Raw genomic sequence first — 72,089 nt, forward strand, 5'->3', positions numbered from 1 at the left:
AAGTAATTGAAGTAAGAATACTCCACTCACTGGACCAGCTTTCAGGCCCTCATTATCACTTCTCTGATCTGTTGTAATAGTCTTCTAATTGCTCTGCCTGCTTTCTAGTCTCTAGGCTTTCCTCTATATAGCTGCCAAAATAATCTTTCAATAGCTCAGGTTTGACAATGACATTCTTCTGTTTAGAAAACTTACTCTGGCATTTAAGATCATTCTCATCATCATCTCTCTCTCTCTCTCTCTCTCTCTCTCTCTCTCTCTCTCTCTCTCTCTCTCTCTCTCTCTCGCCTTCCCTCCATCTCTCCCCCTCCCTCCCTGTCTCTCTCTCTCCCCCTCTTCTCTTCCCCTGCTCTCTACCTACCCCTCCTCATCCCTGTTCCTCTGCCTCCCCCCTCCTTCTCTCCCTCTCAGCTTAGAAACTTCAGCCTTTGCTCCATTTTCCCCACCTGACCTGGTTTGTCCCTCCCTTTGACAGTCTGCTAATCCTCTGCCTAGAAGCTCACCATATTATTCTGGACTTAAAAAAAAACTCAAGCAGTCCACCAGCCCCAGCCTCCCCAGGAGTCGGGACTACAGATGTGTGTGTTACCATGCCCACATCATAGTGTACTCCCTCATGAATTCTGTGTTCTAGCTAAACTTTTCTTTTAATTGTTCCCTGAACTTGCCACCCCTCCCCCACCTCTGTTCATTTTTATTGGCTGCCCCATATGCCTGAAATGTATTTCCTCTTTATCCTTGCTCCTTAGAATGACTGGTTTCGCTTCAAGGCCTAGTCAGGGGTCAGTTCCTTCTGAAAGTTTCTTTGATCCTGCACAGCCATAGTGCTTTCTTTCTCCTCTCAAATAGCCCTTTTTACTCACCTACATACATGTCACAGTCTTCAGTAGAATGTGTACTCTTTGGGCGGGACTGTTCCATTTATGCTTTTGTAGCCCCAGTGCCTAGCACATAGTGGGTACTTGATAACTGTTGACTCTAACATGTGAAGAACTTTGAACTCTTTACAAGAAAAGCATAGTGTAAGTTAAGGATATTTGTAGTGCTTCTTTCTCTAGTCTCTTAGATTTGGTCCTCTACATCCCCCTGTCCTGTATCAGCTCTCCCTTCTTAAGGGCGTAACTTAAGGCCATTATTTCTCAAATTCTTTGGTTTCATGATGCCTTAGACTCTTAAAAATTATTGAGAACCCCAAGTGCTGGTAAATGCTTAACAGTTGGCTCTCCTTCCAAAATGTATGCAGGACACACTTTTAAGTTTAATCTGCATTTACATTTTCTCCATCGCTTTCTGAAATCTAGACAATCCATAAAATAATAAATCATTTTCCAAAACAAAAAATAGAAAAGTAGGATTTTTTTGCATACTTTTGCAAGTCTCTTTATTAATGTCTGGCTTAAAAGAACACAGCTAGAGTCTCATATCTGCTTCCATTTTCAATATGTTGCTTTTTGTTGTTTTGATTGAAGTATGTTAAGAAAATCTGGTATCACTCGGATATGTATTTACAAAAGGGACATGTATTTTAATAGGCAAACAATACCTTAGCATTATTATGGAAATAATTTTGACCTTAAGGACTCCTCAAAAGGGTCTTGTAGACCCTAAGGGGTCCTAGGACCACAATATGAGAATGAGTTTAGTGTCTTAGGGTTGGCTAGACTGGCCTTAACTTAAGACATTTTTTCCATGACTCAGTCAGCCAGAATGTAGTGGTGTTGGTCCAACAAAGATACTTATTCACACATTTATGAAGGACAATTCCTCAATTCCAGAATGGGGCCTCTGATCCTTAACAACCCTTCTTCCTTAGAGGTGCACTCTGTCCAGATTTACCACCCAATCCCGATCTGGGTTATTGTTATCTACAGCAATCACAGATCATTCTCCCTCCTTTCTAAATGAGTTCTATTCCTCACCACCCTAACTCCTGCCCCTATCCCAGGGGACTTTGACATTCATGTTGACATTTCTCAAACACTCTTACAAGTCATAATCCAGATGAATGGCCTATTATTGTATAACTTATCCTCAAAAATGGAGATGTTACTTTACAATAAAACGAACTGTGTTCCCGCTTTTTACTGAATGTATTTTTCTTGAGATTCTTTGGAGGAACTCCTTGATGTCTGATAGATAATCCCTAGTTTCTCTGATACTGTTACATAGTCCCAGGGGCTGGCTCCTTCTCCAGCAGAAATAACAGCTGATATTAACTTCCAGAGGAACTGTCTGTGGGTGAAGAGCTATTTTGTCCATCTTGGCAGGAGACTGTGTACTGTTTAAATGCAGCTAACCCCTAACTTGGCACCAGTTTGCAAAGAGGCACATTTTTATTGATATTCCTTTGAAGATCTCTTCTTGTTCCTTTTTCTACCCTAAAAAAAGTATCAAACGCCAATTCTGATATATACCACTTGGAATGCCAACCTTTCGTAGAATACCTGTCTTTAGGGTTCTGTTAGTTCCTTATATTTCTCTACAGAGTAATGGCTCTTAACTTTTTTGTATTGTGGACCCCCTCTGGCAGTCTGGTGAAGCCTATGGATCTTTTCTCAGAATAATGTTTCTGAATGCATAAAGTAAAATGAAATACATCGGATTACAAAGGAAGCCAATTGTATTGAAATAAAGAGGTAATTTGTTTTCTTGCCCAAGTTTGTTAATGTCCTCAAATCAATCCAAGGGTCACTTGGGGATCTGTGGGCCACAGCTTAAGGACCTTTGTTTTAAGGTATTTCCTCCTTAAAGATCCCAAATTTTTTATGACCAACAAGTCACTAGGATTACTTTGTGCATCTCCGAAATGCTGCTTTATATAGGATATCCCAAAATTCTTGGTACAGTTTTAAGCATGGGTGGTGGTGGGGATGGTTTTTGTTTTTTGTTTGTTTTGTTTTTAAGGTTTTTTTGTGCAACCTGTAGAAGCCCTAGAAAGAGCATTGTAGTCATAATCCTGAAAGCTGCATTTTAGTTCTCCTGGCACAGTAGAAAGAGCATGAGCTTTTGGGGTGGGGGGAGGGACGTCAGAAATGGCTTGAGTTCAGATCCTTCTTCTTTCACTTGTTACCTGTGTTTGACCCTGGGCAAGTCACTTTATAGGCCAGACCAGACAGACAGCCTTTGAAGTTCTTCCAGCTGTAGATGTACTTATGATCTCAGGGGGGGCTTCAGTTTCCTCATCTATAAAATGAGGAGGGTTGCTGTAAAGTTCCATTTCCTCTCTAAATTTCTAATCCTATGAATTAGCTGGGTAACTTTGGACCAGTCACATGACATCTCAGGGCCTCAGTTTATTTATCTGTAAGATGAAGGAATAGTCTATCTTATAGGATCACACATTCAGAAGTGGAAAAGTCATTAGAGATCAGGAAACTGGAGTCCAGAGACATTATGAGAATTTGCCTAGTGTCATATAGGTAGTAAGCAGTAGAAGTGGAAATGGCATCCAGATCCTCTTGATTCCAAACCCAGCACCTATATGGCCACTAAGGTCCATTCCAACTCTTAATGGTCTATGACTCTAAGTTTCATTCTGTTCTAGCAAGACTTTATCACTTATCATTAGCCTGGCACATAGTAGGTGCTTGACAAATGTTTACTGAATTGAATGGAGAGGATTAAGAAATTAAAAAAGTAGAAAGAACTGATATTGTCTGAATACAGACTGAAGCATGCCATTTTTCCTTCCCTCCCTCCCTGCCTCCCTCCATTCCTTCCTTTCCTCCCTCCATTCCTTCTTTCCCTCCCTCCCTTCCTTCCTTCCTTCTTCTTTCTTTCTTTTTTCTTTTGTCTGAGTCTTCTTGTACAAAATGACTAATATGGAAATGTTTTACATGATAACCTATGTTGGACTGCTTACCATATCAGGGAAGGAGGAAGGGAAGGGAAGGAGAGATAGAATGTGGAACTCAAAGCTTAAAAAAGACCCCAAATGTTAAAAAATTGCTTTAACATGTAATTGGGGAAAAATAAAATATTACTTTTGAAAAAGAGATTAAAAAGTAGACTAAACTGATAAGTTGCTGAGGGGATGTTTATTGAATTTGTGGCCTGTTTGGAACCTTATGGAGAGGTGACTGGTGGGTGAAGGTATATGTAGAAAATAGGAGCTGAGGGTAAAAGAAAATTCCTTGTTGGATTTAGTTAGGAAGGAATCTTGACGATCATCTCATCCACCCGTCTCCTTTTGTAGAGTTAAAAACTGAGGCACAACAGAGTTAGGTTACTCATTGTCACACAAGGAGTAAAGTGCAGAGACAGAATTTAAACTCTGGTCTTTAGGTTTCATCCATGTGTCTCTTTTGTGTTTTTCTATACTCATCTCTTTTTATGTTTCTGACTACATTTCTCCTGTGGTTCCTGATGCTGGGCATCTGAATTTCTCTTTCTCCGACTAGTACTTATTCAAATTACTTACAGAATACTTATGTATTTATATTTGATATTGCTACAATGTTGCTTTAGGATGAGAGGGAAAAATTATTTATTAAACGTCTACTATATTCCAGGCACTGTCCTAAGTGCTTTATAAATATTATCTTATTTGATCCACTCAGCAGCTCTGGGAGATAGGTGCTATTATTATCCCCATTTTACAGACGAGGAAGCAGAGGTAAGCAGAGGTTAAGTGACTTGCCTAGGGTCATTCAGCTAGTAAGTGTCTGATGGGGGTAGGATTTGAATTTACGTGTTCCTGATCCCAGGCGTAGCACTATGTCCACGGTGACACCTAGCTTCCTCTATAGAAGCCTGGTATTATAGTGGAAAAAGTGGTGAATTCAAAGGTAGAAAGTTAAATCCCATTTCTGCCACTTATTGCGCATGTGGACCTCTTTGGACTTAGCCTCTTCCGACCTCGGTTTCCTCATCTGTAAAACGGGAGGGTTGGACTAGCAGACCCTCAATGTTCCTTTCATTTCCCAGTCTGTGATCCTGTGTGAACATAGTAACAGATTAAATACAAAATAATTGAATGTTACATTTGGGTTGATTATAACAGTAATGGACCTTAGAGCCAGTGACTGCTATAGAACAGAGATGTCAGACATGCAGCCCACAACACTCCTGAAGAATGTAGACTGAAAAAGATCAAAATGTAACTGGAAAACATTTAACAAAATAAATGAAAATACAATGAAACATTGATAATATTACATCTTAAAACTAAGTCAGTATGTGACTCATTGGGGTCCTTAAAGTATGGTTTAGTGGCCCCCTGTTTCTATTTGAATTTGGCATCACTGTTTTTTTTTTTATTTTAAACAAGAAGTTTATTTAAACAACAAGATGTTTGACTTGAAGGGAAAACTATCTAGGATCAATTTCTTTATAGTAATTTATCCCTACTGAGAGACAGCGATTGCCCTACATGTAACAGCTACGTACAAAAAAGTTATAAAATTGTCCTTGGTTTTACAATGATAGAAGGAAAACATTGAAATTATCCAATCAAACAAGGTATGCAAGGATTTTTTTGTGGGCTTTTTTTGTTGTTAAACAGTGGGAGCAAAATAACTTACTGGAATATAAAGATAAAAGTTGAATGAGCATGCCACTAATGGAGAAAAGGGATATTTTCACAGAATCAGTTTGTTTTTTCCCCTCCCCATCTCTATTTGATGTTGATTAAAACATACCATGGGCCATTTAGTTAAAAAAAATATGCATCATGCCTGTGCACGTACACCAGTTACTTTATGTACAATAAAGGAATGGGGGAAGGGAATCAAAGAAGAAAGAAAACTATACTGCAGTAGTCAGTATGTAGATGAACCAAATCTTAGTTTCTAATTGTGAATGTATTGTTTTCCTTGGGAACACAGTTCTGGAGAAGAATTGTGGATTTTTTTTAGTAAGCGCCTCCTGTCTGCTGCTGGAATATGTCAATTGCATCTTCATCCTCCATTTCCAACTGTGCAGGTGTGTCTGTTTCATTGATTGGTTGCCCATCAAATCGGAAACTGATCTGCCTCATTGACAAACCCTGTCATTCACAATAGGCTTTCATTAGTTTACTAAGTGGTGTGTGCCTCTTAATCTTAAATTGCACCACCAAACAGTCTTGCCCTGCCACCTTGAAATTAATGTAGTCGTTGTTTTCAGTCTTGACTCCTTTCTTCGGCTTTTCGTCGGCCGTGGTGAGTCCTGTGGTCTCCTCAGCCGCCGCTTCACAAAAGAGGTACCAGAATGGTCCGCTCCAAGGGAACGGGGGGGGGGGGGGAGAAGCAGCAGCTTCAGGAGCAGGAGGAGGAGGAAGATGATGGTGATGATGGTGAGGAAGAAGAGGAGAGGAAAAAGGAGGAGGAGAAAGAGAAGGAGGAGGAGGTGGCATCACTGTTATAGCAAAGCAGGGGAAAGAAGAGCTACATTTAAAACAGTCTTATATTTGTTTATTTTACTTAAAAAGCATCTTGTTTATTTTAGAAACTGATTTCTTGATTTATAAGTCTTTATTATGTCTTCCTCACAACTACCGCTGCATAAATAATTAATAAAGAAACCCATAAAAATATGTGTAATCCATCAAAACAAATTTCTATATTGGCCATGGTTAAAGATGTATGCCTCATTCTGCATATTAATTCCAGTGGCTCTCTGGCAGGACAAGAGTGACAAGTTTCATCACAGGTTTTTTGGAAATGTGATTGGTCATTGCGTAGATCAGAGTTCTTTCAAGGTTGTTTTTTTTTTTAAACTGTTGTCATTATTTAAATTATTCTCCTAATTCTTCTTTTTTCATTCTCCATCAGTTCATAGATGTTTTCCATGTTTCCTCTGAAACTGTCCATTTCATTATTTCTTTTGTTACAATAATATTCCATCTCATTCGTACACCACAATTTGTTTAACTAATCCCCAAGAGGAGGACAGCTCCTTTGTTTCCGGTTTTTCTCTGTAATAGTATATGCTATATAACTGTACATGTTTAATCTATTGAAATTGCTTGTGGGGGGTGGTGGGGAGAAGGGGAGAGAGAGAGAACTTGGAACTTAAAAATTTAAAAAACAAAGGTTAAAAAATTTTGTTTACACGTAATGGAGAAAAAAATAAAATAAAAAATTAAATGAAAAAAAGTTAAGCAGACTAATTTTATTTTGCATACTTAAGTCCTTTTGACACTAATGTGAAAATTTACATGAAGTATTATAATAGCTAATTTTTAATACTTTACAAATATTATCTCATTTTATCCTGACAATCCTGGGAGGTAGGTGCTATTAGTGTCCCCAATTTTCAGAAGAGGAAACTGAGGTAGACAGTGATTAAGTGATCCAGGATCACACAACTAGCTAGTGTCTGAAGTTAGATTTGAAATCTTGGCTACCTGGCTCAGGGTCTAGCTCTCTGTCCTCTTGTGTTTGGTTTTACTGCAAAAAAGTCTGGGAACATTATTGAATGTAATTCTTTTAAATTAATTATTTTGAAACATATAATGGAAATTATTGAAGCTCCTTATGCTGTAAAAGCTATCTAGTGTCTTTTTCAAAATCTTTTGCAAAATAACACACATTGTTACCTGATGCAAGGCACGGTTTTGTTTCCATCCTACCCAGTTGTACACTCAGAATTATTGTGGAGGTGGCAGAAAGTCATATTTTAGCTTGATATATAGAAAAAAATCAGAACAATTAAAGTGAATTCAATAGAGAAGTCTTTAAGGAGATTCTAGATGATCACTTGTTGGGGAGATCATAAGGAATTTCCTGGCAAGGGATGGCTTCAACTTGAAGACCTCTGGCCTCTGCGGCCTCTTATAACTTGAGATTCTAGGAGGAAGGTCTAAGTGGAGATCCTCATTAATTTTGAGATCACCACAACATGCCCTTTAAGTGAACTACTAACTGTCCTAATGATAATAAAGTTCTCAGGGGTTACATGTATCATCATGTAGGGATACAAACATTTTAAACCTTATGATTTCTTACTCATATTTACCTTTTTATGCTTCTTTTCAGTCTTGTGTTATATCAGATTTTCTATTCAGATTTAATTTTTTCATCAGGAATGCTTAAAAGTCCTCTATTTCATTGAATGTCCATTTTTTCCTCCTGTAGGATTATGCTCAGTTTTGCTGGGTAGGTTATTCTTGATTGTAATCCTAGCTCTTTTGCCTTCCAAAATATATTCCAAGGCCTCTGTTTCTTTATAGTGGCAGCTGCTGAATTTTGTGTAATCCTAACAGTGGCTCCATAGTATTTGAATTATTTCTTTCTGATTGGTTAAAATATTTTCTCTTTTACCTGAGAACTCTGGAAGTTGGCTATAGTATTCCTGGGAGTTTTCATGTTGGGATCTCTTTCAAGGGTGATTGGTAGATTCTTTCAATTTCTATTTAGCCCTCTGCTTCTGTGATATCTGGGCAGTTTTCCTTGATTATTTCTTGAAATACGATGTTTAGGATCTTTTTAAAATCATGGTTTTTCAGGTAGTCTAACAAATCTTAAATTTTCTCTTCTTGATCTATTTTCCAGGTCGTTTTTTTTCCTTGAGATATTTCACATTTTATTCTATTTTTTTAAGTCTTGATTTTCTTTCATTGTATTTTGATACCTCATAGAGTCATTAGCTTCTACTTGACCAATTCCTATTTTTAAGGAATTACTTTCTTCAGTGAGGTTTTGTGCCTTTTTGTTTAACCATTTGGCCAATTCTTAAATATTATAAGGAATTATTTTCTCCTATGTGACTAAAGATATTACTCTAATTACAGTACTGCTGCCTGGAGAATAAACCCTTTTTCCTTCCTTTAGCCCACCCCCATGATGCACATTTATCACCTACCCTCAACTCCCATAACTCTTCTCCTATTTCTACTTTTTTTGCCTCTCATTTTTACCCTTCTGTGCCTCTTTTACCAAGGTATTAATTGTCTTTTCATAATTTTCTTATGTTGCTTTAATTTCTTTTCCCATTTTCCCACTACTACTCTTATTTGATTTTTAAATTTTAATTTTTGCTCTTTTAAAAAATCTCTTTCTTTAGCACTTCTAGGAATTCTTATTGGCTTGCTTCTAATCTTCATTTTTCTTTGAGGCTTTGTAGATATTTTCAAGTTGTTGTATTCTTCTGAATTGTATCTAGAGCTTTCCTTTCACCATAATAACTTTTTATAATCAGTTTTTGTTATTGTTGTTGTTTGCTTATTTTTCCAGCCTTTTTTTCGACTTTTGACTTTATGTTAGAGTTGGGCTCTTCTCACCTGTGGGGGGTGGAGGAGCTATCTGTCCTGATTGTCTCATTTTAATGTTTTGCTGCTTTCACAGCTAGTTCTAGAGTTTGGTGTTTCCAAAGTGGTATGATCTGAGGAGAGTTCTGGTCACTGGCCTCAACTTTTTGTTGATTATCCCACTTAGCATTCAATTTGACATGCTCTTTTTAAGTTTGGAGGGGTGTGTTGGGAGAGCTCAACAAAAATGCCCACTTCACTCTGCCATCTTGGCTGTGCCCCCCAACTCTGATAATTTTGAATGAATGATCATCTGTTAAATGTTTTTTTTGTGTGTAGCAACACTGTCTTAGGTGCTAGAGATGTAAAGAAAAAAAATGAAGAGAATTCTCCCCTCTAGGAATTTATATTCTTTTAGAGATATACATAGAAATTGTCATTTCAGGAAGTTAAAAGCACCGATAACTGACAAGATCAGAGAAAGCTTCCAATAGGAGGGTACATCTGAGTATAGCCTTGAAGGGAACTAGAGATTCTTAAGAAGAACAGAGGTTAAAAGGGATTGCATCCCAGACATAGGAACCAACTTATTTATAGATGTACTGTAGGAGATATTGCTCCAGTCACAGTACTGTTGCCTTGAAAATAAATCCTTTTCTCTTCTCTCCACCTTTATCACATTCCCAACTAACACAAACCTCTCTAAACATTCTCTTCTTCTCCTATTTCTTCTTTTTTTTAGCCTTTCCTTCCTTTTACTTCTCTCTTAACTGACTACAATGTGGAACTGCCATATATTATTTCTTAGATAAAAGTACATTGAACATGATTTTTTATATTTTCGTTACTTAATTTAAAATGCAGGTGAATTCAATGAACTATCTTTATGTCTGTCCAAAAAAATAAAACACACAGGACTATTCCCATTCCACCCCCTCTCCACATCCCCAAACATAAAAAGCAAAGCACAAATGATTTTATATTTACTTTTCACTTAATTTTCCTTCTTCAGTCAAGATTCCTTTTAGGTAATCTCTTGGATAGAGTGATGAGTCTGCCAGATCTGAAAACAGAGACCAAATTTACCTAAATATACAGTTTAGATTACATTTGTTTTGCATCCATAGAAATTCAGAAAGCTAGACTCTTCCTTTGGAGAATCGCCCCCTTCTGTTACTTTAATCTCTTTGTCAAATTTTTACTAAAATTAAGTTATCTGTCTCTGGAACTCAGTGGAGGTGGAATTGGTCCAGGAGAATGTAATGATGGAGAGAGGGAGGTTGCTATCCTGCCTTGCTAAAGGTGGTTGTGGTGGCAGCCACAGTTGGAACCCCCTTACCTCATTAGAATGAGTGTTGGGAAACTCACATATGAGTGCTAGAGAGGGTGCAGAGTAGAGCCCTAGAATCATATGTTTAGACTCGGAAGGACCTCAGAGATCATCTAATCTAAAGAGTGCCAGTCTAGTCAGGAAGTCTCATTTATTTCCCTGAGTTTAAATCTGGCCTCAGATACGTGCTAGCTGTGTGACCCTGGGCAAGTCTTTTAACCCTGTTTGCTTCAGTTCCTCATCTGTAAAATGAGCTGGAGAAGGACATGGATAACCACTCTATTTTCTCTGCAAGGAAAGCCCTGAATAGGATCACAGAGAGTTGGACATGACTGACAAACGACTTACTGTTAACATGTGCCAGGTCTGGTGCTAAGTGCTGGGGATAAAAAGACAGGCAAAATCAGTACGTACCTTACTTCAAAAAACTCACATTCTCATGGGGGAGACAACAGGCAAACGATTGTGTATATAACAAGAAATATACAGGAGGAAATCAGAGGCAATCTGAGAGGGAATGTATGAGTAATAGGGGGAGGGGAGAATAGGGAAAGCTTCTTGGGGAACATGGGATTTTAATGTGAGTTTGAAAGAAGACAGGGAAGCCAGGAGGCAGAGATGAGAAGAGAGAGAAAGAGAGAATATTTTGGGCTTGGAGGACAACAGTAAAAAAGGCAAAGAGTTAAGAAATGGAGTGTCCTATTTGAGAAAAAGTAAGAAGACTGGTGTGGCTGGATGATAGAGTAGGTAAAAGAGAGTAAATTGTAAGAAAACTGGAAAGACAAGAAGCAGCCAGATTGTGAAGAGTTTTAAAAGCCAAACAAGATTTTAATATTTGATGCTGGAGGTAATAGAGAGCCAGTGGAGTTATTTAATAGGGGTAGGAGTCTGTGTATGACATAGCTTCAGATTGCTTTGGAAGCTGAGTGTAGGATGGACTAGAATGGGGAAATCCAGGACATTTCAAAAGTCTGAGCATGACACTATGAGAGCCTGCACCAGGGTGGTGTCATTGTCAGAGAGGAGAAGTGAGTGTATGTGAGAAATGTTGTGAAGGTAGAAATAATAGGACTTGGCAATTGGATCTGTGAGGTTAGTACACTTAAGCATGACACCCAGCTTGCAAGCCTGGGTGACTGGGAGGATGGTGGTACCCTGGAAAGTAATAGCAAGTCCAAAAGAGTGGAGTGTTTTGAGTATGGGGAGGAGAGAAGATTTGTTTTGGACATGGTAAGTTTAAGAAGTGTACTCAAAATCCAGTTTGGAATATGTAATAGGAAGTTTATGATTTGATACCATAGATGACAGGAGAGAGAGGTTAGGGCTAGAAAAATAGGTCTTAAGGGGGTGGAGCCAAGATGAGGCCTGGAAAGCAGGGACTTGCCTAGGACTCTCCTCCAGGACCCACCAAACACCTATAAAAATGACTCTGAACAAATTCTAGAACTGCAGAACCCATGGAATAGCAGAGGGAAGCAGGGCTCCAGCCCAGGACAGCCTGGATGGTTGCTGGGTAGGGTCTATCGTACGGAGCTGGGAGTGGAATGGAGCAGAGCCCAGCATGGGCTGTGCCTGGACCAACCAGACCAGGAGACGGGCGGAACAGGACCTAGTGCCCTGAATCAGTGAGCTGTGGCAGTTACCAGACTTCTCAACCCACAAACACCAAAGACAACAGAGAAGGTTAGTGGGAAAACTGCAGGGGACAGAGTGAAAGGAGTTTGAGGTCTGGCCACCGCCCCGGGGTCAGCAGAGGAGGTGCAGCTACAGAACTACAGCTGTAGTTGCTTCTGGCCTCAGGCCCACCTGGTGGGAGGAATTAAGTGGCAGATCAGAGGAGGAGTGCAGAGCCTGCTTAGATCTGAGCCCAGTCCAGGTTGGCGGTTCTTGGGGGAGGAGGAGTGCTGGTGTGGCAGAGCTTGCTGTGCAGAAATAGCTCTGAAAACAACAGCGCAGCCCTTCAAGCTTGTGACAAAGTACTCCCTACTCTACAAAACTCAAGGGTCAAGTAGTTGGCTGGGAACATGGTCAGGCAACGAAAACGGACTCAGATTCAGTCTCAGACTTTGGAATCTTTCTTTGGTGACAAAGAAGGCCAAAACATACAGCCAGAAGAAGTCAACAAAGTCAAAGAGCCTACATCAAAAGCCTCCAAGAAAAACATGAACTGGTCTCAGGCCATGGAAGACCTCAAAAAGGATTTGGAAAAGCAAGTAAGAGAAGTAGAGGAAAAATTGGGAACAGAAATGAGAGTGATGTGGAAAAACCATGAAAAACAAGTCAACAACTTGCTAAAGGAGACCTAAAAAAAACCTGAAGAAAATAACACCTTAAAAAATAGACTAACTCAAATGGCCAAACAGCTCCAAAAAGCCAATGAGGAGAAGAATGCCTTGAAAGGCAGAATTAGCCAAATGGAAAAGGAGGTCCAAAAGACCACTGAAGAAATTAGATTGGAGCAAGTGGAAGCTAGTGACTTTATGAGAAATCAGGATATTATAAAACAGAACCAAAGGAATGAAAAAATGGAAGACAATGTAAAATATCTCTTTGGAAAAACCATTGACCTGGAAAATAGATCCAGGAGAGATAATTTAAAAATTACTGGACTACCTGAAAGCCATGATCAAAAAAGAGCCCAGATATCATCTTTCAAGAAATTATCAAGGAGAACTGCCTTGATATTCTAGAGCTGTAGGATAAAATAGAAATTGAAAAAATCCACTGATCGCCCCCAGACAAAGATCCCAAAAAGAAAACTCCTAGGAATATTGTTGCTAAATTCCAGAGCTCCCAGATCAAGGAGAAAATACTGCAAGCATCCAGAAAGAAACAATTTGAGTATTGTGGAAACATAGTTAGGATAATACAAGATCTAGCAGCTTCTACATTAAGGGATCGAAGGGCTTAGAATGTGATATTCCGGAGGTCAATGGAGCTAGGATTAAAACCAAGAATCACTTACCCAGCAAAACTGAGTATCATGCTCCAAGGCAAAATATAGATTTTCAACAAAATAGAGGACTTTCAAGCTTTCTCAGTGAAAAGACCAGAGCTGAATAGAAAATTTGACTTTCAAACACAAGAATCAAGAGAAGCATGAAAAGGTAAACAAGAAAGAGAAATCATAAGGGACTTACTAAAGTTGAACCGTTTTGTTTACATTCCTACATGGAAAGATGATGTGTATGATTCATGAGACCTCAGTATTAGGGTAGCTGAAGGTAATATACATATAGATACACACACACACACACACACACACACACACACACACACACACACACAGAGGGCCCAGGGTGAGTTGAATATGAAGGGATGATATCTAAAAAAATAAAATCAAATTAAGGGATGAGAGAGGAATATATTGAGGAGGGAGAAAGTGAGAGATAGAATGGGGTAAATTATCTCACATAAAAGTGGAAAGAAAAAGCAGTTCTGTAGAAAGGGAAGAGGGGGCAGGTGAGGGGGAATGAGTGAATCTTGCTGTCATTGGATTTGACCTGAGGAGAAAATAGCTACACACTCAATTGGGTATCTTATCCCACAGGAAAGAAGGAGGAAGGAGATAAAAAGGGGGGATGATAGAAGGGAGGGGAGATAGGGAGAGGAGGTAATCAAAAACAAATACTTTCAAAAAGCAACAGGGTCAAGGGAGAAAACTGAATAAAGGGGGATAGGATAGGAAGGAGCAAAATATAGTTAGTCTTTCACAACGTGAGTATTGTGGAAGTGTTGCGTAATGATACACATGTGGCCTATGTTGAATTGCTTGCCTTCTTAGGTCGGGTGGGTGGGGAGGGAAGAGGGGAGAGAATTTGGAACTCAAAGTTTTAAAAGTAGATGTTCAAAAAAAAAGTTTTTGCATGCAACTAGGAAATAAGATATACTGGCAATGGGGCATAGAAATCTATCTTGCCTTACAAGAAAGGAAGGGAAAAGGGGATGAGGGGGAGTGGGGTGACAGAAGGGAGAGCTGACTGGGGAATGGGGCAATCAGAATATATGTCATCTTGGAATGGGGGAGGGTAGAAATGGGGAGAAAATTTGTAATTCAGACTCTTGTGAAAATCAGTGCTGAAAACTAAAAATATTAAATAAATAATAATAAAAAAAAAGAAAAATAGATCTTAGAGTCATTTGTATAGAGTCAATCAAATCCATGGGAACATTTCTACCTGGCTGCACTCCTTGGACCTCTCTATCATACTATCTCTTCTCTCTGTCCCACCCCTTCCTTTTCTGTTTCCTCTTGTGAGTTATCTTCCCCTGTTAGAATGTAAGCTTCTTGAGGGCAAAGATTGTCTTTTTTTTTCATGTTTGTATCTCCAACACTTAGAACAATTCCTGACCTATGGTAGGTGCGTAATGAATGTTCATTGACTTAACTGATTGATGACATAGTATATGTAGAGGGAGAAAAGAAGAGGGTCATTTGGATATGCTGTGACTTCATGGTCTTAGATATTTCAGCATTTTGTTTTGTTTTAGTCTTGCACTTAGTGTTATCCTTTTCTTTCTCCCCAGTTTGACTGTGCATAAAAATGCTTAATTAATGTTTTACTTGATGAAGCAATAAGGCAACTTGTCCTAAGTTCTGAAATAGAAGATTTTATGTTAAGGCCAAATTTAGTCCTTAGAGACAGATTGAGATGGCTTTTTTTCCTATAGACTTAATAACCTTTCAAAGTTTTCATTATTGTTTTGTGTTTTGAATCTGCAGTGGCTTAGTAGGACTGTCATTCAGACTATTCATATTTTTTATTTTTTAATGTCTTTAGTTTTCACATTGCCTATATTTCTCCCTGTATTCTATACCCCTGCCCCCATGCATGTTATAGCTACACCCATGGATCCCACCTCTGCAAAAGGGCAGTGTCTTCTCATATCTTCTTTTGGGGGGCCAACCTTCTACTTTATATAATTTTACATCACTTAGTTTTACTTATTTTGTGGTCACTGTAGTTGTTTTGTATGTGTTATTTTCCTGGATTTGCTTACTTCACAGTTCATATAAGACTTTTTCCATGCTTCTCTGAATTCATCATGTTTGTTATTTCTTCCAGCACATCTACACACCGCAATATGTTTACCTGTTCCCTAATCAATGGGCATCCCTTTTGTTTTCAGATTTTTCTACCATGAAAAGCATTGCTATAAATATTTTTGTGTGTATGGAGGCTCTCTTTTTGTCAGAAACCTCCTTGGAGTATGTGCTTAACAGTGAGATCTCTGGGTCAAAGGGTGTGGACATTTTAATTACTTTATTTGTATAATTCCAAATTGCTTTCCAGAATGGTTATACCAATCTCGAGTTCCACCATTGCAATGTATTAGTGTGTCTGTCTTCCCACAACCTTTCCAACAGTGACCATTCTTGTCTTTTGTTATCTTTGTCAGTTACTTGAGAGTAGGAGGCAAAATCTGAGAGTACTTTTGACTGGCATGTCTCTTATTTTAGTGATTTGGAGCGTATGGCCATTAATAGCTTGTGATACTTCTTTTGAGAATTGCTTGTTCATTTCCTTTGACCACTAATCTTTTGGGGAATAGCATTTAGTCTTATAGCTTTCTGTTAGTTGTCTCTCTATCTTGGATATCAAACTGTTATTTTGTGTAACAAATGTAACCCAAAAACTTTCCCCCCTCTGTTGATCACTTCCCTTTAGGTATGTTAATTTTATTTGTATAGAAGTCTTTTCAGTTTCATGTAATTAAAATTATCTCCTTTTTCTTTTGTTGTTGTCTCCATTGCATTGCTAACGAAATTCTTTTTGAAGTTGGCAGAAGTGAGGCAAGCGCCTGACTCTCCTGTTTCTTGTTTTCTAGGGATAGCATCATCTCTAGATGTTTCAGAGAGCCCAGGAAGCATACAAGTAGCTCGGGGCCAGACAGCAGTGCTGCCTTGTACATTCACCACTAGTGCTGCCCTAATTAACCTTAATGTCATTTGGATGGTCATCCCACTCTCCAATGCCAACCAGCCTGAACAGGTACTGTTGTTCAGTGTAATAATATATTTGTATTTGATCTGGATCACCTCTTGTCTGTTAGACATTTATCATTGCAGGGTGTGTGTGTGTGTGTGTGTGTGTGTGTGTGTGTGTACCAGAGGAATAGACCCATTCTCCTGGATATCAACGTTGAAATTACCCAAGGGTGAAAGGGTCCTTTCTGCAGCTTTTATTGCTTATATCCCATGTGAGTTGGTAACAACCGTGAGCGCTGAGGAAAAAATAAAATATTTAGTAAAGATGGGTCCAGTAAGCACTGGTGAATAAGGGACCTTTGTATTTTAACACAAGCATGCTCTAAATAATGTAGTCCCCAACTAATGTCCTTCCTCAATAACGTTGTTAATACATTATAATCAAATTTCACTTAACATTATGGCAACATCATTGTAGTGTTATTTGACTGGTTGTCTATTTGTAACATATATAACATTGCAGCTTTGGAGCTAATTGCCTCCCTCCATGAACTGCAGCTCCGCCCCCCCCCCCCCACCTGCCCCACTCCCTCAACCTATGTTATGTTATTTTAACATTTTGTTTTTAAGCAGTAGGTTAATGAAGCTAGACAGGTTCTGAGTGTGATACATAAGGAACTATGATTTTATTGCTGTGTGTCCTACCTTCCACTGATGTGGATTGAAATCTTGTCATGTTATTTGTGAGTTACTGTGGCTGAAAAAGTTTTGTTTTCCAGCCCTCTGGTGATAAGCCATTCTGTCCTTGGCTACATTGGTTTTTGGGCAACAGACCTATAGTCATTTGCCAGCCTTGTACCCAAAGCTTGTCCAGCTTTGTGGGATCTTACCAGAGCTTGTTCTCCACCAGCATAGACCTTTAAGAAAACAGCATCATTCCCACCAGAACGTGGTGTCAGAGTCAGACTGTAGTCAAAGATTGCTAGTCATATCAGTAGTAATAAAGAAATGATGTAATAATAATACCGTTTGAATTTACTTCAGAGATTTCTTCAAAGTTCTCAAAAGTACATTTAGAGCACTCAGGAAAATCAGCTAGAATTATGGTCTGAAAGAAATGACAGGGTCTTTAAAAAAAGGTGTATGCAAGTAAAAATTAAAACTATGACTCACTAAATTAATATTTTACTTGCTCAGGTTACTAATGCTCATTACTGCTGGATGTATCTATTTTTAGCTAAAGATCCACACTGGTTAATGTTCATTGCAGTGAAAAAAAGTATCAAATTAATGAATTGTGCTTTTGTATACAATTCTGCACTTACAGATAATTATTGCTTTTAATAAGATCTTTTACCACACTCAGATATGTTAGTACATGAAAGTATTTGATGAACCTGTCTTTGTGCTATGAAATTCAGACATGCTTATGAAGTATAAACGATTGTCATTTGGTAAAGACCTTACTGGAAGTTATTTTTGGTAATAAAATTAGAACTAGACAGAAGTCATAAATTTATTCATTGTTCTTCCTTGCTGTGGATATTAGTCTGCATTCAGTCTCTTAACTATAGTCATGATTCCATGATACAGTAATCATGGGAAGGGTAGTCTTTCTGAGCTATTAAAAACATTTTAGAAGGTAAACATATGGATATTATCTCTCTTCTTGTGGAGATGGCAGAAGAAAGTCATCATCTCCATTTGACAGATGAGCGTTTAGGGCCTAGAGCAGTGATCCTCATAAGTGTGTTTCTAAGGACTTGGGGAATCCCCAAAACCCTTTCAGGTGTTCCTGAGGTCAAAACCATTCTCATAACAATCTAAGATACTGTTTATTAAAATGCTCTTCCCTTTACCAACTGTATATCTGCTTGAGGCAAGATTTTCTTTATATACTTCAAACAATAAAAACAGTCAAAACAAGATTGAATGCAGAAGCAGATATGAGACTCCAGCTGTCCTCTATTAAGTTAGACAAAAAAAAGGGTTTTGTAAAACTATGTAAAACAGGGCCACTTTTCGTTTTTTTTTTTTTGTTTTAGAAAATGAAGTTATTTTTGTAAAAGTAGGTGATTTATGTTAACATGTAATGGGTTCACTATCTTATTCTTAAATGAATTAATAAATACTTTTTAAAATTTAGTTTTCACTTTTTAGTACAGTAAAGATTGATATACATATATTCCACATAAAAGCCTTTTGGATTCCTCAGTATTTTTTTTAAAGATTTAATTCTCTTTTTGTCAATTAGTAAATATCTTTTTTCCTTCCTTCCCGCTCTATTCTCCTCCTAATTGAGAAAGAAAGAATAACAAAACCCTTGTTATAAATATGGATAGTTAAGCAAAACAAATTTCCACATTGGACATGTCCAAACTCAATAATTTTTAAGAGTGTAAAGGAGTCCTGAGTCCAAAAAGTTTATGAGAACCACTGGCCTAAAGGAACCAAATAGCAGAATTTGTGATCATTGCTTTGTTATCTGACTCTAAGGGGTTAAGTCTCTAATATGTACTAATACCTCCAGTCACTCAAGCAGCTTCTGTCATAGTCCAGGAGAAGGTTCAGTTGCAAATTTAATTTTTCTCTGTCTTTTTTTTTTATTTCAGGTCATTCTGTATCAGGGTGGACAGATGTTTGATGGTGCCCCACGGTTCCATGGTAGGGTAGGATTTACAGGCACTATGCCAGCCACTAATGTTTCAATCTTCATCAATAACACCCAGCTGATGGACACAGGCACATACCAATGCTTAGTCAATAACCTCCCAGACAGGGGTGGCAGGAACATTGGGGTCACTGGGCTTACTGTTTTAGGTGGGTTTTAAAAAGACAGCAAGTTTTTTTTTGGTCTTTATATCTAAGTCTGATTATTGTTCCTGTCTGTTGGTTCCTTTGGTTACCCCGTTAGATGGTTTTTATCTCCGCTTGTAAGCATCTCTAAGGCATTTTCCCCATGTGTTTCCATACACCTGTATTCCCTGCCATGTTGTTTCCCAAGTGCCTCTCTGAAACTTATCTCTTAGTTGTGTTCTTCCTAGATCAAAGTTGACTTTTCTTATAAGGAAAGTAAGTCCTTTGTTGAGGGAATAAGGAGAAGGATAGGGAAGGACCTTTGATTAAATATCACCACCGAAGGAGAAGTCCCTTGCTGGGATTGTAGCTCTCATTTGTCACTGGCCAGAGCAGGTTTTAGTCACAAGTAGAGAGCAGCTTTCTGACTATCATCACTAGGGTAATTCCCCTGAAATTGTACTTTAATCTTTTGGTTTCCCTTCAATATGAATAAGCAATAAATAAACATAAGACATTGCCCCATGTTGATTATTATTGAAGAGGTAGCTATCTGGCAGGCTGACTCAAGGTGGTAGTGGGGATGAGGAGGGAGAGCCACCTGGGCCTTGGTGAGATTGGGGAGATTCCTGCAGGATATTCTCTAATTGTAGGAACTGAAGGTGGTGATACCTGTCACCTGTGTACTTTTACGGGGTGGTTGTGAGAATCAAATGAGGCTGATTAAAATAATATAGGTGAAAGTGCTCAATAAACTCCCAAACCCTCCTAAATGAGGATGTCAATACTAAAGTAGAGCGCTGTTAGTAAATGTCATGCTCTCTTAACTTGATTAAGCTGGATATTTGCTGACTGTTCACATCCTGCTCCCTCTAATCTACACTCCTCCCAACTCTCCTTTCTCTTCTACTCATGAGTGACTTCACTAAACTGGAATCTGGATACTTATTGTTTCTTTGAGTAAGTAAGTACTATTCCATTGCTGTGCCCTTTCCCTCATACTCAGCCCATGTCCTGTCTTCCCTCTTTGGAGAGGAAATATAGTGTAGGATCGGAGGATTTTGAGTTGGAAGGTGTCTGAGAGACCATCTGGTTCAATCCCATCCCTCATTTTACAAATGAGGAAGTTAGAGTTTTAGGAGATTAAGTGACTTTCCCCAAACCATACAGAGAGTAAGCACCCAAGCTCAGGATTCAAACCCAGGTTCTCTGACTCTAAAATCCAGTGTTCCTTCCTCTGCCCTATGTTGCTTCCCCCTCAATCCTCAAGTAGAATTATGAAGGTTCCCCCCCCCCCAAATTAACCAAATACTTACAAAATTGAAAATTATGCACATTTAAAAAAAAAACTTTTCACCGTGCTTTAATGTCATGTCACTGACTCCATCTCTCAAGCAGAAGTTATCTACCCCTCTCTCTCCTCAGCCCAACCTCCCATTGTCCTCTCTTCCCTTACCTTTAAGAAATGTGGAAATAAATAAGGTGAGGTAAACTCGTAGATGTGGCAGCTCTCCTGTGAGCTATTATTGTTACATGCCATCTTCCATCTATTAAGGTGACGTAGGCAGTACATTTCTGCTTGGACTTGTTTTTCCATTGGTGGTGTTGAGTTGTATCTGGTTGTCTACAAACTTGGGAGGTGAAGAATAGGGGAACACTTGGTGTTTGAAAGGAGAGGCAACAAGAGTTGTTGAAGAGCCAGTCAAGTTGTGTGATCATTAATTGGACCTGGAACGGTGTTGCCCTGCTCCCTCTGACTTGGGAAATAAATCTAATAACCCTTTCCGTAGTTGTGATTCTTTACCTCTCTCTCCGAATGTTCTCTTTTGTTTTTCTTTGGGTCACCTGTACTTTGTTAATTAATTTAGATTGAAAACTTTTAACTTAAAATTTTTATCTTGATGTTCATAAAATACCTAGCATGTTGTTGGTAGCAAATAAATACACTTGGTTCTGATTATAGTCCTGTCAACAAGTGTGAGAAGAATTAATTATAAGGCAAATCCACCTTATAGCCCCATGCAGGAGGGTTTAATTTTGAAAGTACCACAGGGAGGCATTTTAGCACTTTGGAAAGAGCACTAATTAATTCTGAAGTCAGAGGAACTAGATTCATAAACCACCTCTAATGCTTACTACTTATGTGACCTTGACCAAGTCTGATGATGATGATGATAGCTAACATTTCCATAGCAAAATTATATGCCAGACACTGTGTTAGGTACTTTATAAATATTATCTCATTTGATCCTCACAACAACCCCGAGATGTAGATTATCTTTGTTTTACAGATGGAGAAACTGAGGCAAACAGCAGTTTTTTTTTTTTTGACTTGTCCACTAGTAAATGTCTGAGGCTGGATTTGAACTCAGGTCTTTCTGACTCTAGGTCCAGTGCTCTATCTACTGTGCTGCCTAGCTGCCTACTTTAACTTCCTTGGACCTTAGTTACAAATGCTGATCTGTAAGATGAGGGGTGGGACTGCATGGTGTCTGAGATTTCTTCCTGCTCTACCTCCGTGGTCTTGCAACCTTGTTGTAAGGCAGTCTTACCTGGAAGGTAACCATTTACATAGTATGGGCGCCAGGAAATGTTAGCATGAAGTTCCAGTGCACATGCTTAACCAGGAGATACTTCACAGGCTATCACTTCGCTGTGAATTGGAGGATACTTAATATAATATTTTTTTCCTTTTGCAGTTCCCCCTTCTGTCCCACTCTGTCGCATTCAAGGATCCCAGGACATAGGTAGTGATGTCATACTGATCTGTAGTTCAGAAGAAGGCATTCCCCGGCCAACCTATCTCTGGGAAAAGCTGGATAATATCCCCAGGCTACCTCCGTCCGCTACACAAGGTATTTGTAGACACAGTCTGTGTTGTTGCTATAAGCACAAATGTTACCAAGTTTATCATAATAATGTTCAGTTGTCACTGGTTTTGTCATGTAGTTTTTGAAAAATAATATTGTGTTGAGTTCACAGAGATGCTGCCTTTATTATTGTTCTGTATATGCTTAACCTTTTGTATTAACAGAACTGCATTCTTTACATCTCTACATATGCCTTATTTATGAAATTACCATCTGTATTCATTGGTGTCTGCAGTGTCTTAAGACCCACAATTACAATGAAGATTTGCCCATAGATTTGCTTTCTAGGGGCATGGGGATGACAACTATAATACCATCCAATTTTCTCCTTTCATGGAAGTGAAATTTAAAGTTAAACTTTATTTTGTTATTTGAGGAGCATGGCAAGGGGTTGAACCTCTCTTAGCACAAATTTTTATTAGACAAAGGAGAAGTATGTGAAATTCAGAAGACAAATATCAGACACTTGCGTTGCTCTGGGCTCTGGGGGTGATACAACATTTAGATGAGACACAGATTCCTGACCTCATAAGGCTTATAGTCCAGTAAGAGAATATTTCAGATAAGAAAGAGTCTGGCAAAGAAGTGTTGAAGGGGGAGGCTCAGGTATTTACTGAAACTGAAATGAAAATGGGTTCTTTTGCTAAACCTAGAAACTTTAATTTGATATTTTAGAAAAAATTTTCTTTTCATTAATGGAAATAAATGAGAATTTACCAGAATTATGTTTGGAATCTGCCACTTTGGGAAGACATGATTTAGCAGTCCTGATTGTTGCATCTTCCCCAGTACATAGAATGTTTAGTGTACAAAACTCAGGTCAAACTGATACAGCATAAAAGGAAGTGGTTCACCTAGGGAAGGTGAGTTGGTGAGTTAGCCATTTCCAGTAATTTAGAGTACTTGAGGATTAGTTTTAGGTCAGAGTCTGCCAGTTAGCCAGATTTGCTTTCCATATAGCCAAGACTCATTGTAATGTTTAAATTTAAACAAATATTAAATGCCTACCATGTGAAAGATGAGTCTAATCCAAGGAAGAGTTATAAAGATGAAATTAAAACAGTATTTATACTCAAGGAGTGTAGAGTCTAATGGGAGAACTAAGATGTGGGCACAAATAATGAAAAAAATAATTTGTAATATGCTGAAGTGAAAATAAGTATAAATATATGCTATGAGAGATTTGAGGGAGGAGTAAATTACTTTTAATTGGGAGTGGGTGAGCTGGGTCATAGATAAGGTAGCACCTGAGCCAAGCCTTGAAGGATGGGAAACATTTCAGCAGATGGAGATGGACAAATGGAAGAGATGGAAGGGAGTTCTCTTTAATTTAGTCAAGTCAGAGAGATAGGTGAAGACAAAATGAAATTTAAGAATGATGATTAAGTTTGTTTTAGCTAGAATATGTCTAAGACACTTACAGTGAAATAAGACCAAAATGTCTGGTAGGAGCCTGTCTTCCATTTAATTTTGTGTGATGTTGCATTGTTATAATTATGTGCTTCATAAAATATTTTCAGGCAATCTCTGAATTAAGGATACTTAACCTGCTTTTCACACAGAGTCCAACCACCTTCAAAGCTGCTTCATGTAGCAAACAAGTTGTCCTGGGTCAATGGTGCCACCTGGTGGCTTGAGAAAACTTTCCCAATTTCTCTTCCCCCACCACTCCTTTCTTGCTCTCCAAGGAAATCTTGTCCATTGTACTCCTCTTTCATTGCTCATAGCTTAGAAAATTGTACCCTGGGCAGTCTTTCTTCTGAGAACATTAGCTCATCCTTTTAAATCTCCTTTATCCTTCCCCCATTTTCAGACTTTTGCTATATTACCTTGGGAAGCTCTCTTCATTCATTCATTCGTGAGTCAGAAAGAAAAACTTAATTGTAGCCAGTAAGTATAAAAGCAGTGCTAGAGATGTGCCTGCTTCAAAGAAAAGAGAAGCCCTAAGTTTTAGTATGAAATTAGACGTATAGATTCAGTAAGGCAGTGTCTAAACCCTAAAAGGTACTCAGAAGTTTCCTTCAGAATATATTTAGTCTATTATGTTTATCTCTTTTTTCTCCTCTAAATTTGCTTTCTTTAAGCCTCAACATTAAAAAAAATCTTGTTTGGAGTAATTATTCTATTTCTTAGATGGATTGCATTAAAATGGTATTGTTTCCTGCTTTTTTAATTGTGCATTTTCAGTATTTTCAATGGAATTACATATTCACTAAAGCTTGAAGGTAATCCTAGAGATAGCCACAACTGATACTATTTTTCTTTCCAAAAATTTTTTAATTTTGATTTCATTTTTATTTTCTAATACTTTTCTGTCTCTCAGCCATCCAGAGATCAGTCCTTTGTTAAAAAAATCAAAAAGAACTAGAAAAGAAAAAGTAGTTCAGTAAAACCAATCACCTGAGTCTAACAGTGCATTCAGTGTTTCAAACCCAGAGTCTCCCACCTCTGCAGAGAAGTAAGAGAGGTGTATTTTCTCATTTCTTCTTCTTCAGAGTCCTTATAATTACACAGCATTCAGTTTCGTGGGTTTTTGTTGGTGTTGCACTTCTAATTTACATTATTATAATCACCATTTTTATTGTTTTCTTGGTTCTGCTAGTTGCACTTTTTAAATGCTAATTGCATTAGTTTATATGTCTTCTCATGCCTCACTGTAGTCTTCACATTCACCATTCCTTAAAACTCAATAGTACTAAAATTACATTCAAGTACCACAATCTGTTCAGCCTCTCCCTAATTGGTAGACATTTGTTATATCACTCTTTCTCATTGAAAATGCATTCCAACTTGTACACAACTGTTTTAGAAAGAACCCTTTAGAACACTACTTATTTGTGAGCTGAGATGCCAACATAAGGATGGCAAAACTCTTAACTATCCCCAATCCCTACCCATTCTGGTAGGAATCATGGAGACCTGAGTTATGTGGGTTACAGCATGCCACAGTGGAAGGAGCATTGACTGCGGAGTCAGAGGGCCCGGCTTTATATTATGACTCTGATGTGTCATACTTCTGTGGCTTTGGGTAAGGCCTTCCTTTCCTCATCTGTAAAATGATGGGGTTGGACATGATGGCCTCCGAGGACTCTTCATCTCTAGATCTGTGGTCTGTCTTCCTGTTGTATGATTGGCTGTCCCTTCAACTTCTCTTTACCAGATTACTGCCCATTCTCTATTTCCCCTGGACCTGAAGGGCCTCATTATATAGTAGAGAAAATAATGCACTCAGGGCTGCTGAATCCTAAAATGATATATTTTCTCTATAATTCTGGAAACATAATTAATTTTCATTCCATGATTCTAAATTTGTTTTTATTTGATAAGCAGGAGACTTCTCAAGGTCTTTCAAAAAGGGAGTGACGTAATAAGATCTATTTATTACCTGAAGGATTAGAATCAGAGATTATTTAGGAGTCTATTACAATAATAGGGGCATGTTGAAATAAGGACCAGAGTGGCAGTCATAGGAGTAGTAAAGGAAGGGAGAGAGTGGAGGTAGTCAACAAGCATCAACAAGCATTTATTAAGGGCTAACCATGTATCAAACATTGCACTAACCACTGGGAATACAAATATAGGCAAAAAACCCCAAAACAAAACAAAATAGTGTCTCCTGTCAAGAAGATTACATTCCAGTTGGGAAGACAATGCATAAAAGAGAGCTGGAAAGTCTGGGGGTAGTGTGTCAGTCACCAGTTCAACCAGTTCTTCAAAGTTGCTCAGTCAGCTACACAGATGTCTGATAAATATGTTTGCTTCCCAACAGGTCATGAGGTTTAACCATGGGTGGTCCTTGCTTTCGAGTCCTAGATCATGGAGCCTTCCTTGTACACCAGGATATTGGGGTGTCTACTGACTGGTTTCAGACTAGGTATCAGACAAGGTATCTCTCCTGGGTTGAAGGGAGAAATACAAGAAGACGAAGAAAAAGAGAGAAAGCTCTGCTGAAGGACTGGCCGCATTTTTAACCAATCGTAGCACTGCTCACCAAGCCCTTGAGTGATCCATCCAAGGGGAGTACTAAGTTGTGGATCAGGGCACCTTGGCTACTTCAAATATGCGTCAGTCCCTGGGCCAAGCCTAAACACAGCCCCTTAGCTTTATTTGACTGTGTTTTGACCTGAACTTCAAGGTACAGAGAACTATTAATTTGAGGATAAAAGCAGTCAGTCTATTTTTCAAACCACCCAGGTACCAGTCTGGGTATCCACCAGGTTCTTCCTGTTCCCAATTTGATTCCATATTGCTTATTCTACCCTTACTTGATTCAGAGGTGATGGAGACTTAATGTGCTACCATGGTCTCAGAGAATCTTTGTGTTTACTCAGGTAGCCCATCAGGAATTCCACTTCTGACACTAAATTGTTGGTTGAGAGCAAACCCCAAATCCTGTTTTGGAAAGTTTTAGAAATAATTTTATTAAGTTGGTTCAGCAGAGGAGAGCCAGAAAAAAGGTGTGACTCCTCTTGAGTTTCTATGAGGTTTGCATAGTATAGAGTTCAAACAAGGGTGTAAGGACAAGCAGCTAGGTGGCCAGCATATAGAAAAGATTGCTTGAGCTGTTTGTCATTGGATGAATATAAACATTCAGTAAAATTTTGGGCCAAGCCAAAAACTGTTGGGCAGACCTAAAACACAAGCATCTTAGTTGGACCCAAGATAAGACCTGGGTAGGATCTAAGTATTTCTTGCAGCAGTCTTCATCTTCCCTGGAGGGTCTCTGAGGCCAGTGTGACTTCTGGGTTTAAAAAATATCTTGCCACTTAAGGTAAGTTCAAACAATATTAATAAATTACAATAAAGTATTTTTCCCACAAGGGGAAGCTACCCTTGTGTGGAGACTTGGAGGAGAAGCTTGGCACATAGTAGGCACTTAATAAGTGTTGCTTGATTGAGAGGAGTCAAGGAGTGAATATGATGCTGGCCTGGGAACTTCCCCAAGATGTTCAAGGAAGAACTCATGAGAGGATAAAGCTACAGGAGTAAAATGATCTTCCAGTTCAGGAAGACCATAGAGGCAATTTGTTGGGTGAGAAGGCTGCTGGGAAATTGGAGGAGAAGCCCAGAGAGTCAAGAAATACTTGGCAGTTTATTTTAAATGGGTGGTAGGGGAGAGAGAATATTAGAAAATGTTGTAGAAATCTTCTCAAGTGAGGTAAGGGATAGTAATGTTATCAGTACAAATGGGGAAGCAAGAGAAGCAAGCTGTCTGGGGAAACGTGACGAGTTCAGTTTGGATAGATACGGTTTGAAGTGCTAGTGGGAAGTCCAGGAATAGATATCCCACAAACTATTGGAAATGTGGGGAATGTAGTTCATTCCTACTCTGAGATCACTGTCAGAGTCCTGTAGCCTCTGACATAGATACACCCAAGAGAGTACGGAAGGGCTCAGAATGCTCGAGGAGGCATTTGTCACTGAGCTTGTAGCAGAGTCAGCATTGCCTGACATTTCAGTGTTCTCTACAAATACAACTTTAGGCAACTTGTAGCACATTTTGACATACAAAATTTCCTCGGAGATATCTGGAGCACAGACCCAGACATAGGGAAAACCATCCAGGAAATCCAGATGTTTGCTGCTTTGGAAGAAATTGGTCTTATCTTGCTTCTTTTCTTCTCCCTCCTTTTTGTAACAGCCTTTACAGTTAGTGTCCCAGACTGGACAACAAAACACTAACTTAGAGCTCTGTCCCTCTCCCTGATGGCTAAAGGAAGCTTTTAGAGGAGAAGGCCAGTGAACACCACTGGCAGCAACTGCTGCTTCCTGTCTCCAAAGATCAAATTCCGTCTCCATGATTGTACTAACAGTTGCGGCTGGATATTCCCATTTGGGAATCATCTGCATAGTAGTAGTAATTCAAGATGTGGGAGGTGATCAGATCTCCAAGGGAGAGAATGTATAAAGAGAAGATAAGGCCTGTAGAGAGATCTAAGATGAGAGAAAGATTATGGGTGATCTGTGGTCCAGGATGGAGAAGGGAAGGGTTAGGATCACTGGATCACTGGTAGGGTTCAACTTGTCAAGGAGAAGGGTCAGAGAGATGGCCTCATTCTTCTTAGTGAAGGAGAAGTAAAGATGTCATTTGCAGAGAGAAGGAGTTGGGGGTGGCTTGAGACAGGAGAAAGTTTGGAACAGCTCCAGTGGGGAGGAAGCATGTTGTAATGGAATTAGAATGCCTGGATTTGTGCCTCCACTCTCACCAACCAGCCACATGACCTAGGACAAGTCACCTGACTTCTCTGGGCCTCAGTTTCTGTACCTGTAACTTGAGCATGTTGGACTAGACCAGAGGTTTTTACCCTTTTTTTCTCCCTTTGGCAGCCTGGTGAAACTTGCAGAGTACTCAGAATAATGTTTTTATTTTATTTCACTCTTTTTATTTAAATGTATTTAATATTTTAGTTTTCAACATTGATTTCCACAAGATTTTGAGTTACAAATTTTGTCCCCATTTCTACCCTCCCCCCATTCCAAGATGACATATATTCTGACTGCCTCGTTTCCCAGTCAGCCCTGCCTCTTTCACCCCACTCCCTCCCCCATCCCCTTTCCCCTTACTTTCTTGAAGGGTAGGATAGATTTCTATGCCCCGTTCCCTATATATCTTGTTTCCCAGCTGCATGCAAAAAATAACTTTTTAAAAAAAAAATTTTTAAGCATCTGCTTTTAAAACTTTGAGTTCCAAATTCTCTCTCCTCTTCCCTTCCCACCCACCCTCCCTGAGAAGGCAAGCAATTCAACATAGGCCACATATGTATCATTGTGTAAAACACTTACACAATGCTCATGTTGTAAAAGGCTAACTATTTCCTTCCATCCTTTCCTGTCCCCCTTTATTCAGTTTTCTCCCTTGACCCTGTCCCTTTTCAAAGGTGTTTGCTTTTGATTACCTCCTCGCCCTGTCTGCCCTCCCTTCTATCATACCCCCTTTTTTATCCCCTTCCCCTTACTTTCCTGTGGATTAAGATACCCAATTGAGTGTGTATGTTATTCCCTCCTCAATTTGGGTCTGATGAGAGTATGATTCACTCATTCCCCCTCACATGCCCTGTCTTCCCTTCCCACAGAACTGCTTTTTCTTGCCACTTTTATGCGAGATAATTTGCCCCCTTCTATCTCTCCCTTTCTCCCTCTCTCAATATATTCTTCTCTCACCCCTTAAATTTATTTCAGTTTTTTAGATATCATCCCTTCATATTCAGCTCATGCTGTGCCCTCTGATTATATTCCCTTCAACTCCCCTAATACTGAGAAAGGTTTCATGAATTACACACATCATCTTTCCATGTAGGAATGTAAACAAAACAGTTCAACTTTAGTAAGTCCCTTATGATTTCTCTTTCTTGTTTACCTTTTCATGCTTCTCTTGATTCTTGTATTTGAAAGTCAGATTTTCTATTCAGCTCTGGTCTTTTCATTGAGAAATCTTGAAAGTCCTCTATTTTATTGAAAGTTCATATTTTGCCTTGGAGAATTATAATCAGTTTTTCTGGGTAGGTAATTCTTGGTATTAATCCTAGCTCCTTTGACTTTCGGAATATTGTATTCCAAGCCCTTTGATCCTTTAATGTAGAAGCTGCTAGATCTTGTGTTATCCTGATTGTGTTTCCACAGTATTCAAATTGTTTCTTTCTGGCTGCTTGCAGTATTTTCTTCTTGACCTGGAAACTCTGGAATTTGGTGACAATATTCCTAGGAGTTTTCTTTTTGGGATCTTTTTCAAGAGGAGATTGGTGGATTCTTTCAATTTCTATTTCACCCTCTGGTTCTAGAGTCTCAGGGCAGTTTTTCTTGATAATTTCTTGAAAGATGATGTCTAGGCTCTTTTTTTGATCATGGCTTTCAGGTGGTCCAATAATTTTAAAATTATCTCTCCTGGATCTATTCTCCAGGTCAGTGGTTTTTCCAATGAGATATTTGACATTGTCTTCCATTTTTTCATTCCTTTGATTCTGTTTTATAATATCTTGGTTTCTCATCAAGTCACTAGCTTTCACTTGCTCCAATCTAATTTTTAAGGTGGTATTTTCTTCAGTGATCTTTTGGACTTCCTTTTCCACTTGGCTAATTGTGTCTTTTGAGGCATTCTTCTCCTCATTTGCTTTTTGGAGCTCTTTTGCCATTTGGGCTAGTCTATTCTTTAAGGTGTTATTTTCTTCAGTATTTTTTTGGGTCTCCTTTAGCAAGTTGTTGACTTGTTTTTCATGGTTTTCTTGCATCACTCTCATTTCTCTTCCCAGTTTTTCTTCTACTCCTCTTACTTGCTTTTCCAAATCCTTTTTGAGCTCTTCCATGGCCTGAGCGGGCTTTTGATGTAGGCTCTTTGACTTTGTTGACTTCTTCTGGCTGTATGTTTTGGTCTTCTTTGTCACCAAAAAAGGAATCTAGAGTTTGAGTCTGAATCTGCGTCCATTTTTGATGCCTGTTCATGTTCCCAGCCAACTACTTGACCCTTGAGCTTTTTGTCAGGATATGACTGCTTGTAGAGTAAAGAGTACTGTGTCCCAAGCTTTAGGGTCCAAGCACTGCTGTTTTCACAGCTACTTCTACTCCACCGTCACCCCAGGCTCTGTCCCAGCAGTGTTCTTGCTCCCCCAAGAACTTCCAACCAGGGCTGCAATACAGATCCACACAGGGCATGGCAAGAGAATCTGCCTTTGTGCCCACAAAGTGCTCCTTGCACTCCTGCTCTGATCCACTGCTAGATTCCTCCCACCGTGTGAGCCAGGGATTTGGGAAGCGGCTGATGCTGGAATTCTGGAAGCAGCCTCAGGAGCTTCCTGCTGCTGCAACTGCCAGGGCTGTACCACTTCCTCCACCCCCAGAGCTGGCAGCCTAACTGCTCTGAACTTGATCCCGCAGTTTCCCCCTACCCTGCTCTTTGGCGTTTGTGGGTTGAGAAGTCTGGTAACTGCCACAGCTCACTGTTTCATGGCCCCAAGGCCTGTTCTGGCTGACTGATTCCAGGTCTGGTCTGGTCTGTCCTGGTGCAGCCCACTCTGGGCTGTCCTCTGCTCTCAGCATCGTGCAATAGACCTCTTACCGGCAACCATCCAGGCCCTCCTGGGCTGGAGACCTGTTTCCCTCTGCTATTTTGTGGGTTCTGCAGCTCTAGAATTTGTTCAGAGCCATTTTTATAGGTGTTTGGAGTAGAAGTAGCTGTGAAGTAAATTCATGGGGGCAGCTAGGTGGCACCATGAGTAGAGCTCTGGCCCTGGAGTTCAGATACTTGACACACTTACTAGCTGTGTGACCTTGGGCAAGTCACTTAACCCTGATTTCCCTGCCTTCCCCCTCAAAAAAAAAAAAGTAAATTCGTAGCAACTGGGTTAGGACACCTTGGTCTAGACAGTCTCTAAGGTTCATTCTGGCCCAAACATTTTATAGTTCTGTGAGTCCATTGGAAATGAACAGAGGGATTGTTAAGCAGCAGTAAGGGCCAAATCGAAGTTAAATAACATAAATTCATAGTAGCATGGTAGCATGACTTTGTTTTGCAGTGATCAGGACTAAGAATTGAGAAGGTGGATGGCATGGAGCTACACTGTTTTACATGGTTGGTGATAATATTAAAAACAATTATAATAATGACTAATATTTCCATAAACTTTGAAGTTTTACTTATAGTTTGTGGAATTAAAAGTTATCCCAAGAGTTTAAGTTAGGCATGGGAAATTAGGTTTGGAAGCACACAGGCTTAAAGCAGGCTATCCTCATCTCCCTTCCACAAGAACCTTAGACCCTGTCCCTTGAATGCTGGGCTTTTATAGGTAGTGCTTTTGCCTCATCATGCCTGGTACCAGGTCTCCATAATCACTTCCTGGCCACTCCCACATCATTCCCACCCCACTCCTTCTAACTTAGGGGGTTTATTCTCCCATCAGGATATAAGCTCCTCAAGGGCAGGGGTGTATTGCTTGCTAATAACCATAAGCATCACTGGTTCTTATTGCAATTCCTGGTATCTAGTAAGTACTTAATAAATGATTTTTAATTTGTTCATTCATAATGTGACTGACTCTAACAATCTAACAAAGATGTTGAGGGAAGAATAACCTTATCCACTTGGTGATCTCATCAAATTCCAGTTCAGTAAATTCAGTAAACATTGATTAGATGTCTGCTATGTGCCGGGCACTGTGCTAAGCCCTGGGGATGTAAACAAGAATATAAAGACAGTCCCTGCCCCCAAGGAGCTTATAATCTAATGGGGGAACATAACACCCAAAAGGAAGTTGGAAAGCCCCAGGCAGTGGGGTGGAGGAGGGAGAGTCACCTGTGGGGGAGATCAAGTGAGGGAGATCTCATGCTTCATGAAGTCCAGACCAAGCATAGCCTCTGATAGAAAGTAGACAGCTGAAAAGTTCAGCACCCAGCCTGCTCTAAAGGAAAGCTTTGGGAGGAGTTTAGTGCTCTATCCTCTGGCCCTCTAATCAGGGGAGAAGAAGCTGAGGGAGTTGAGAAGGTGCTGATCAGATCCCATGCATTCAGTGATCATCTCTATGCATATGATTCTCAGATCTTTTTTTTTCCAGCCCTAACCTCTCTCTTGCCCTCTAGTTTTGAATCACAGACTCTTAGACACCTTAAACTGGGTGTTCCATAGACATCTCAGACTCAAGATGTCCAAAACTGAACTTAGTCATCATCTTACCTCCCAAACCCTCCTCTCTTCTGAGCTTTGCTGACCCTGTTAAGAATGCCACCATCCTTGATGCCAGAGGAGCCACAATCTAACAGTCATCCCAGACTCGATCACAATCACCTGATATATCCATCCTGTAGCTGTCTTGTCTCTACCTTGACAACATCCCTCAAATACATCCTCTTCTTGCTACTCAACAGATGCTACCCTGGTACAAGGCTCCTGTCACTTCATACCTGGGCTATTGCAGTAGTCTCCTGATGGGTCTCTCTGCTTCTTGTCTCTCCCCACTGTTCTGTCCTCTACTTCCTAAACCATAGGTCTGACCATGTCACACAGATCTCCTTCCCTGCCCCACTTAGTAAACTCTGTTGGGTCCCTCTTATTTCCAGGATTAAATCTAAAATCTAGCTTTTAAAGCACTCCATAGCCCAGCCCTATCCTACCCATCTAGTCTTCTTACACATTCTGCATATTCTTATAATCCGGCAACACTTGGTCTTCTTGCTGCTCCTCAAACCTGACACTCCATTTCCTGACTCTGCAGTTTCACTGACTGTACCCCATGTCTGGAATGCTCTTTCTCCTTGCTTCCACCCCTGCCTTCCCTGACTCTCTTCAAGACTCAGATTAAATTCCACTTTCTCCAAGAGAAATGCTAATGCCTTCTATCTGACATTCCCTCTCATTTATATACTGTGTATATCTTGTATGTATATAGTTGCTTGCATGGTGTCTCTTTTATGGGAATGCAAACTCCCTGACAGTGGGTGCTGTTTTTGTCTTTCTTTTTATCCCAAGCCTGATGCTTACTAAGTGCTTAATGAATTCATGCTGATAATGAGGAGGAGGAGGAGGAGGAGGAGGAGGAGGAGGAGGAGGAAGATGAGGCAGTGGGTTGATGACAGCTGTGTTACCAAGTCTCCTAGTAGTGCCTTGTTGTCAGCTGAAGCTTTTTGAAGGGTTGTTAGGGCTGGCTCTGCTAGACTGGCCTTAAAAGATCTCTTCTGGTTTGGGAGGCAATGGCATGTCATCTGGTGGAGATTCCCCAGGTCTGCCACCTTTCCATGAGATGCTTAATTGTGGGAAATGGAATTGAGAAGGCTACCTTAGGCTCCAGAGAAGTTCCTATTCAGTTGATCAATAAACATTTGTTTCTGTGCCAGGTACTGTGGAGCTAGGTGCTGAGAGGGGTAAGGGGAAAGGAGGAGGGGGAAGAGAGAGTGAGAGAGGTCTGATCATATCAGAGTGAGAATTAGAGAGAACAAGAGGTACATGCCAGGCACCATGCTAAGCACTGGGAGTACAAATGTCCCCAAGCAAGACAGCCCCTACACTAAAGGAGCTGACATTCTCATGAGAGAAAACAACAAATAAAGTGAAGGGAGGGAGAGAGAAGGGTACTTACTGCAGTGCAGTAGGTATGGAGGAAGAGGAAGATTCTGTACAGACTTCACACATGGGATACAAAGACAAAAGAAATAATTACTGAGGTACTACATCATACCTATTAGATTGGCTAACATGACAAAACAGGAAAATGATAAATGGAGATGTGGGAAAATTGGAACACTAATGCATTGTTAGTGGAGTTGTGAACTGATCCAGCCATTCTGGAGAACAATTTGGAACTATGCCCAAAGGGCTATAAAACTGCATATCATTTGACCCAGCAATACCGCTTCTAGGTCTGTATCCCAAAGAGATCATAAAAATGAGAAAAGGACCCACATGTACAAAAATCGTTATAGCAGCTTTTTCTGTGGTAGCAAAGAATTGGAAATTGAGGAATGGCTGAACAAGTTGTGGTATATGAATGTAATGGAATGCTGTTGTTCCATAAGAAAAGATGATAGGCTGACTCAAAAAAACCTGGAAAGACTTACATAAACTGATGCTGAGTGAAGTGAGCAGAACCAAGAGAACATTGTACATAGTAACAGCAACATTGTGTGATGACCAGCTTTGTTAGACTTAGCTCTTCTCAGCAATGCAAAGATCTAAGACAATTCCAAAAGATTTATTATGGGAAATGCTATCAACTCCCAGAGAAAGAGCTATGGAGTCTCAATGCAGATTGAAGCAGACTATTTGCTCTTTGTTTTGTTTCTTCTTTCTTGAGGTTCTTCCCATTGGTTCTAATTCTTTTTTACAACTTGACTAATGTGAAAATATGATTGATATGAATGTGTATGTAGAGCCTATATCAGATTGCATGCCATCTTGGGGTGGGGGGAGGGAAGGGAAGGGGAGAAAATTTGGAACTCAAAATCTTGTGGAAGTGAATGTTGAAAACTAAAAATAAATTAATATTTTAAAAATAATTACAGCTGCTGAGGAGCTCACGATCTGGGGACACAATATATACTTTTCATATATAGGTATATACAAAATAGATATAAGGTAATGGGATGGGATGGGGAATAGGCACAGTGGTTGGGAGAATCAGAAAAGGCTTCAAGTAGAAGTTGCATTTGAACTAAGCCTTAGAGAAAACTAGCTGGCTGTGGAGGAAGGTGTGAAGTCTAGGCTTGAAGAGGTGGGGTGGGGGTAGGGTTAGGGCTGGATAGTCTGTACATAGATGTGGAGATGGGAGATTGAGTGTTCTGTATCAGGAGTAGAAAATAGGCCAGTTTGATTGGATTGTAATGTAGGTGAAGGAGGAAAAATGTGATGTCTGGTAGAGTAGGTTACTGCTTGGCTGTGAAAGAATGAATTCAAGGAAATCACCGGAATTTACTGAGTAAGGGAGTAAGGTGGTCAGATCTATACGTTAGGAAGATGACTTTGGCATGTTTGTGGAGGATAGATTAGAGGTGGGGAGGGACTTCCGACAGGGAGACCAATCAGGAGGCCATTGTGATAGTCCAGAAAAGATACCCATTGCTCCAGTTCCCTCTCGGGTGAGGGAAGGTCCTCAGCCTTAGGAAGAGGATATCACACTTGGACCCTACCACTACAGCCTAGAAAAGGCTGTTAAAAAAAAGCAGAAACATTGTCCAAGCAAGAAGAGGGAAACCCACAAAAAATGCGTCATCCAGCCGATGATTCCAATGTACAGCAAGGCCGTATTTGTCAGGCATTCTTGGAGAATGGGGTATTCTGGGTAAATGGATTTGTAATCCAGTCAAAGCCTAACCTTTTAGGTGTCCAAACTTTACTTTAGCTTTTCCCTTGCTTTAGTAAATAAAGTGTATTTGGCCCAATTTAACCTTTTCTTGATGATTCTGGGTCATCATTATAGATATCCTCAAGGGTCTTTGGAGATGTTTAGTACTTAGTTTGCCCTTTCCTTGAATTCCCTCACTGCTGTACTATCCAACTTGGTGTTTATTTAGTTTCTTCCCCCATGTCTACCTCTGTTTATTAGATTCAATAATCTGTTTTTCACTGACCCCTTCCCTTCCAGTCTGCTATCTATAGCCTCTGCTTTTTGTCTCCCACTTCCCATTTATAGCTTAGGACAGAACTGAAGGTTGAAGACATGAAAAAAATGCTCTGAATCATTGTGATTAGGGAAATGCAAATTAAAACAGCATTGAGATAATGATTTTACACCTATCAGATTGGCTAAAATGATTGAAGGGAAAAGCGACAAATGTTGGAGGGGATGTGGAAAATTGGGACACTAACTCATTGTTGACGGAGTTGTGAAGTGATCGAGTCATTTTGGGGAGCAATCTGGAGTTGTGCCCAAAGAGTGATATTAAGCTGTGTATACCCTTTGACCCAGCAATACCACTACCAGGTCCATTTCCAAAGATAATTAGGGAAAAGGAAAAGAACCTATATGTTCTAAAATATTTATAGCAACTCTCTTTGTGGTGGCAAGGAACTGGAAATTGTGAGGATGCCTGTCAATTGGGGAATGGCTAGACAAGTTGTGGCATATGATCATGATGGAACACTACTGTGCTATAAGAAACGATGAACCTGATGATCTTAGAGAAACGTGGATAGACTTGCATGAAATAATGGAGAGTAAAAAGAGCAGAAGGAAGAGAATGTGTACAGTAACAGCTACATTGTCTTAAGAACAACTTTGAGAGAATAAGCATTTTGACTACTCTAAATACCCATCTATGTTATCTGCATCCAGAGAAAGAAATGATGAATAGAAGTATGTGTAGAATGATTTTATATGTATATATACCTGTTTGTATCTGAAGGTAGTCATCTCTAGGGTGGGAGGGGAAGGAAAAAAAAGAAATTTACATGGTAATTTTATTATGTATTTAAAAGGAATAACAAGTTGTACATAATAGATTTGCAGTTTCATGTGCAATCATCTTTTTTTTATTATACTATGTAATGGCAATACTTGCTTTATTTCATAAATTAAAAATAAATAAATAAACATTTACAAAAGATTAAAAGAACTGAAGGTTGCCAGGTGAAGCCTGATAATGAAGTCTTAGTTTTGTATGTAAAATTACTTTGACTAGGAGAGAAGGTTGTTTCATGAATCATGAATATGTATTTTTTTAATAGAAACTGAATGACCAGTGAACTCTATCAGAACCTTCTCCTGCTGATGCTGTATAGTTTCAGATCATTGAACACCATGGTCTCCAAAGGATTAATGTTGTGGGTCACTCAGAGAGCTGCAGAGAGGGACATGAATTGGCTGTAAGACATTGCCAGCCACAAATTGTATTAAGAGAAGAAATATAAGGCATGTTATCAAGAAGCTTTATGACCAAAAAAGGAGATGGGCTGGTTATGTGACAAAAATGAGGGAAAACTGATCAATGTCCTTTGCTTCTATCTACTGATATCCACAAGATGGTAAGGTACCTAAAGGAAGGCCCCTGCCACAGTGCGTGGGCCCCTTGTGGAAGATCATTGGCCAGTTGTCCTTCATTCCTTTCCAGGCCTTACTTCTGACTCTTTGGACTTTGACACATTGCATGTACTTTTCAGCTCTTTTATATATTGTCTTTCCCCATTAGAATGTAAACTCTTGGAGGGCATAAACTGTCTTTTTGTTTGTATTTATATTTCTAGGGATTAGACATTTAGTAAATGCTTATTGATCACTTGACTTAACTAGATGTAGAATAGCAACATGGATAAAATTTCAGATCCATTGAAATAAAAGAACATCACCATACTTAGGAATAAAATGCTTGGGCTTTGTGTTTTCTGTTTTCATGCTTATTCTTGAGTTTTTTTATTAACTTCCAGGTTTGAGGTGACTTCAGACAATTGAATTAGCTGAAGTTCTGACTTGTGGATAAGTGACTGTTACTATGAAGAAATTATTTTCATTACAGTCACTGGGGAGACTTAATAACTATGCAAATAGTAATGATTTGCAGAAATGTTACATTATTGAAGCATTGGTATTATAATAGTGGTATTGGGGTACAGAGTAACATTCTGAATTCTGGAACACCAATTTGCACAATGATGTCTCAGGTGAAAATTGTTAGAATTAATTCTACTTACTCTCTACTTAACTTAGCTATTAATGGAAATTTGCTATTACTGTATTATTTTTCTTAGAGACTGGCAGCGTCTTATTCATGAAATGCCAATTTTTTCCATTATATATGTTAATTTTGGATTTAACCTCTTCTTCCCTTCCTCCCCTTTTCTAGTTTTGTGATACTGATTAATTATGTACATATTATGGGCTTTAGCAGGTCATAGGACCATAGATAAAGACCTGGAAGGGACCTCAGAAGCCATGTAGTACAGTTCCATCTTTTTATTTGTTTTAACAGATGAGGAAACTGAGGTCATTTAGCTTAAGTGACTTAATCAAGTCAGAAGTAGGCTTTGAACCCATCCCTCTGACTCCATGCTGCTTTTCTGGGAGACTTTTCAGGGAGACACTAGCAAGTGGGGAGAACTGAGAAACATTTGATACAGAAAGAGAATTTCACAATATCCCTATAGACAAAGTAGAAAGATATGGGCCAGATTAGAGTATGTATCGGTGGATTTAGATATAGTTGAATGACTAGACCCAGAGACATTTTGGAGAGAGGGGTCTAATGGAAGGTCCCAGGGTGCTGTCCTTGGTTCTGTCCAGTTCAGCATTTTTTATCTATGGATGAAGGCGGAGGTGGTCTGCTTACCAAATTTGTGAATGACATGAAGCTGGGAGGGATGTCTAATATTCTAGATCACAGAATAGGGACCACAAAAGATTTAAATTGACTGTAATGATGGCTCAAATCTAATGATATGAGATATGATAAGAATAAATGTAAAGCTCTATATTATAGCTTAAGAAAATCACAGAAGTATCTATATTAACTTTGTAAAAATTGGGGAAGGGGGGTAGGATGAAAATGAAGAGGAAAGTACCAAGTTGATATACATAATGGTGGGTTGAGACATGGCAAAGCTTTTTGGGGAACAGAGGTTCACTTACTTTGCTTGCACTTGGAGGGCAAAACTAGGAGCAGTGAGTGGAAATTTTAGGCAAACTTTGGCTTGATGTAAGGGGAAAATTCCCAACAATTTAAGCAGTTAAAGTGTGGCATAAGCTTCCTTAAAAAAGGTAGCAAGGAGGTCTGAAAGTTCTCAGGCAGAGGCTGGCTGTTTTAGAGGGGATTCCTTGTTCGGTACAGATCTTAAGATTATCTATTCATTTGTTTGTGCCATAGTTCTTTTCAGAACTTCAGTATGGGTATTTACTGATGATATTTGTATTAGTCTTTGGCTTTAATTTTCCAAAAATTCAGCTGAAAAAGAAGGAAAGTGTAACTCATACTCTCCTTTAAAACATTATCTCAACCTGGCATTTAAAGCCCTTCACAAGCTGTTGTCTGCCTACCTTTCCAGTCTTATTTCATATTACTTCTCATATAATTAACATTTCAGTCAAATCTATCAAGAATAATCTATTAAGAACCTGCGATGTGCCAGGTACTGTGCTAGGCACATGAAGACAAAAATGAAGCAGATCTTGTTCTTAAGGAACTTTAATTCAGTTAGGAGAGACAGCATGAACTTATATAAGTAAATATGAAATAAGTAGCAGTTGAAGGATTACAAAAGATGGTATGCAGAAGGTGATGTTTGAGCTGAGTCTTGAAGAAGTAAGGGTTTCTGGGAGGGAGAGGGAAAGAGGGAGTACATCCCAGCTAGTGCACAGGTGTGGAAATAAGGGGTGGAGTTCTGTGGGTCAGGAACAGAAAGGACAATTTGGCATGAGTGTAGATTGCAAGGAGAGTAATATGTAATCAGGTAGAAAGATAGGTTGGAATCAAGTTGTTGTAGGCTTTAAAAGCCAAACAGAGGAGAGTTTACAATTTTTCTTAAAGCAGATTGAGCTAATCTTGGACAGGGAGACACTAGCAAGTGGGGAGAACTGAGAAACATTTGATACAGAAAGTGGTACTTCAGGTGAATCTTAAAGGAAACCAAGGATTCCTAGGGATGGCAGTGGGGAGGGAGAACATTCTAGAGGCTGAAGGGACAACCACTACAAAGGCAAAAGAGACAGACAGGGAGGTTGGATGCCATGAGGAACAGCAAGGAGGGCAGTATGGCTAGATAATGGAGTGTGCATAAGGAGGCTGGGAAAGTTGGCTGGGGTCAGATTTGAAGAGCTTAAAATGCCAAACCCAGGAGTTTATAATTAAGTCATAAAGGTGATCAGAAGCTACCAGAATTTATTAATTGGGGGAATGACATAGTCAGACCTACATTTTAGGAATATTACTTTAGATTTGCAGGAGGTGTATGAGGGGGGGATAGGCTTGAGGCAGAGAAGCCAGTTAAGAGGCTGTTGGGCAATTGCGATAGTCCAGGGGAGAAGTGATGAGGATCTCAACTAGGGTAGAAGCCATATATGTGGATCGAAGGGATGGGTGTGAAAGATGATGTGGAAGTATATGGCATGCCACAGTTAGTTTCTTGTGTCCAAATTCTACTCCATTTTCACATAGTAGAATCCTTCAGAGTTAGGGTGCTGCCTATTACATGAAACCTTTCTTGATATGAAATTTTGAAATAACTTTGTATCAGCTCTGTATGTACATTACCATTTACTAATCTGTGTACATGTTGCATCTCTCCAGTAGAATGTAAACTCCTTGAGGGGAGAGCCTGTTTCATTTTTTATCTTTGTATCCCTAGCTTTTACCATAGTGCCTTTGCACACAGTAGATACTTAAAAATGTTTGCCATATTCAGCTAGATTTCTTTTGACTAGAAATTCTCATCAAAGATGCTTTAAAAAATCCTTCTTTAGTTTTCCACCTCTAAATACTCTTTTTATCACTGTCTATACAGACCAAATCCAGGGAACAGTTACCCTCCGTAATATCAGCTCTGTCTCTTCTGGCTTATACCAGTGTGTGGCTTCTAACGCCATCGGGACCAGCACTTGTCTCTTGGATCTTCAGGTCATTTCACGTGAGTTTCTCCAAGGCCAATGTTAGTGTTTACTGGTTCTAGAACAAGAAAGCATGGATTCATCCAGGTATCTTGAGGAATAGGTTATTTCTATTAGTCAGTCAGTAAACATTTATTAATTACCTACTATGTACTAGGCAGTATGCTAAGCTCTGGGGAATACAAAAAGAGACAAGAGAGTCCCTGCCCTCAAGGAACTCATAATCTAATGGAATTAATTAATGATTACTTAACAATTAGAGAGAAAACCCTTTTCACTGTTAAGATACTTTCTGCTAATTGTGCTTGAAAATTTATCTGATATGTGAATTCATTATGCAGCTAGGTGACTCAGTGGATAGAGCACTGGGTTTGGAGTTAGGAACACCTGAATTCATATCTGGCCTCAGACAAATACTAACCGTGTGACCCTGGGCAAGTCACTTAACCTCTGTTTGCTTTAATCTACTAGAGAAGGAAATGGCAAACTATTCTAGTATCTTTGCCAAAAAAAAACCCCAGCCCCATAGACAGTGTGGTCCATGGGTCATGAAGAGTCAGTCTGCATGGTGCAATGGATAGAGAGCCAGGCCTGTAGTTAGGGAAACTCATCTTCAGGAATATTGATGAGATAGGAGTTGTCAGTTCAGTTCTTTCCTGAGTTCAAATCTTACCTTAGAACCCTCAAAAAAGCAATTTCTAGAATTCATCATGTGAGCAGCTAGGTGGTACAGTGCTGAGCCCAGAGTCAGGAATACTTATCTTCTTGAGTTCAGATCTAGCCTCAGACACATACACTAGCTGTGTGAAGCTGAGCAAGTCACTTAACCCTGTTTGCCTCAGTTTCCTCATCTGTAAAATGAGCTGGAGAGGGAAATGGCAAACCGTTCCAGTATCTTTGCCAAGAAAACCCCAAATGGGGTCAAGAAGAGATGGACGTGACTGAAAATGCCTGAACAGCATCAGATGATTTCATTGGTTATGGATATAGCATTGTAGACTCATAGATTTAGAATTGTGAACGACCTTAGAGGTTGTTTTAGTTTAATTCCCTCATTTTACAGATGAGGAAACTGAAGGCTCATAGATTTTTGAGCTAGAAGGGACCTCAGAGATTATCTAGTCCAGAACTCCCCCTCTTTATAGATTGGGAAACTGAGGCCACATTTGATCTCAGGAAGATGAGTTTTCCTTCTTGACTCCAGGCCTAGCACTCTGTGCACTATGGCGCCATCTGGCTGCTTACATAATGAATCCTAGAAATTGCCTTTTTTGAGGGGTAAACTGTGATATAACCTATCTTATCATTTGTGTCTTTTATGAAGGTGGAATGAAAATCTTAGACAGTTTGTTAGTGGAGATTCCAGTCAATTGAAGTTTTACTGTTTATGAATGAAACAGACTGGACAATTGTACACGCTGAGCATTACGTGCGTCCTTGGTAGCGTCTCTTGTGTTTATGCAATGTTGAGCCAATGCTGCTGTTCTTTCTTTTTCAATGCATGTCGCAGCCCAGCCCAGGAGTGTTGGTGTTATTGCAGGAGTTGTGAGCAGTGCCGCGGTTGTTGTCATCCTATGTCTTATCTTGATGCTTGTGGCGTTCTTTTACTGGAGAAACAGAAATAAAGAGGAAGAGGAGGAAGAGATCCCGAATGAGATAAGGTTTGTCTAAGTTTGGGATTTGGTCACATAGCTACAGGTTGACTGTCTCTGTTTATATTTCTGTTCACCTTAGTAATGAAAATGTCCTCACTGGTTTTTCAACCGTGATTTTTAAGATTACAACAGTGACTGATACCCATATACCACTTCTCAGGTCCTAGTACAGATTTTGAGGCCACTGTCAGTATCCTAAAGATCATTTCTTTAGGACAAACTTGCAACGTGCTCATGAACACGTCGTCCCATTCCACCTACATAATCTCATGACGTGATGAAAAAAATGCCATTTTAATTCTGACCCTGCATTCTATGTTGCTGACTGTTTTATGGCTTTGGGGTTGGATTTTCAAATGATAGTATCATCATCAAATTGACATTTTTTCTTAATTGTCCAACATAGCTGCAAATCCTGCCTTAGTGAATTTTTCTGGTGTCCTTTCTCTTTTTAAATCAGAATATCAGAAGGGACAATTTTGGATGCGTAGAATCTATTGCTGATGTGGGATGCAAGGCTGGTGAAAGCATGAATCAAATAGTATAATATTAGAACTACTCTTTTCCTCTGTTTTAAAAAAACTTTTTTAATTGATAGGGATAAGGACCAGACTTGTGATAACTAACTCCCAGTGGAGAAAATTCCCTTTGTGCAAGTGCAGGCTGGCACTTAATTTTGCAACTTGGAGTCTTGGAGAATTGCCTAGAGCACTGACAAGTGAAGTGATTTGTCCCAAGGCACAGCCAATCTGTATTCAAAGCAATACTTGAAACTATGTCTTCCTAGATCTGAGGCCAGTGCACTATTCACCATGCTACATTATCTCATTTTACCTTTTGTTCTTATGTCAAATTCCTTTATAAATACATGCTTCTCCACGGGTCTCCGAAGGGAGTACTCCCTTTTCCTAGAGATAGTTTTTTTCTTTAATTTAACAAAACCAAAACTCCCAACTTTGTCTAATGGCATATGTAACATCCCATTCCCATGATCCCCTGCTTCTTCAGTGAAAAGAGGGAGGTGTATCTTCTCATCTCTTCATTTTGTCAACCACCAGGCCTAATTCTTTATATACTTTAGGATATAAAAATCCCTCAGCAAAAGCAACGCTATGGCTTCTGTTTGTCTTGCTGTCCATATCCCTGATTACTTGGAGCTTTGTCTTCTTGATCTCAAGGAACTGACGATGGAAAGAGTATGTCATATAAGATATCCTGCCATCTCTTTCAAATTACAAATTCCATATTTTGTTCCTCAGCCCAACAAAAAGCATAGTCAGTCCTACAGAAAGCAAGCAACCTAGAATTTCATTTTATTTAGTTTCTTTTGCAGCATGCGTATATCCAAATGAGGGTACCCTTTCCCCACCTTGTGCTTGGGCCCTGTCAATGATCACTCCACCCTTTGCCCTTATTATTAGAATACAACCCCCCAAGAGTAAGAATTGCTTCATTCTTTGTGTTTGCATCCCCAGTGCTTGGCACATAGTAGGCACGTAAGTACTTTTTGATTGATTGATCATGACTTTTGGTTCTTCCCTGTTCTCTCTCTGCCCTATTAGGGTCATACTTTCCTCCTTGATATAAAGTTGGATATGAGAAGTAAAGGAGAGGTAATAGTAAAAAATGCTGCAAGGTTTAAACATGGAAGCAGAAAGAGTCAAATAAAAGTGGATTGTAGGGGAAGAATAACAAGCCCAGTTTTGAATATATCGTGTTTCAGGCTCTAGTAGGACATACAAGTGGAGACACTTTGCTGGCCATTGGACACACAGGCTCATGAAAGAAATGGGGGCTGGAAGATAGAGACTGAGGAGTTGTCTCTGTTGAGATAATACTTAGAACTAGGCCAATTCTGAGGTGAATGAGATTACCAGAGGAACAGATAGAAGAGAATGAAGCCAAAAATAAGTCTTCAAGGATCACTCACCTTAAGGGTTCAGGAAGGAGAGGGTATGCTAGGCAAAGTAGATAAAGGGGGCTGTGCGCTAGGTGGAAAACCAGAAGAGAATGCTGTCCCTAAAGCCAGGGGATGGAAAGTGTTCAGGAAAAGGATGTGGCTATTAGTGAGAAATACTAAAGAGAAGTCTGGGAAGAGGAGGCCTAAGGAGTGAGAGAGAATAAAAAACAAAACAAAGCAAAGAATTGGTTTGATGAATAGGTAGTCTCCCTTAGAGAATGTTTTCAACACATGATGGAAGTGGGGGAGAAGGAGGATCCAGGTTGTTAAAGGATTGTATGTATCAAGAAAGTATGTGTTGAGAAATTGGATGTTTATATCATATGTACACAACATTAAAAATTGGTATTTAAAGAGAAGGAGAGATACAGGACTATGTCTAGGTTGAGTAGAAGAGTCAAGGGAGGGCTTTTTTAAGGATTAGGGAGAGATGGGAAGGAACCAATGGAGAGAGAGAAATTGAAGGTAAGTGGGAGAAAAATTGCTGGAGTGAGCTTCGGAAGGAGATAGAAGGGAAGAGGTCATGCATATGGGTGGAGCACAGGCTCTTAACCTAGGGTTCTTAAACCTGTAATTTATTTTTTTTAACATTTCAGTAACTGTATTTTAGCATAATTGATTTTCTCTGTAATCCTGTGTATTTTAGTTTATACAGTTAAGAATATTATTCTAAGAAGGGACCCATAGACTTCATCAGCCAAAGGGGTCTGTGACATAAAAAAGACAGAGATCTCCTGAGATCAAGAAATTATTAGCCTTAGGAGTATGTCTGTGTCCAGAGGGAAGGAGTAGAGACTTGGTACTGATACTGAGACTTTTGGAGGAGGGGAATTGGAGTGTCTTTTTGAATGGCCTCAGGCTTCTCAGTGAAATAGAAGGCTAAATTATTTGCTATAGTCGGTAAGGAAAAGTGGGATTCTTTCTCCCAACTGGAAAGTTGGGGGCTTGAGAAAACAGAAAAGGTTTAGAAGAGCTGCTGTGGAGAATGAACCAGGGAGCCAGTGGAAGTAACTAGGAAGAGTTAAGCAGCAGGAAGGGCCCAGAAGATGTTATGCACCATCACTTTGTAAGGAACTTTGTAGACCTTAAAATGCCAAATATAATTATGAGTTGTTATGATTATTATTGTGTCAGTAGCTTCAGAGATGCTTGTGTAGGAAGAAAAAGAATTTATACATGGTAGCTCTTGGCCAGTCTCTTAGTCATAATGATATTAAGGGCATTGTGGTATGGCCTGCCATGGAGTATGGTACATTTCACAGGTGAGACACTAGAGAGAACAGTAATCACTATTCAGAGAAAGTTTCATATGTGATGAAATAAATTTATGTATGAGATGAAGAATAACATCTAGACCTTTCATGTGATGGTCTTCCCAGGTGGGAATATATTAATATTCATTTTCCCCATCAGGTAGTTTAGATTGAAAACATAATTGGGCTCAGGGAAGATCTGTACAGATTTGTGGATAGTAGAGTCATAAGTTAAGGGAAACAAGATATGATTTGGGGATATACTCTTCAATTTTCGAGGTTTATTATCATCTGTCCAACAAATTATTCCTCGATGCTACAGTTGGAGACAGAATACTGGGCTCTACAGATTTTAAGTCAGACATAGTATGGTGAAAAAAGAAAAATGTCATATTATTATCCTTGAGAACTCGCAGGGAAATGGAAATTAAGCAAATGGCATATTTTAAACCTTGTGTGTTTAATGAATGTGTTGAGGTCAAATGGATTAATTGTCCATTTGAATAAAATTTCTTACTGGGGTTGTGTGGAACAATTAAATGCAATATAGACTATAACTCAGTAATGACAGTATCTTCCTCAGAGTGAATGTTAGGTTTCTCAAGTGTGATTCTTATTATACTCTGGAGTCATTCCTCTCCCTCCCCCATTCCCCCTATCCTTTGGAAACTCATTATGTTGAAAGTTAATGGGGAAAATCTTATTTTATAATAAAGATCTTCACTTGCAGACAATTTTCCAGAAACATTTATTTTACAGGTAAATTGAAGTCAAGCTATAGTTAACAAATCTTGACAGTGTAGGCCACATATTTTTTTTTCTTCAGTAATAGTGTTTTGAATATTTGAGTTACTGGGATAATGCAAATTTAACTATGCAGTTCACTTTGCCTGTGAAGATGTTAAAGCTGAAGGCCATCAGTGATCATCCATTTAGCAAGTGGGGCCTACGTTGACCTCTCTCTTTTCAGTTTTGCATTTAACTGATGATTGTTCCTCTGATTTAGCCCCTTCAAAGATGGAGCCTGGCAAAGCCTGGCAAAAGGTGAAATTCTGTTTGTGTTTACTCTTTTGTTGCTAAGACTAGTTATTTTTGTACCCTTTTGATATAATGAGGGGCTTTAATGAGGACAGCAATCATTTGTTAAATGACTGTACCATTATTTTGAGAACAAAAGTATCAACAAAGGTTTCAGTTTACTAATTTATTGATGGATTTCACTGTAACACATGCACAAATTTATTTCAATTTAATTTTATTAACTTTTGTCACATTTTAAGTTCCAAACCATTTCTCTCCCTCCCTCCCCACCCCACACTAGAGAAGTTTGCCATCTGATACAGATTTATAAATATATGTAAGCCATACTCTGCATACTTCTATTTATCAGTTTTTTCTCTGGAGGTGGACAGCATCCTCCTTCATAGGTCCTTTGTGGTTATTCTGAGGATTTGTAATTTGTTCACAGTTGTTTCTTCCAGACAGTAGTGCTGTTACTGTTATACAACGTTCTCTTGGCCCTGCTCATTTCACTTTTCATTATTTCATTCAAGTCTTTCCATGATTTTCTAAAATTACCCAGCTTTTCATTTCTTGCAGCACACATGCATAGCTTTAAAGACTTAGTGCCCCAAACTTAGCTGATTCACCATGCTAAATTATTCCAGTTTTAATCAAAAGAAGTCTATGGACTTAGAATCCTAGAATTGGAAAAGAGTGAAATAGGCTGGCCCAGTAAATGATGGTTTTTCCATCGCAAGAGGTCTTAAATCAGAGACCGGATGACTATTTGTCATATTGTTCAAGGGAAAGAGCTCTAGATTAGACGTCACTGGACTTGGGCATTAATTTTGATCATTCTTCTTACTACTTGTGTGACCTTGGGCAACTTATTAACATCTCTGGGCCTGAGTAAAGATTGTTATCTTATTTGATCCACACCACAGCCTTGTGAGGTGTGTGCTGTCACTATCTCCATTTTACAAATGAGGAAACTGAGGCTGAGAGAGGTAGAATGACTTGACTAGGGTCCCACAATTAAACGTCTGAGACAGGATTTGAACCAGGTCTTCCTGACGCCAAGGTCCAGTTCTCTATCTATTGTGCCACCTACCTGCCAGGAAGACCCAAGTGTGAATCCTGCCACAAACACTTGCCACTTGTATAATCCTAAGCAAGTTACTCTCTCTCATCTTGTTTCCTTATCTTTAAAGTGGGGATAATAATAGTTCCTCCCCCACAGGATTGTTGTGAGTACCAAATGAGATAATACAGAGGCAGGTACCATGCTTTGCAAACCTTTAAGCTCTATTATATAAATCTTTGCTGTGTTCTAATGGCAATAAAGTGGTCTCTTCCCAACATCGGAGCTCCACTCAGGCTATAGTGATTATAGGAGCCAGAAGAGATCTAAACAGACTACTCAAGGACTCTCTTGGATCCTGCAGAGCTGTGCCAAAGCCACCGTCCTGTTAGGAATGGTAGACAGGACAAGGATGTGAGCACACTGAGGAAAGTATATAAAGTTTTTAATGAATCAGAACAGAAAGCATGAAGGACTTTGAACTGCTAAACCTGGGTTAAGACCTGGCTCTACTACTTATTAGCCATGTAGCTTAGGATCAGTGACTTTGTAGTTTAAAACCCCACTTTCCCCATTTGTAAATGCTCTGAATACTCCACAGGTTGTTGTCGTTCTGGGAAATGAGTTATTATTAGTATTTTTACTGTTACTATAATTATCATCATTATCATCATAACAACTACCTTTTAAAAGGACTTTTTACTTTCAAAAGTGTCTTCGTATTCATTATCTCACAGAACCTCCCTGGCTGGTAATGCTCTTTCCTGCCTCAAATTATTTTGAATATGTTTATATTTTGACACATTTTATGTCCCAGCTGAATGCATGCTCCTTGAGAGCAGGGTCTGTTGTTCATTTTTATCTCTGTATCCCCAGCACCTTGACATGGCACATTGCACCGAGTGACCACTTAATGAATGTTTTTTAAATTTAGCTGAATAATAAGTAGCAAATTAGAGTATGGGTGTGGAAGTAATTTGCATCTGTAAAGTGCTGTACAGATGGAAGGTATTATAATAATTATCATTATTAGCAAATTGAAATGATTTGATGACTTCTTCAGTGCTCCTGGCATGGATCCTACACTTAGGTCATTGTTCCGGGAGAGCCGTGGTCTTACTTAGTTGGCAAGATGGTCTACAATGAAGAATAAGAATCGGTTAATGAGACCAGTTAGATTCTTGATCAAATGAGATGACGCACGTAAAATGCTTTGCCAACCTTAATGTCCTGTATAGCTACTAGCTGTTCTTATTGTTGTCAGTTCTGGTTACTTCTTTGTATGTCACAGAGGATCATAGATTTAAATGTGGAACGGATCGTAGATGTTATCTAGGACAACCCCTTCTTTTTAATTTTTCATTCGCAACACTCAGTTCCACAAGTTTTTGAGTTCCAAATTTTCTCTCCTTCCTTCTCCTCCCCCTCCCAAGATGGCATGCAATTTGATATAGGTTCTACATATGCCTTCACATTAAATTTATTTTCACAGTAGTCAAGTTGTAAAGAAGAATTGTAACCAATGGAGTGAACCTTGAGAAAGAAGAAACAAAACCAGAGAGAGAGAGAGAGAGAGAGAGAACGAGAGAGCACAAATAGTTTGCCTCAATTTGCATTCAGACAACTTTTTCCATCATGAGTCTTTTGGAGCTGTCTTTGAACCGTGTCTGTAATTGTGTATAATGTTCTCCTGGTTCTGCTCACTTGACTCAGCATCACATCATATAAGTCTTTCCAGGTTTTTCTGAAGTTCGTCTGCTCATCGTTTCTTATAGCACAATAGTATTCCATCACATTCATATACCACAACTTGCTCAGCCACTTCCCAATTGATGGGCATCCCCTCAATTTCCAGTTCTTTGCCACCACAAAAAGAGCTGCTATAAATATTTTTGTACATATGGGTCCTTTTCCCATTTTTATGATCTCTTTGGGATACAGCCCTAGAAGTGGTATTGCTGGGTCAAAAGGTCATAATGCACATCTTTATAGCCCTTTGGGCAAAGTTCCAGATTGCTCTCCAGAAACCTCTTCTTTTTAAAATGAGGAAACTCAAGGCCAGGGACATTAATAACTCACCCAAGGTCACACAGAGAGTAAGAAGAATGGTCAGAATTGAAGCCCAAGTCCTGTGACTTCTCATCCAGAGTTCTTTCCCTTGGCATCACTTCCTCATACCTTACCTGATCTAATTAACCACCTGCAGGTCCACTTGGGTCATTCCTTTGGCCATAGCCAGAGCATAAGTTAATCACTTTTTAACTGGTGCTCCTGGAATGGGGGATGCCAAGCAAATTCCTTTCTTTTAGTCTTATACAAGGTTAATTGAAGTAGTGGAGGTATTGGGAGAGATCTTGTACAGCTCTAGAAGTTATCCCTCCTTTACAGGGGAGAAGAGGAACATGGGGTTTAAACTGAGAAGAGACTTTCCAGATCATCTGGCCCATCCCCACATGAGGAAACTGGGCTTAGAGAGATGAAGTGATTTGCCCAGGGTCATGTTGATCCCGGTGATGGTGGACTGGGAGTACTAAGTTTTGGACTTGAGTGACTTATCGTCTTACTAGTTGTGTGACCTTAGGCAAGTCACTTCACTACTGTGAACCTCATTTTTTCCTCTGTAAAATGACTTTCTAAACATCCTGCTTTTCCTGTTGTCTGTACTGGAGCCTTGGGCTCTGTGTCATCATGCTTATCTCAGTGTACCAAGAACTCAGTGCCCCTGTTCCTGGAATTCCGCCCCCCCTCCATGCCTCAGTTTGCATCTATAAGACATTCCCTTCCCTCCCTGGATCAGCCCATTTCCTACCTTCCTTTGTCTGAAAATAATATAAATGCCCTCCTTGCTTTCCCCAGATTGAGCTGTTTCAGCATTAGGCTGACTTCTCCACATCATGTTTGTACCTGTTTAATAAAGATCACTCTTGACTTTTACAGACCTCTGCAGTTTCTTCCAGCTCTAAGTCTATGATCCCAAGTTAAAGTATTGTTAGGTTATTTTTTAAGGCCCAATCAGTCCAATCCACCCCAATCTAACAAGTATTTGTTAAGTACCTACTATGTTCAGGGCACTGTGCTAGGTTCTGGAGAGACAAAGACAAAAGAAAACAAAATAAAAACAACCTCTACCCCTAAGGAACTTATATTCTACTGGGAGCTAGAGCATGTAAACAGAATAAAACATGACTAAGTGAGGAAGGAGACAGTAACTGGGGGGTAGTGGGAAAAGCTTCCCATAAGAGGTGTCATGTAATGAATCTTGAAGAAAGCCAAGTATTCTAAAAGGCACTGGTGAGAAGCGCATTCCAGGTGTATGCTTTATGAAGAAGCATAGGAATAGGCCACTTGAGCTGGAAGACAGAGGGCATGAGTAACTATTACAACTGAGACTGGAACCCAGGGTATTCTCTTTTAATTATTTTTTTTCAAATGAAGATTAGTTTTCTCTCCTCCCTACCTCCTTTCCCCCTCCTACTTCCCATCAATTGAGAAAGCAAGAAAAACAAAACCTCTGTTACACTCATGTATAGTCAAGCAAAACCAATTTTTTGCATTGGTCATTAATTTTTTGGCCTGCGGCAGTCACCTAAACTTAATTCCTCTATGAAAGAAATCCCCACTGTAACATAAATAACGAATGGTAAAACAAAACAAAACAAAACAAAACAAAAAAACCCACCAAAAAACCAAAAACTCCCAAAAAGGGAGAATCCACCAGCTCTCAGGCAGACTATTCCACTGCAAAAAATTGCATTGTTCAGTTTGCAGTCTGAGGGCCGTCACGTCTCTATCAGGAGATGAGTACCTGGTATCTTCATGAATCATCTGGAATTATGGCTGGTCATTGTGTTGGTTAGAGTTCCTAAGTCTTTCAAGTTGATTGTCTTTATAATACTGTTGCTAGTGATAAGTTGTTCTCCTGGTTCTGCTCATTTCACTTTGCATCAGTTCATACAGCTCTTCCCAGATCTTTCTGAAATCATCTCCTTTATTATATCCTACAGCACAGTAGTATTCTATCACATTCATATACCCTGACTTGTTCAGCCATTGCCCACTTGATGAGCATCCTCCCAGTTTCCAGTTCTCTGACCCCACAAAAGAGCTGCTATATTTTTGTACATATGGGTCCTTTTCTTCTTCCTTTGATCTCTTTGTAAGACCCAGGTCTTCAGACTCCCTGTCTAGCATTCTATTTTGAGTTCAAAATATCATAGAAGACTGAATCAGAATCACAGAATTTGAGAGTTTGAAGGGACTGTGGCAATCACCTCGTCCCAACCCTGTATGAAAGGAATTGTCAGTAACGTCAATGATGAGTGGTTGAAAACCTCCCGAGGAAGGGGAATGCACCACCTCTCTCCATCAGACCATTCCACTTTGGGAAAGCTCAGATGATTAGGAGGTTTTTCCTTACATCAAGCTTAAATTTATCACTTTGTCAGTTTTACTCATTGGTCTTTATTCTTCCCTCTGGGGCTGAGAGGAGTAAACCCTTTTTCACATGACCATCCTTCAAGTTATAGGTATCATTTAATGCAGCAAATACTTGAAAATGGCTGTCATGAATGAGTGAATTATTTATTAAGTGCTTTACTATGTGTGTCCTTTCTGAGTTTTTATTTCTCTAGGCTAATCACACTCACTCTCTTCAACTAGTTCTCATATGACATAGACTCAAGGCCCTTTACCATCCTATTTGCTCTCCTCTGGACACTCCCTAGTGATGTCAATGTCCTTCGCAAACCATGGAGGCTAGAACGAGAGGATTTGTGTTACACAGATGATTTTAGCCTTGGCAGGAGTAAGCTGAGCCTGTGGGTAATGACCGAAAATAAATCTTGATTAAATTCCAAATCATATCATTGTTTCTTTCCAGGGAAGATGACCTTCCACCTAAATGTACTTCAACTGCCAAAGCTTTCCATGCCGAGGTCTCATCTTCAGAGAACAACACACTGACCTCTTCTAATACTTACAATAGTCGCTACTGGAACAACAACCCCAAAGTTCATCATACCATGGAGTCTTATGGCCACCTGGGAGACTTGCATCAGTCCTTCTCTGTCCACTCAGGCAGTGCCAATATACCATCTATCTATGCCAATGGAAGCCATTTGGTCCCACCTTCGGTGAAAACTCTGGTCGTGACTGCCAACAAAGCTCCATCACCACACGTCACATCCAGGAGCAATGGCTCCATCAGCCGGAAGCCTCGGTCACAGCACACACACTCCTATGCCGTGAGCCAAACCACGCTAGAGCGAATTGGTGCAGTGCCCGTCATGGTGCCAGCCCAGAGTAGAGCAGGCTCACTAGTATAGAGCTGAGATAGTTCAGGAAAAGATGATTTTACTCTAGAAGGGGTAGAATGCTGGAAAGGAGATTGTTTTCTTCATCCTCACATCAGTTTAAAAAAATGCATTGGGAAGAGCTGGATATCACTTCATCTTGAGATTTGAAAAAAAAGAAAAAGAAAAAAATGGGACGGAGACCATCCAGCATGATAATTCTATTCTACCCTGTGGAGTTCGTCGGGTTCTTATTACAAAGTTGAATCTCGTAGATGTGCCAAGCCCAGGGAAGAAGTAAAGAGGGCAGGTAAAATCCAAATTCCAGTCCAGATGGGCTTATTTTCTAATCTATACCTAACTTACCTTTTTTTCCTTTCTTTTTAAAAAAAGATTACAGTGCCAGGTGGTGTTTGGATAATGAAAACCACTTTGGAAGAAAGGTTCCTTTAGAGAAGCGATGTTATAACCATCCCTATGGGAAGGGGGTGGGGCAGAAACGGTTCATATTGAAACCCCCTCCCCCAAAGTCTCAGTGACAAAAGCACACAGAGAGAACAACATTTAGTGAGAAGCAGAGAGAAAAGAAGGTAGCTCCATCAAGATTTCCCTTCCTATTTATTTATTTATCTTTTCTCTTGAACCGTCTCATATTTAGACCATTTCTCTAGTAGTTACGGATCGAAGACTGCTTTTTCTTTCTAGGATCGGTTTTATGCCTATGGCCACCACAGCTGTTTGTTTATTCATTATGCCCTGGGGAAGAAAATATTTTGGAAAGAGGACTATTTTTGGATAGGAGGGTGTGAGGCTGAGCAAGAAGAAGTATAGGTTTGAGAATCAATGTTTATGCTTAGTGAGTTAGGTAACATTTTTATCACCCAAGAGCTGTTTTATGTTTTATTTTGTGGTTCATACAATTCAGGGAAGGTAACCTTCCGGGGCTGTAGCATCATAGGGCACTTTCTCTGTATAGGGCTGTCTGTGGGTCTCCCTTGTTATCACACTAAGAGAACAGCACACAATACCTCTTGCTTTGAGGCAGATAACTTAATTCTCATTTGACAGATGGATGTTACTATACAGTTGGAAGGGGAGGGTGAAGTTAATTTGTTTTTTAAAGAAAAAATATATTTTTTGGCAAAGAGAAAAGGCAGAGACAAATGGGAAGATGGAAGAGTTGTGATGTTTTCCTAGGTTGTGATATGCTCCTGCTCAAAGTAAGTAAGGCCTGCCCAATCTCTGTGACAGCTCAGGGTTGCCATTTTGCACAGGGGTTTACCCAAAGGCATCTCATGCCACTGTAAAAGTATTCTTTTTCTCCAGAATGAACCAGCTTGGGTCTCTCTACACAGTCCAGATTCACTGGGAAATTTGCCAACTTTCCACATCATTTTGTGCTGTGTAGACCTGCCCACAGTTAATGTGTTTGGTAACTGTAGAGCCTTAATCAAACCAGATTGCTAAAAGCACAAGCAGCTGCTTCTGGGATATGATTACTTACTCTGTAGCTTATCCAGAATACTGAACCCATAATTCATTTTAAAGCAAGTTCTTCCAGGATGTCTCTTCCCCTCCATTTCCACTTCCCTTTTCCATCCTCCCTACCACATACATCCTTTTTGATCAGTATAGTCATCTTTGGGGATGGCCTCCTGGGCCATGATTGACATGATGTTGTGCCTTCCTTGCACAAAAAGAAGAAAAAAAATTCCTCCCTTCACCAGGATAATTTTTAAGAAGGCCAGACTCCAAACCTCATCCTCTCAGATATTCCAATATCAATATGAATTTGGATTTGCTTTTGTGTACTACTTATTATTCCATTTGACTGCTCTTGGCTTTGTAAAAATCTAAATAAATGAGACGAATGTCTATACTTTTATAAAGTAAATGGAAAATTCTGACATTGTAAAGGAGGCACTGTCAGCTGTTGTTCAGGAAGCTGTATCGGTCATTCTGTATAGAGAATCTTCTCTTGTATTTCTTTATTCTTTCTAATTGTCTAAAATTCAATAAAAGTTTATTCATATACAACAAGTGTCATTACTGTAAAAAATTTAATTGTTTTTTCCCAATTACGTGCAAAAACAATTTTAACATACTTTTAAAAAATTTTTTTGAGTTTCAATTTCTCTCCCTTTCTTCTCCCCCCCCCCCGCCCCCCGAATTGCAAAGGCAAGCAAGTTGACATAGGTTATATGTGTATAGTCATGCAAAACGCACTTCCTTGTAAGTCATGCTGAGAAAGAAAACAAAAACAAAGAAAACCTAAGAAAAATAAAGAAAAAGTATCTTTGATCTTCATTCAGGCTCCACTACCTCTTTCTCTAGAGATGGACAGCACCTTTCACATGGATGGGAGCAGTTGTGCCTGAAAATCATTTACTCTCTACCTCCCTCTTCCCAGCTCATCTTTTTGTTGTTTTTTGTTTAGTCATTTTTAGTTGTGTCTGAGAGGTTTTCTTGGCAAAGATACTGGAGTGGTTTGCCATTTCCTTCTCCAGATCATTTACAGGTGAGGATACTGAGGCAAACAGGGTTGAGTGACTTTCCCAGGGTCACACAGCTAGTAAGTGTCTGTGGCCAAATTTGAACTCGAGTCTTCCCTATTCTAGGCCTAGCATTCTATCCACTGGGCCCCCTAGCTGCCCTTGCATCACCGAGCATTAAAGGCTCAGTTTTATGATGCCTTCTCTGATAAACATAGCTAGAAGTGACTTTTTGGGGATCTGAACTGCTTTTTTACTTACTGCCCATGTCAGTCATGGTATTCATGTGCATACAGGCCCTTCTTGGATTGTAAATACTTAGAAACCAGCCCTCACATTAGCTAGCCAAGTGCTTTGAAAATAGTAGGCTTCCTGTAAATACTTGTTGAATTAAACAAAATCAGTTTGGTCAAAATAACATTGAACATTGCTGAGAGAGAGGGGGAGAGAGAGAGAGAGGGAGAGTGTATCAGTCCAGCCACTCCTGATCAGGCTGGATTCCTGGCTCATCAGGGAGTTAGGTAGGAATCTCAAGGTCTGGCCCCCAGCATCATGCCAAAGAATACAGAGCCTGGTCCTTGGATATGCTGGACAGTAGAGATGGTGTTCTGAATGTGAATGCTACATTAACTATTCATGAAGCATGTTTTTTTTTCTTTCAAAAGTGTGTTTTATTGATGTTCTTTTCACAGGATCTCAGTGTACATATCACAAGCTTACACCTAGAAGGGTCTTAAGAGAAAATTTAATCCCAGTCTCTCATTTTACAGATGAGGAGCCAAGGTTCAGTGTGATTGTAGCTTAGTGATAGGTACTGTTTAACAAAGATAGAATTTGAACCCATTTCCTCTGATGCCATATCCAGCTCTCTTTCCATTGTAACAATAATAATAATTAATAATAGTTATTTATGTAGTGCTTGCTACGTACCAGGCACTTTTACAATTACAGTCTCATTTGATCCTAACAACAACTCTGGAAGGTAGGTGCAATTATTATCCCCATTTTACAGATGACAAAACAGAGGTTAGGTGACTTGCCTACTGTCACACAGCCGATAAGTATCTCAGGCTGGATTTGAACTCAGCATGGATTCCTGGATTCCTCACTCTAGGCTTGACTCATTCTCTCCACTGTGCCACCTAGCTGCCCCGTACTATTCTCACTTTTTTTTTATGTCACTCGAATTTCCCAGTGACCTCCTTCCTCCCACAATATAATTGTCCCTTGTAACAACTAAGTATAGTGAAGCAAAATTAATTTAGCACATTGGGCACGTTGGAAAGCTTATACCTAGTTTAGCAGCCGTCGTCCACCATCATCGCCAGGGGTGGGACACGTGCTTCCAAAACATCCGTCCTTTGGAAGTCACAGCTGACAAGGAGTACCTTGTACAGCCACAGATGCTTTTGTAAGTAGTCACTCCTGGGTGGGTAGAGAGACTCCTGAGATGGGAGTGTAGGGCTTTCTAACAGCATCACATTGGACAAGTCACTTAGCCTGTGTTAAGTGAACTAAATACCTGCCTCTTCCTATTTCACAAGAAGGCTGAGAAGATAAATACAACCTTCAGAGCAAAAAGGTGCCTTGTAAATCCTACAGCGTGGCTATTTATAGCTATTTCTCACAACTCTCCTGTGAAGTAGGTATGATTTCCTTTATTTTGCAGATGAGAAAGCTATGGTAGGGCGAATATAACTTTTTATTCAAAGGAACAAGGTTAGGTTCAGTCTAAGTCAATAAGTATTATGTGGCTATTGTGTCCTTAGGCATTGAGCTAATAATAAAAATTTCTGTACCGTAACATTTTATTTATAGGTAACTACATACATATACATACACACACACACACACACACATATAAATGCTATGTAAATAAAATATTTAAATTATTTTGCTGGCATTTTAAGGTTGATAATGTGCTTGCATATGAGATAATATTTGTAAAAAAAGCTTAAGTACAGTGCCTGGCACACAGTATTTATTTTCTTTCCTTATGACATTGTACTGTGAGATGGGTAGTGTCAGTATTCTTTTTTTTTTTGGAGGGGGGAAGGCAGGGCACTTGGGGTTAAGTGACTCACCCAAGGTCACACAGCTAGTAAGTGTGTCAAGTTGTCTGAGGCCAGATTTGAACTCGGGTCCTCCTGACTCCAGGGCTGGTGCTCTACTCACTGTGTCCCGCCCCCCCCCCCCCCCCCCCCGCCCCGCGCTGCCTCAGCATCATTATTATTAAGCCCATTTTACAAATGAAGAAATTGTGGCTTAAGTGAATTCACTTGCCTACCGCTTCACACTGTTGGTAAAAGTTATATCTTGCTGATTCCCCAAACCAATAGAACCAGTGGGAAAGAGTTGAGAGGCTATCCTTCCCCTTAGGCCCTACCTTCCTGTCGGTGTCCAGCAAAGAGAGTGAAAGGGCCTTAACTGTCTTCTAGACCCTCAATCAGAGCCGTGTAATCTGCTGTTGTCAGTAAAGACCCCTGGGCCTTTCCATGCTTTCTTAAGAGCACACAGCCCTTCCGCCCACCTCAAAGTGTTATCTCCCCAACTTAGAATGTGAGTGCCTTGAAAGCAGAGGCTGTCTTCCTTTACTATTAGCCTCCCCTTGGCACGTGGTGCTTAATCAGTGCTTTTTCATTCATTTATTCATATTATCCCATGTTATCTCTAAATGGATAGTAATGAATTGGGGGAGGGGGCAGTCTAAACCACCAAACTGGATTGTTAAGGGAAAATAGTTCACTTTGAATTTTCTATGCTTTCCACCTTAACTGCTCAAATTTAATCAGATTATCATTAACCCTAATTTACTTCAGGTCATGTTTTCAGTTTTGTACACTCATCATTATCCAACTGTAACTAAGTATTATGACTGAAATCTTTAATAAAATGAAATTTATTGAATGCAGTATACATGCACAGCAGCATTTTAAGGGCTAAAGTCTATTAAAGAGAAAGTATAGTTTATCATCCTAACTCTGGGCCTTTCTTTATATCCCCTTAGCACAATGCCTGATGAATATGACAGACTATGGCTATATTTGTTTTTTCTGTGTTTCCATCATATTAAAATAAATCAACATTTACTTTTGTGATCATCAGATTTTGTAATTGCAGAAATAAAGCTTTGTTGTCTTGCAGCTACCTCATATTCATTGTGGCAAAGGCAAAACAGCTTAGGTTTCCTAATATTCATTCTTTGTTTATTTCCTCCCTCCTCCAAAATATTTTCAAAAAATGAAATTTATTTGAGATGAATGTAAAGTCTTATACTTAGGGCCAAACATTCAGCTGCCCAAGTACATTATAGTTCTTCTGATCACTGGAGAAATTATAGTTTCTGCCCTTTTCCAGGATTGTGGGCTCATCTTCTTACACTGTGTTCAACCATTGCTCTTTTAGCTACACATTTATTTAGAGGTTTCTATCCCTGAAAGAGGCAGCCTGGTGCAAGAAGGAACACATGGGCAAAAACAGTGCTTGGGGAGCCAGGACACTTAGGTTTTGGTTCCAGCTCTGCTATGGATTAGCTCAGTGCCTTGTGGTGAGTCTTTCTGGGACTTGATTTCCTCATGTATAAAATGAAGGGGTTTGACTAGATAGTTACCACTAGCCGTTTCAGCTCTAAATCAATGAGCCCATAATCCTTCCAAATATAAAATTCTAAATCCTTTCCTGTCACTCCTTGATCCCCCCAGTTGTTAGTATACCCCCCCCACCTCAAATTCCCCATAAAATACTTTGAGCTCTTCCATGCCTTATATTTTCCTCACTTTGTATTGTACTTATCAGTGTACATGTTGTATCCCCTAGTGTAATATAGCCACTTGAGAGGATATAAGGCCTATACACATAAGACCTGCTTAATTTTTGTCTTTTTATTTTCAACATCTAGTATGGGGCCTTTGACGTTGTAAGTGAATTAATATATTGAATTGAATCAATAACTTAGTATGTTTGTGATTTTGTACTGACTCCCCAACCACTGGTGGGCCATTTGTAGCATTCCAGCTACAATTGGTCCTAAAATGTGATAAATGGAAGTAATTGTTCTAGTCCTCTGGGTGTGTAAACACTACATTTCTGGTCAGTGACTGATGTAAGTTTTCTTAGGTAATGTTATATAAGACCCAAATAATCATTTTTAGATATTGAAATACAGTTATCAAAATATTTTTAAAATTTTTATTTTTTTCAGTCACAAAAATTCAATTTCCTTCCCTCCTTTACCCCTACCCCACCAATTGAAAATGAAAGACAAACAAAACCCCTGTTACAAATGTGAATAGTTGAGCAAAACAAATTAGCACTTTGGCTGTGTCCAAAAAATGTCTCATTCTGTACTTTGCATCTTTCCTCTCTCTACCAGCAGGTATCTATCGTGTTTAATCATTGGTCCTCTAGAATCATGATGATTGGTCTTACTGATCAATTCCTGATTCTTTCAAAATTGTTTAACTAACTTCTGAATCTCTTCACATCACTCAGCATCCGTTTAGAAAGTCTTCTCGGGGTTCTCTGAAGCTATCCTCCTCATCATTTCTTTTTTTAAAATAAGTTTTTAATGATATTTTCTGTTTCTTACATCACTATAGTATTCTGTGAGTCCTTCCCTCTTCTCTTCCCAGAAAGCCATCCCCTATAACAAATAGCGTTTTTTGAAAAGGAAAAAAAAAAGCACAGCTGATTGGTACATGAAAAAAGTTCAAAAATATGTGCAATTTGTAATACCTGTACAATTCATAATCCACTTCCACAAAGGGGTAGGTTGGAGGTATCTTCTTGTATCTCTTCATTTGAGTTCTACTTAAGCTTTATAATTTTGTTTTATTTACTTTTGATTTTGTGTGTGTGTTGTGCGTGTTGTGTGTGTGTGTGTGTGTGTTGTGTGTGTGTGTGTGGTGTCATTCTTTCCATCTACATTGTTATAGTTACTGTGTACATTGTTTTCTTGGCTCTGCTTACTTCTCTCTGCCTATTTTCCCATGCTTCTCATATTCATCACACATACCATTTCTTAGAGCACAGTGATATTCCATCATATTCATGTACCACTTTTTTTAGCCATTCCCCAACTGATGGGTCTGCTCTTTGTTTCCAATTCTTAATTATCACGAAAAGTGCAGTCTGGAGTACCTAAGGACTTTTGTTTTCATGGCTTCTTTGAGGTACAAGCCCAGTAATGGAGTCTCTGACCCAAAGGGTATGAACATTTTAGTAACTTTATGTAATTCCAAATTGCTTTCCAGAATGGACGGACTATTTCACAGTTCTACCAACAATGTATTAGTGTGCCTGGCTCCTCAGGATTGTTTTGATGTGCATTTCTCCTTTTGTTAGTGATTTGGAGAATTTTTTTTCATTTTGCTGTGAATACTTTGCAGTTCCTTGAGAACTGTTTGTTCATATCCTTTGACCATTTATCTATTGGGGAGTGGTTATTAGTCATATACATGTTTATTAATTGTTTTTGTATCTTGGATACGAAACCTTTGTCAGAGAAATTTGATAACAAGGATTTTTTCCCCCATTTGACCGTTTCCCGTTTTGCATTAATGTTGTCTTTGCAGAAGCTTTTAATTTTCAAGTTCCGGCTTCTGCGGTAAACACAGTATTATGTTCCTTCAGTTACTTTAATCTTTTTTCTTCTTCTTTTAGGTGGCCCTGTTCCCACTGGCTCTCTTTACCTCAATCCTCCTTTCCTCTTCTTGTTTGGTATATTTCTCTTTCCTCTTCTCCCCTTCAGCTAATCCTGTTCCTTAGTTTTCAAATTTCATTTTTTAGCCCTTTTTCCAAAAAGGATTCTTCTCACTCTTCATTATCCATCTCCTCTTTGTGTTTACACTGGACTCTTAGTCTCTGATTCATGACTCCTAAAATTATCTGATCTCTTTTCTCTGTATGCTTCATGCAATCAAAGCTTCTAAGGCATCCATTCTTGTCTCTCCCCTCTGGACACTTTCTGCCACTTCCTAGGGCTTGCCCCACTGATTCTCCTTTTCCATTACCTCCCTTCCAGGACAATGCCAATTACGGCAGGTGTCAGAGAGGACACTGCCCCCATGGTAAGGATCTTTTTTTCCCTTCCCCCTTTCAAATCCTTGTTTATGTAGCTCACCAGGTGAACTACACCTTTTCTTGTTGATCCTTCTTTTTTTACTTCTACATTTGCCTGGAAATCTTGTGTCTGTGCTCTCCCGCTCTTCCAGGTGCCAGTTGCCCCTAGAGGTTCCATCTCTCCGCCTCCCAGGATAAGTTGACTTTTCAAGCACTAAATCCCCCAGGCCTCATCCAGGGTAAGATCCTCATCTCCCTTTACTGACCATCTCTTTGTATTGTAGTCCAACAAAAAAAGCATTGATTCCCTGGGTTCTGGGCATAATATCCCCATCTCCTTTCTCACTGTTATCTCTACTCTGTTTCTGCTTTCACCCTTCTCCTTGTGTACATTTAGAAAGAAGTTTCTTACTGGTCTCTGTTGTTACTCTGTTGCCTTCACTGCCCCATCTTGCTACGTTTATTCACTCCTCCCACATTTCTGTTGTTTGGAGTGTTTGAAAAACACATAATCTTCATTTCTGGTTTTCTTTCTAAAATTTTTCAAACTCTTCATTATTGAACATGTATCTTTTGTCCTGTACAGTTAATATTATAGACTTTTTACAGACTATGCTAATCTAGACTGCATCCTGAACTCCATTGCTGTTCAGAACACATTATTCCATTCCCTCGTTTTTCTAGTGGGTACAGAATAGTCTTCTGTTATTCCAGTGTCCTTTCGTTTGTATTTGTAGGTCCGTCTCCTGATGGCTTGCAGAACTTGAATTGTTAAATTTAATGTTGTGGAGGTTGCAGCCTTGGGTTTTTATTTTTGTTTTTGGAGACAATCTACGAATTCTTTCAATTGGAATTTCATTTTCTCTGTTTGAAGTTCTGGTCAGTTTTCCTCTATTAGTTTTTTTATGATGGTGTTGAGGTTTTTTGTTCTGTCATGTTCTTCTGGGAGACCTATGATCCTTTGGTTGTTTGTGCATCTTCTCCTTCAGTTCAGCATGCTTAAACAGAGAGTATATTTTCTTTCAATGTCATTGTTTATTGCTTCCCTTCTTCTAGATTGTCGTTCGCTTTTGTATATTTGCATTCCCAGTCTATTATTTTCTCTTTTGTTTCTTTGCTGAGGCTTGCCATTTCAGACTCAAGTTTTTCTATTTTCATTACTTTTGCTGTACAGGACATAAATTCTGCTCTCATGATTATTTATCTTTTAAATCATTCAGGAACAGTATGTTGTGGTTCCACATTTTCTTCAAATTCCTTAGGGTCCTCTGTCTCATCAAATGCTGGGTCATTTTCCTTTATTTTGCATAATTCTTCAGGCATTAGATGCCTGAAGTCATTTACTAAATCTGGAGGCCATATTTTTCTTTTGTTGTTACTATTTTTTCTGTTGATTTATCTGTTTACATTCAAGGACTTTAAGAGTTCTTCTTCCTAAAATCTTTGGTATTTCGATTCTTTCTTTCTCCCTTTATTTTCCTTATCACTTACTTCCTGACTAATTGTGGTTTCCTTAGGGGCTGGATCTCAAAGCATTTGAACTCCCCCCCCCCCTTCCCATACTGGGAAATTCATGTTTCCCCAGCCTCAATTTCTACCCCAAAGGATCAGAATTGGCCTCAATTGGATGCTGTGCTTTTTCTGTCAGGCTTGGTGGAGTGCTGCCCAGTCACCCACACACGTGGTGCTGTGTCCTGGTGACCTGTCCCATTCCCTCTGTTCCTTAGTTCTCTTGACTACCACGGGCAATTCAGAGTCTGCTTTGCCCCAGCGCCAGCAATTCAGAACCTATAGTGCTGATGCTTCCAGGCTGGTGCACTCAGCAGGTCTTTGCTTCTGAAGGACTGTGATCAAGCTGCCAGTTAATGCCTAAACAAATTTCAGCAGTTTGGAACCCAGCACAAAAGCACTAGAAAGAGGGATTGGGGACCAGGGTGTAAGGGTAGTTTTAATGTAACCCTGTATCATCCATAAATACACAATTAACTTATATATATACCCTCACCAAGGCAAGATGCATATTACCCTTTCGTGACTCACCTTCCCTTTCATGTTCATTTTTATCTGATTTAACTTTTATGAAAGTTTTTTTTTCTGGGCTGGGGGTGTATGGAGGGAGGGAGTGTAAGAAGTAGCTATACTGTTTATTTGTCCTGGGCCCTTTGAGTAATCTGTAATAATCTCTAGAGTAGTCCCATAGGGTTGGCTTTGCTAGCCCCAGATAAATCCTCCTGAAATGTTATTTTCATTTCATCATGTTCTGCTCAGAAACCTTGAATGACTTTCCAGCACCTAAAGAATAAAGTCCAGACACCAGAATGGTAACTAGGGCAGGGTGATCTGAGCTTTGGCCCAGGGCTCAGTAGCTGACAGTACTCGAACTCTTTCATCAAGTAGTAGCAGTGGGCCTAGAGTATCTTGCTCATGAGAGGCCTCTCTCTTAAGTCTTTCCTTGCCTTGTTCCCAGCCTCTCCAATCCCCCAGTTGTTTGCCCTAGGTATGTGTGATACTGGTTGTGGGCCTCAATCCCCAGCCTGGCCTTCGAGGTTTTAAAAATTCTGGTCCTAAATTACCTTTCTTGTCTTATTTCTCACCACTCTCCTACATGAACACTCCATCCTAGTCCAACCGTAACTTTGTAATGGCAAAGGCTATAACTTAATAATGAATACTTCATAAATATTTTCAGAAACATTCAAAAGGCTCTGTGCACATTCAGAGCATGTCCTTTCTAAGGTAACTAGTCTTTGAGAGTCCCTCAGGGTTGGACTGTAATTTTCAGTACTGGCTTCAGTAGGTCCTAGCTTTTTGAGAGCCCTTGTGTTTCTATCACTGAAAGTCCGCCTTTAGCTTCTACCGCTAAGAGAATCACTTTGCTCTGAACATTCCTCTCTTGATCATCCCTGGAACAGGCCGTTTCCATTCTGGCCCCTACCCCCTTATCCAAACCCTTTACCTCTACTTTCCAAATGTCACAGGATCATAGATCTGAAGCTTTTAGGGACTTCAGAGACGGTCTAGTCTATTCTCTTATTACAGATGAGGGACCTGAGGCTCAGGGTGGTTAAATGACTTGTCCCAAGGTCACATAGGTAATAAGAATCAGAGGCAGTATCTTATCCCCTCATAATTCCATCCTAGCTCCAATCTGACTAGAGCAATCATGTCTTAAATAGTACCTAAATAGTGCCTTGGAAGTTCCTTCATTCTCTGTGCCTTCTCACCCTGGAAAATCCCTCTATCCTGGGGCCACCTTCTCCCATTAATGAGTTCCTCATAGAATCTTCCTTTTGAGGAATGCTACCCTGTATCCTTCTCCCAGCTTAACTTCTGACTCTCTGGATTTCTCCACCACACCCCCATGGGTGGGGGGCAAATTCCTTTCCTTCCCGTTTATCCCCTAGCTTCCCCCAGTGAGCTTTTCCATACCCTTTTAGGTGCTGTCTTCCCCTATTAGAATGTAAACTCATTGAGGACAGGGACTCTCTTTTTTGCTTGTATTTGTATCTTGAGTCCCCAGGTCATTGCTTGGTACATAGTAAGAGCTTAATAAATTCTTGTTGACTGACTGACTTCTTGATGAGCCACATAACTTAATCAGTATGACCAGACAGGTTGCCCTAATGCTCATGCTTATGCAATATGGAAAAGAGCTAAAATCCCACTTAAGGTTTTGAAATTCAGGGGGAGATCTGAAAAGCCTGGGTCAGTATTACTTCCACTCCCTCACCCCACCAACTCACAGAAGTGGATTTATTTTTGGAAGCCTGGGGTTTGGGGGTAGGGTTGGGAACTTGGTTTTCTCACAAGGCTTCTTTTCCAGAGAACTTTTGAAGTGACCGGGTCTGAAAGTCCTCATTGTAAGAAATTTTGCCCCTGACAACTATAATGAGTAAGTCTACACATAATTCTGGCGGCTAGGAGAGAAAAATTCTTCATTAACAATGCATGGATTTGTGATGGCACTTTCACCCAAAAGGAACAGTGCTAATAGTGCTTCTACAGCTTTTTCTTTTGCATCCTTCACTTTTCTTTCTTTTTTAAAAATTATTTATTCAGGGAAAGATTTCTTTTGGTTAGAATGCCAGCTTACGAAGCACTGAGAAGCAATGAACTTTTAGATTGGTACAAGGCATCTTAAGATATTAGGATGTGTTATTACTAACACTTTGTTTTTATCCTCACACTCGGAGTGAGGGAGAGGGGGGATGTTAAATTTCAGGATGAAGAATGATCAGGAAGTTAAGAGAGTTTCTTCTCAGTTGATAGAACATGAGAGAGGGGAACTCTTTCACATTGCTACAGCTCTAATTACTTTATTCTACATGACTGAAAAAGAAAAATCCCTCATCTTGACTGAAAAAATGAACTAATTTGTCAGTTTAGCCTTACAGTGGGAAAAAAATATTAATATACCAAGCAAAGAGAGAAACAGTTCACTGGGAGTATTTTGTTTGGAAGAACGGGGAAGGACTAGGCCTTACTCTCCAGTTAAGGATCAGAGGGTTATAGATTTAGACCTCTAATGGACTCTGAGAACATTTGATTCAATACTATAATTTTTATGGGAAGGAAACTGAGTTTCAGAGAGTCAAAGTACCTTGACAGAGGCCTCACAGGTGGTAAGTAGCTGAATTTCACTCCAGGTTTTCTGACTCCAAATCCAGGCCTTCCTCTCCTCCCCGTCCCCACCCCAAAAAGAAGCACTTCATAGTGCTAATTCAGTTTTTCCTAAGGGCCACCAGTGGCCTCTAAGTGGAGGCATCTTACTGTGTCTGGCTTGGAATCAGGAAGGCCTAATCCGTATTCAATTTCAGCTTGTTATATTAGCTCTATGACCTTGGCTAAGTCACTTAACCTTTATGTGCTTCAGGCAACTCTCCAGGACTTTTCTGCTCTTTACTAGCTTGTGTGAAGGGACGTTCCTCTATACTGATGAAGAGAAAGGAGGACTTGGGGAACAGTCTGGAAGCAGGTCTATAGGACTGTAGGATTGTTGATTTAGAGTTTTGATGATGGGGAGTGAGAGGTTACTTAGAGGTCATATAGTATAACTTCCTTTTACAGATGCAGAAGGTTCATAGAGGTTAAGTGACTTGCCTAAGGTCACACAGGTAGCAGGTGACAGAGCCAGGATTCAAACCCAGATCCTTTGATTCCAACTCCAGAGCATTTTTTTCTTCTTTATTTCCTCCTTCCTCCCCATACTTGACTACCTTTCCCTCTTTCCAAGAAGGCGTGAGGAAAAATTTGAAAGTGAGAGAGCCCTGGAGGATAAGACCAAGGTATTCTTACAGAGAAAACACAAGACAACCCCAAGGTAGACCTCACCCACTTATGGTGAGATGATTTCCTTTACTCATAAGGCCAGGAGGCTGAAACATCTAGTCAAGCCAGTGATGAATATCCCTGATGTGATGCTGAATGAGACAATGGGATATAAGAATAAATTACTGTAAGGTTCGTGTGTGTGTGTGTGTGTGTGTGTGTGTGTGTGTGTGTCTCCAGGTTAAGAACTCCTGCCTTAAAAAACAAAGTTGTTACAATTCTTTACAGTTATAATTGGATAAGTTAAGAGATGAAAGGTAACCTAGAGAAAGTCCAATTCCCTTAATTTACGTTTGGGAAAATGGACCCAGAGAGATTGCCATTTGCCCAAGGTCACACAGCTAGGTAATGCCAGAGCACAAGTCTCCTGACGTCCATCCGAGGGCTCTTTCTACTTCATATATTCATGGTGAAATATTGCATCTGGATTCATTAAATTGTGCTCTGGAAAATTGGGATACAAAGGGTTGCAACTTGCTTTTGGCCCTATGGGTTCTTGAATTTCAAAAAGTCTTGTCTAGTTATCAGGTCGGTGGTGCAGGGGATAGGGTGGTGGAATCAGGAAGACTGAAATTCACCTAATCCTTGCCTAAATTCAAATTTTGACACATAGCTGTGTGAGCCTGGGTAAGTCACTTGACCTCTCTCTGCTTCAGTTTCCTATTTGAGAAGGGTTCTTAAATTTTTTTTTGTGTGTATTGGGGACTCCTTTGACAGCTTGGGGCAAATCACAGTGTCGATGTGAGGATTACATGAGATGATATATGTTAATTGATTTGCAAACCTTAAAGTGCTATGTTAAGTGCTCGTTATCATCATCATCGTCATCTTCATCATCATTTAGATTTCTTGAGTTGTACTTTCAAAGACTGCCTTGAGTAGGCAGAGGGAAGGAGGGAGAGTACTCTAGGCAAAGGAGGCAGTGTGAGTAAAGGCTTATAGGTAGGAATGATCTTACTGTGCTTGGATTGGAGCATGGGGGTGGGGTGGTGTTGATTACAGATCTAGGCTATTCTGTACCCAGCTCACCTGTATCCCTGGTATTTCTCCGGCCTTCCTAGTTTTGGATGCAATGTGGATGACTGGCCACGAGATGGTGCCTATGCAGTGCTTCAGCTGAATAGTCTTTGATCCTTTTAGAAGTAGCTTGTGAAAGCACTTCAAAAGACAGACTCGAATTCTCTGAGTCAGATCAAGCTCTTTATTAACAAAGCCTGGATCTTTGTAACCAGCTCTTGACAAATGGAATAACAAATATTTTTCAGTCCTATATTCAAAGAATTCAAACATCTATAAGCAGCAAGGGCTGTTTTCTTTTAGTTTCTTGAAATTAGTTCTCTGATGTTCCCCTGGAGGAAAACTCATGATACTATCTTTAGGTCATAGCTTCCAGAAGATCCTTGTGTTCTCTGCCTCTGCCAGCTAGCCCCCTGCCTGTTGATTATAGCTGCCTTTTTGAGAGTCACTTTGTCCTGAAACTGGGAACTTAGTGGGAAGGTCTCTTTTTAGCTCATTTAAGCCATTTGGAGTGAGTTATCCTCCTTCAGTGAAGCCATATGTGAGAGTTATCCCAGGTAAAATGGAAAAGGCAGATTGGGTTGAGATGTTGAAGTCTTTGAGAGCCATTCTTCATTTGGGTTTTATTCTGCAGGTAATTGAGAGACAGGAGAGATTTTGGAGTGGAGGAGTGTTTTGGAAAGTGTGTTTCCAAATATGTTTCCTTTTGACTGTGTTTCCTTGGGGAAGTTACCTTATTTTATTGGACTTGAGTTTTCTCATATGTAAAATGAAAGGATTCATAGAATCATAGATATACAGCTAGAAGGGACCCCAGAGACCATCTAGTCCAAGGCTATCCAACCTTAGGTTATCTTAGGGCTGCATTAAAATAAAATAATCATTTTAGGGCCGCACCCAGAATAAAAAATACAGTACACTAATAAAAAGTGGGGGAGCACGCGTCATCAATATGACAGGCAAAGGTGGGAAGCAGGAAAGCAAACACAAAACAACAAAGTGACAACACAACAGTATGAAGGTAGATGCATATTGACTAGTCTGCACTGTACAGATGGAATGCATCCCACAGATCGAATGAAAATTCTGTACGATATGTTCCATCCATACTACTGCTTAAAAACACCAAAGAAAATTAACATCAATGAGGCTATTTATTAGTGATGGAATTAAAAAATCTAATATGTGTTCCAGGCAAATTATTTTTCCATTTTTTCGCTCGTGAAAGTTAAAACCCATAGGTGGGCTGCATAAAATCACACTGAGGGCCGCATGCAGCCAGCAGACTGTATTTTGGACAGCCCTGATCTAGTCTAATAGAATTATTTTGCAGATGAAGAAACTGACACTGAGGGAGATTAAAATCATACAAGGAGTGAATATCAGAGGACTACAACTCCATTATATACTGGGTTGGAGTATGATTTCTTTTTTTTTTGGAGCGGGAAGGAAGGGCAATTGCTGTTAAGTGACTTGCCCAACGTCACACGGCTAGGAAGTATGCCAACTGTCTAAAACCAGATTTGAACTCTGGTCCTCCTGACTCCAGGGCCGGTGCTCTACTCACTGTGCCACCTAGCTGCCCCCTGAAGTTCAATTTCTAAGGACACTTCTAAATCTTGAATTCTATGATTTTCTTAGACAAATATGGAAGTAGAAGGGCTTTGGGAGGTTGTTGATTGGATTTGTTTGGCCTATGGCTCACTCTTAGGGGAGTATAGGATCCAGGACAGCAAAGATATATGCCTTTTCAAAATTGATAGTGAATAGAAAGTATTCTGGAAACATAAGAAATGATGGACAGGTTGATTTTAGAAAAAATACGTAGAAAGACTTGCATGAAATAATGAAGAGTAACATGAACAGAACCAAGAGAACCTTGTATATAGAATGACTGTGAATGACTAAGCTATTCTGAGCATTACAAATATTCAAATCAACTACAAAGGACCTATGAGGGAAGATGCTATCCACCTCCAGAGAAGGAACTGATAAATAGAAGTATGCATGGTATGGTTTTATATATATATACATGTAAATACATAACAAATGTGTGTACATATATAAGTGTATGGACATCTATAATGTGCATATATAATGTAAATGTATATGTGTGTGTTTGTGTGTGTATATCTATAGTTATATATGTATGTATATATCTGTGCCAAATGGTGGTCTTCTCTAGTGTGGGGTGGGGAGGGAAGGAGGGAAACAGTTCCAAACTTGCTTAGGATTACAAAGGTAGTGTTTCAGGTAGGATATGAGCTCAGATCTTCCTGACTCCAAGTCCAACAGTGGACTTGGAGTCCAGTCTTCCTAACCAGAAGTCTTCCAAGTCCAATGGGGGTCACTGAAGTTGAGACCTAATTCTAAGCAGATCCCTCTGAACAACCAAGACTGCCTGTGTTGGATCTGATCCAATAAAGCCTCTGAGAAAGACTGACTTACCATTGGTAAGGGACATCTAAAGGACAAGTTCCTTCTTCTAAATGTTCTTGGGTATATGAAGTAAATAAGTTCCTTTTGAGGAAACCTGAATTTCTTCTGATTATCCCAAGATGTAGAAGAATTTTACCCTAGGAATGACAGCATAGCTGAGAGAATAGTTCAGGGGTAATACTAATAATTATAAACAATAACTGACATTTATGTAAGGCTTTAGAGTTCACAAAGTGTTTTACATATATTATTTCCTTTGATTTTCACTTCAACGTGAAATAGATGCTATTATTATCCCCATTTTACAAATGAGAAAATTGAGGCTCGAGAGAGGTTAACTGACTTGTTTTTGGACACATGGCTAGTAGGTCTCTAAGGCAGAATTTGAAAATGGGATCAAAGGCCTCATTTTAGTAGAGGAACTTTGTTGAAGGAACGACTTCCTTGGAACTCTCCTTGGTGCTAGTCCTGGCCAAAAGAGCCTTCTTTACTGGAAAGCCTTGCTAATGCTGTACAAACTAACCTGAAATCTTGTAAAGTCCTGCTGAGCTATTGACCCCTGGTTGCTTACAGATAAGATAACTCTCACTACTTGACATAAATATGGTTTGGTCCTGACCCTCTACTATGACATGCAACTTCATTACCATGATGACTTGAGCTTATCTAGCTCTAGTTTCTCTTTTTCCTGCTATATGGGCCCAGAAAATCAATTCTAGATAGAGAGGACATGTCCAGGAAGCTAGAAAGCAGTTGTTCTAAAAAAGATTTGGAGGTTTTAGTAAATGCACACACCCACACACATACATACATATGTGTGTGTGTATATGTGCAATGTGATGGGGCATCCAAAAAAGGCTAATGAAATTTTGGGTTGCTTTAAAGTTGGCATAGCTTCCAGGATTCCAGGATTCCAGCACCAAACACAATTCCTGGCAAATAGTAGATGGCTAATTTGACTGATTGAATAGGGAGGTTATAGTCCCACTGTTCCCTTCCCTTTTTAAGATTTCATCTAGAGTATTGTATTCAGTTCTGTGCATTACCATTTAAGAAGCTAGAGTGCAGGATCTTGAGTCCATGTCATAAAGAGGATCTGTTAAAGGAAGTGGCCACATTTAACCTGAAGAAGAGAAGACTCAGAGGGTACATGATATTTGTCTTCAAGTATTTGAAAGGCTGTCATGTTAAAGAGTGATTTGATTTGTTGTTTAGCTCTAGGGGGAAGACCAGAAGCAATGGGTGGAACTTGCAAAGACATCAATTTGTTCTTGATGCCATGAAAAACTTCCTAATAATTAGAGCTGTCCAGAGTTGGAATAGGTTTCCTCAAGAGGTAGTGAATTCTTCCTCCTTGGCAGAATGAAGTAAAAGTTTAAAAATAATCATACCTCTTGTCCAAATAATTCC

The 72,089-nt window shown here is 39.6% G+C and overlaps 1 protein-coding gene across 1 annotated transcript; it reads left to right on the plus strand.

Annotated features, from left to right (window-relative positions):
• The first annotated feature begins 16,333 nt into the window (after positions 1-16,333).
• Positions 16,334-55,389, plus strand: IGSF11 (immunoglobulin superfamily member 11). Its single transcript, XM_036742545.1, has 6 exons — positions 16,334-16,492; positions 19,041-19,248; positions 21,924-22,079; positions 40,999-41,121; positions 42,612-42,762; positions 52,932-55,389. Exons 1-6 carry the CDS (start codon positions 16,454-16,456, stop codon positions 53,374-53,376), a joined length of 1,122 nt encoding a protein of 373 aa, XP_036598440.1. The 5' UTR covers positions 16,334-16,453; the 3' UTR covers positions 53,377-55,389.
• Positions 55,390-72,089: the final 16,700 nt, after the last annotated feature.

Source organism: Trichosurus vulpecula, chromosome 2, assembly GCF_011100635.1.
Source record: "Trichosurus vulpecula isolate mTriVul1 chromosome 2, mTriVul1.pri, whole genome shotgun sequence".
Classification (NCBI taxonomy): Eukaryota; Metazoa; Chordata; class Mammalia; order Diprotodontia; family Phalangeridae; genus Trichosurus; species Trichosurus vulpecula.

Coding starts and splice junctions, on each gene's coding strand:
- IGSF11 (XM_036742545.1), top strand. CDS start 16,454: ATGGTCATCCCACTCTCCAATGCCAACCAGCCTGAACAG. Junction 19,249..21,923: donor CACTGGGCTTACTGTTTTAG/GTGGGTTTTAAA, acceptor TTCCTTTTGCAG/TTCCCCCTTCTGTCCCACTC. Junction 22,080..40,998: donor ACCTCCGTCCGCTACACAAG/GTATTTGTAGAC, acceptor CTGTCTATACAG/ACCAAATCCAGGGAACAGTT.